The following is a 66,593-nucleotide window of genomic DNA, read 5'->3' on the forward strand; positions in this document are numbered from 1 at the left end:
TACGATAATCAACGGCCACCCTTCCATATGAGATGCAGATTTTATCCGTCCAAGGTCGCCAGCCGATGCATGGTAACCTTTGGCCCAACGCCAAAACACTAATTTTGGTTGCGCCCAAACTATGCCAAAACCCTAGTTTTGGCCGCGCCTAACACATGCCAAAGCCATGCACGAAGTTGGCTGACAAAACGAAGGGTTGCGATAATCAACGACCACCCTTCCATCTAAATGCAGATCTTAGCCGTCCAAGGTCACCAACCAACGCATGGTAACCTTTGTCCCAAGCCAAAACCCTAGTTTTGGCTGCGCCTAAACCATGCCAAGGAATGCCAACCATGCCGCATGTGCCAATGGCATGCCGTGCCAGCAACCTTTCAACGACAAGGCATGCCAACCATGCCACATGTGACGATGGCATGTCATGCTAGCCACTTTTCTGCGCCAAGGCATGTCTACCATGCCATGTCGTGCCAGCCACACCGTCGCGCCAAGGCATGCCAACCATGCCAGCCGCACCGCTGTGCCAAAGCCATTTCAACCTCTCCTACACGACCATTGGATGCCAAAACGAAGGGTGGAAACAATCGACGGCCACCCTTCCATCTAAGATACAAGTCCTAGCCGTCCAAAGTCGCCAGCTAACGCATGGAAACCTTTGGCCCGACGCCAAGCCCTGATTTTGGTCGCGCCCAAATAATGCCAAAACCCTAGTTTTTTGCGGCGCCTAAACTATGACAAAATCCTAGCTTGGCCATGCCTAACCATCTTAAAGCCATGTCGGCCACGCTTTCATGTCGCTGGCTACCAAACGAAGGTTTGCATCAATCAACGACTATTCATCCTCTCAAGATGCAAAATCTCGACCGTCGAAGGTCACCACCGAGCCGACAAGTCTCCCAATCTCAACTTGCCAAACAGCAGCAACATGCTACGTGTTTTCCACAAAACCACTCGAGACATCAACACATGTCACAAACTGGGGGATGCTCATTGGGTATTGGTTTGACGGTTTACAGCGTGCAGCGTACACTACGCCCGTTACAAGACAGTGCCATAAGGATGAGGAGGTTAGTAAATACAGGGAGTAATGGTGAAACACTTTCCTTCATTATGTAACATCAATTCCAGGCATTACCGATTACCACCTCCTTCCATTTACTCATCTGTATTCCATTTCTTACGAGACTAGAGTACGTTTCACTTCGACTTGTATAAATAGGTCTTACCTATTTCCACCGAACAACAAATTTTGGTCAGGAGCATACAACACTCAGAAAATATTTGTTAGCTTTCCCATCGGTTAGCTTACGCTTTCTGATACAAGTCAAACAACTACTCTTCCAGAACCAACTATTCTGGTCTCAACACCCTCTTCGCTTCCCTCCCCAAAACCAACCCTTCTCCTCCTATTTGTGACCGAAGCAAGTCTGTAATGACCATTTCTTGGTTTAGGCCGGATTTGTACAGATTGATATCTCGAATCTAAAGTACTCCCTTGCAGTATATTGTTTAGGGTTTAGACTCGTTTTTCACCCACCCACGCGAAATTACCGAAATCAGCAGAAACCGTTTTCACCCTCAAACACCAAGGTAACTTGGATTGCAAACCCTGATGTTTGAGGGTGAAAACAGTTTCTGCTGATTTTGGTAATTTCGAGTGTGTAGGTGATAAACGAGTCTAAACCCTAAACAATATACTGCAAGGGAGTATTTTGATTCGAGAGATCAATCTGTACAAATCCGGCCTAAACCAAGAAATGGTCGTTCCAGACTTGCTTCGGTCACAAAGTGAAGGAGAAGGGTTGGTCTAGGGAGGGAAGCGAAGAGAGTGTTGAGACCAGAATAGTTGATTCGAGAAGAGTAGTTGCTTGATGACTTGTATCAGAAAGTGGAAATCTAACAAATGGGAAAGCTAACAAGTGATTTCTGAGAGTTATATTATCCTGACCAAAACTTGTCCTTTAGTGGAAATAGGTGAGACCTATTTATACAAGTCGCAACGAAACATACCCTAGTCTCGTAAGAAGTGGAAACGGTTGAGTAAATGGAAGAAAGCGGTAACGGCTAACGCCTGGAATTGATGTTTCCATAATGAAGGAAACGTTTCACCATTACTTCTTGTATTTACTAACCGCCTCACTCTTATGACACTTTATTGTAACAGGGGTAGTGTATGTCGCATGCTGTAAACCACCAGACCAATACGCTGATGAGCATCCCCCAGTTTGTGACATGTTTTGATGTCTCGAGTGTTTTCATGGAAAACGTGTAGCATGTTGCTATTGTTTGGAAAGTTAAGATTGAGAGGCTTGCCGGTTCGGTGGTGACTTTCGACGGCCGAGATTTCGCATCTTGAGAGAAATGTTAGTTGTTGATTGTGGTTACCTTCCGTTGGTAGCCAGTGGCATGGCCACGGTGCTGGCATGGCTTGCGCATGCTCCTGGCGTGGATAATTAGGGTTTGGTGCCGTGACCAAAGAATTGACATAGCTAAGTATTTGTCGTCGCCAAAGAGTTGGCAGCGTAGTCAAGGGTTGCCACGAGTCGTTTGGTGGCAAATTTGTACGACTAAGATCTGCATCTCAGGAGGAAGGATAGTCGTTGATTGTTGCAACCTTCCGTTTGACAGCCATCGACATGGAGGCATGACATTGGCGTGGCCAAATTAGGGCTTTGGCACCGTAGCCAAGAGATTTCCACAAGTCGTTTAGTGGCAAGTTTGTACGGCTGAGATATGCATCTCTGGAGAAAGGCCATCCGTTGATTGTTGCAACCTTCCGTTTGGAAGCCAGTGGCATGGAGGAATGGCCGGCATGGATTTGACATGGTTTAGGCGCGGCCAAGCTAGGACTTAGGCATAGTTTTAGGCGCGACCAAAATTTGGGTTTTGGCATAGCTTAGGCGCGGACAAAAGTAGGGCTTGGCATTGGGATAAGAGTTTCCACGCATTCAGTGGCGAACTTGGACGGTTGAGATTTGCATCTCAGAAGGAAGGGTGACCATTGATTGTTGCAACCCTTCTTTTGGCAGCCAGCGGCATGGAGGCATGGCCGACATGGTTTAGACGCGGCCAAGCTAGGATTTTGGCATAGATTTAGGCGCGCCCAAAATTAGGGTTTTGGCACAGTTTAGGCGCGACCAAAATTAGGGCTTGGCATTGGGCCAAAAGTTTCCACGCGTTTGGTGGCGAACTTGGACGGCTGAGATTTGCATCTCAGAAGGAAGGGTGGCCGTTGATTGTTGCAACCCTTCGTTTGGTAGCCAGTAGCATGGAGGCATGGCCGGCATGGCTTTGGTGAGGAGGTGTGACTGGCATGGCATGCCATTGGCACTATGGTGCGGATAGCATGGTTGGTATGCCTTTGGCTCGGAGATGTGGCTGGCATGGTTGGCATAACTTTGGCGCGGAGATGTGGCTAGCATGGCATGCCATTGGCACGGTAGTGCGGCTGGCATGGTTGGCATGTCTTTGGCACGGAGTTGTGGCTTGCATGGCATGCCATTGGCATGATGGTGCGGCTGTTATGGTTGGCATGCCTTTGGCGCGGAGTTGTGGCTGGCATGGCATGACATTGACACGGTGGTGCGGCTGGCATGGTTGGCATGCCTTTGGCGTGGAGATGTGGCTAGCATGTTTGGCATGCCTTTGGCGCAGAGATGTGGATGGCATGGCATGCCATTGGCACGGTGGTGCGGCTGGCATGGTTGGCATGCCTTTGGCGCGGAGTTGTGGCTGGAATTGCATGCCATTGGCACAATGGTGCGGCTGGCATGGTTGGCATGCCTTTGGAGCGGAGTTGTGGATGGAATGGCATGTCATTGGCACGGTGGTGCGGATGACATGGTTGGCATGCCTTTGGAGCGGAGATGTGGATGGCATGGCATTCCTTTGGCACGTTTGGATAGCATGCGCGACTGGCATGTGCAGAGATGATGCCAGTCAGTAACGATGGCTCTACCGTGGAGCATTGCATATAAAAAAGGTACCCCGATAATTTTACGCAGACATGTTGAATGGTTCAATAAATGTGCTAGTGGCGACATTATTATTCAAGTGTGACGTCACTGTTTGACTAAGGTTTTACGATTTTAACTCTAAGCTAAAAACCACCATCAACATTAAGTACCATGCTTAGCTCGGAACAGGGGCCTTGTTGCGAGGTAAGCATGAGATGGTGACAGACGAGGACACAATTGCAATGGAAAGTCATGAAGAGATGGTCAGGAAGATCCGGCTAACCTTTTTCGGGAGGTAAAGATAATCCACAACTCTTGCGTTGGCGGCTTTGCATAAATTCGGATCGGCCATGGTATGTTGGCATCAGTGTTGTGTCTTTGGCTACTAGACGACAGAGGCGGCATTGTAATTTGGTCCATGAGACGGTGCTATGGTTATCCATATAAAGGTGAAGAGTGCTGCTGGCTAGGGCGCAGAGTGGCAGAGATGGTCGCTGGCTAGGACGCAGGCAGTTGGCGTCATCTTGGCTTGAGGCCACTGGCATCGTGCGACTTGGAATGGATGGAGACGTTGGAAAGGTGCGACTTGGAATGGAGCCGCTGGCAGTGTGCGTCTTGGAATGGGGCTGCTGGCATGGTGCGGTTTGGAATGGAGCCGCTGGCACTGTGCGGCTTGGAATGGAGCCGCTGGCGCTGGATACTGTCTTCAGTCCGCGGAATGGTGGAAAATGGTTTCGGAAATTCGTCTACCAAACGGTGGTGATGGCGCTGGAAATTCGGCTACCAAACGGTGGTGACGGCGCCTGGAAAGTTTGTCTGAATTAGGGTTTGGCATGCCGATACCCTAATTAGCAGCTCTTACTAAAATCGTTGTAGAATTCTCGTACGAACTCGGATTTTGAGGGTCCGCCCCTCCATTTTGATCAGAAAAGAATTTCCTACCTCTTACATTGGAATATTTAGGTTTCGAGCCCGTTTAGGAGGTGAAAACAGTCCGACAGTAAAACTCAGGGAGAATTCAGGAGGGATGTTGCGGGCCCTTGGAACGATGGCAACTGGCTTCAGTTCCGTGGAAGGATGACGACTGGCTTCAGTTCCGTGGAAGAGTGACGACCGGTTTCAATTCCGTGGAATGGTGGAGACTGGCTTCAGTTCCGTGGAAGGATGACGACTGGCTTCAGTTCCTGGAAGGGTGACGACTGGCTTCAGTTTCTTGGAATGATGGAGACTGGCTTCAGTTCAGTGGAAGGATGACGACTGGATTCAGTTCCGTGGAAGGGTGACGACTGGCTTCAATTCCGTGGAATGGTGGAGACTGGCTTCAGTTCCGTGGAAGGATGACGACTGGCTTCAGTTCCGTAGAAGGGTGACGACTGGATTCAGTTCCATGGAAGGGTGACGACTGGCTTCAGTTCCGTGGCATGGTAGAGACTGGCTTCAGTTCCGTGGAAGGGTGACGACCGGCTTCAGTTCCGTGGAATGGTGGAGACTGGCTTCAGTTCCGTGGAAGGATGATGACTGGCTTCAGTTCTGTGGAAGGGTGACGACTGGCTTCAGTTCCATGGAATGATGTCAACTTTGTCTAAATTAGGGTTTGTCATGTCGAAACCCTAATTAGCGCCCCTTACTAGAATCGTTGTAGAATTCTCGTACGAACTCGAAGTTTGACGGTCTGCCCCTCCATTTCGATCAGAAAGAATTTCCTATCTCCCCAAGAGGGAATATTTAGGTCTTGAGCTCGTTTAGGAGGTGAAAACAGCCCGACACTAAAACTCAGGAAGATTTCAGGAGGGATGTTACGGGCCCGAGGTGGCATAGTGCTCCCAGTCATCTATTCCCGTTCATGGAGCAAGAAGGAATATTTATTCTGTTCAAACTCTAGAAACTCCGTCCGCATGAAAAGAGGTATCGAACCTCTTTAGTCTTTTGTTGCTCGTCTGGATCCGTGCTTTCGTCTGCAGTGTCTCTCCAGTAGATTCCAAAATTTACCAAACTCCATTGCATTCTTGGGATGGATTGATGAAATATATGCTCGGCAACGATCATTTCAGGGCTAACCTTGGAGATTGTGGTTGCGTTGTCGGTTCATCCTTGACTTTAGGTTGTTCAGTGTCTGAACCTTCTTATAACGATGGTGATATGCTGTGGATGATTGTATGGTAGAAATCTTCCGAAGACACAGGATGAAATAGATGAGTTGGGAGACATTCTGTTACCGATGTGCTGCTATCAAGTCTTCAAGGACTTTGTTCCAAGAAACATCCTTCGAACCAGCTTCTGAATCTTGGACTATCGTATGGAATGGGATGCGGTGAGCAGTCCCCGGTTGTATTTCTGTTAGATTTGATGGCACGGCCGAATATGTGAATGTATCTTTGTGGCGTGCTTTTGGAGTCTTCGATGCACATGTACGGCTTTAAGTTGAGAAATTCTTGCGGCTCGTAAAACTTCGGCAGTGATGATGTTGAAATCAGAAATAACCAGGTTCAGGGGGGTGAAAGCGTATCATGCTGGTAGTACCCATGTGTAGCATATTTTCATTGCATCGCCTTGAATCCATGTCCACGAGATTTGAAACAAGCTTATTGTACTCTTCTAGATGTGACGCTGGGATGCTCAGGATATCAGATGGACGAAATATTCTGGATAGTGAAGAGTTAGATATGAGAGAGTTTTGTTGTTTATCGTGGCTCCCTATGTTTCTTCAAGAAAATGTTTCAGCCGCGTCTCTAGAGTTATCTCATGAGTCTTTAATGATCGTCGGGATGGACTGTGATGAGCAGTCCCCAGTCGTATTTTTCTTTAGTTTCTTTTTCCTCTGAGCAGGCTTGGGATCCACCGCGGCTTCGTAAAGTGTTGAAGGCGTCTTATAGACATAGAGGTGATGATATTCTTGCGTTACACCCTTTAAGGGTAGATGACCTTGTTGTGGCTATGGCCTTTTGGTTGACTGTGTCTTCTGAACTTTGATAGTGAAGGGATTCCGTGTAGATCTTTGTAGTGATTGCTGCTGCGGTGGAGCTCTGGCTGGTATCGACAAATGAGCAGCAACAGTTCTTGGTAGAAGATGTAATCAGAAGAGACTACATTGTCGTGGGAACAAAGTAGGTTGGATGGAATTATATGGGCATCCATGGAAGTAAAAGGATTGGTTGGATGCGTAAGCGAGCAAACTTTCCATGATCACGAGTTTTTGCGGGATGGATCAAAAGGTGGCCATGACTACGAAGATTGGATGGATGCGATCATGATCCTTGACATGGGAAGTATGGTGGCGCGACCCTTTGCAGGAAGGAGTGGCAGCCATGATACGATCTTTGGCAGGAGGGAGTGGCGTTGAAGCGGCTTCGGCTCTTGGAGAGGACGTTGAAACTTAAGGAGCCAAAAGCTGAAGCTTCGGCTTCGGATCCTGAAGCAGCTTATGGAGAGAATGCTGAAGCGAAGCGGCTGCTGGAGTGAACGTTGAAGCGGAGCAGCTGCCGGAGCGAACGTTGAAGCAGAGCCGCTGCTGGAGGACGTTGAAGTGGAGCCGCTGCTGGAGGACGTCAAAGCGGAGCCGCTGCTGGAGCGAACAGTTGAAGCGGATCCGCTGCTGGAGTACGTTGAAGCGGAGCGGCTGCTGGAACGAACGTTGAAGCGGGGCCGCTTCTGAAGGACGTTGAAGTAGAGCGGCTGCGTCAATCAACATGCTATCAAACTGGACACCGTGCAAGCGAACAGTGGTTAGGAGTCCCCATTTCCATCTATCAATTGTGCTTTCCAAGAGAGGTTGGGGTTTGGGAATGACTTCCCTGGCTGGAAATAGTTGCTTTCCTGATGCAGTGCGGTTGAGGGATGCAAATATGTCTTGACTCTACACCTTGGAGAAACATAGAATCTCACATAAATGTTTCATCATAGACTGCACGATTTTGTGGGCGAAGTCCCCAGAAATCATGCATCTCCTGACGGGAAGAGGGTCTCTGTGAACTCAGGAGGGTTGCTGATTTCCTTTTCCTCGATTTTGGAGAAGTCGTTCCTGATCTTTACGTGTGATGAAATTGGATTGTTGATTCCCTTTTACTGGGCATTCAAGAGCAAAGAGAGCCTCCTCATCTATAAATGCATGTCCTGCTGAAGTGTCTGCGCCGGATGTTAAAAATATTCCTTGTCAGCTCCCTCTTAGGTTGACGTGACTCTTATGGTGGCCGCTCCGTCAATGTCTTGAGGAAATAGGTATCTCTTTCTGAGTTATAGAAACGTCTGTCTGACCTTACGAGAACCTTTTGTCTTTCCATCAAATCATCAGTGGTAAAAGGAGGTCGGCTTCTTCCGGCTCCTCCAGTCTCTTTCCCTGATGGTGGAGTAGCAGCGGCTCTGGTGACGGTTAGAGCTGTCATACTTGAAGAAACATTGGGGTGGCGGAATCGGTTCTGGTTCTGGTGATCGTAGGTGTATCGTGCAGAGATGGCGCGGTTTTGATCACGGAGTGTTGGAGCCATGGCGTTGTTTCGAAGGGTGAGGATGGCGCTGCTTTGGATGGTTATGGAACGGAGAAGATAGAACTGGACTTTGGATGGCTGTAGAGGGAAAAGATGGCGATGTAAGGGTGCAAGCTGTTAGCGCTGGAAAGGATGCAAGCTGCTGGAACTGGAAAGATGCAAGTTGTTAGCGCTGGAAGGATGCAAGATGGCGCTGGAAGGATGCAAGCTGGTAGCGCTGGAAAGGATGCAAGTTGCTGGCGCTAGAAAGATGCAAGCTGTTAGCGCTGGAAGGATGAAAGTTGTTGACGCTGGAAAGATGCAAGTTGTTAGCGCTGGAAAGGATGCAAGTTGTTAGCGCTGGACGGATGCAAGCTGATGGCGCTGGAAAGGATGCAAGATGCTAGCGCTGGAAGATACAAGTTGTTAGCGCTGGAAAGGATGCAAGCTGCTGGCGCTGGAAAGATGCAAGATGTTAGCGCTGGAAGGATGAAAGTTGTTGCGCTGGATATGAGTGGGGGGACGCGGAGATGGCGCCGTCTAGGATGCGGAGATGGTGCGGGCTAAAGCGTGGAGATGGCGCTGGCGGTCTCTTGGCGCTAGCTTGGCCATGGCCTGTTGGCGTCATGGATCGTTGCTAGCGGTCCCGGTTGCCTCTTCCCATGTGTAACCAAAAATAGGAAACCTTCCTCCATTCGAGCTCCAAAAATATCATGCCTATAAAAGGCGCTACCCATCATATTTATCCCGTATCATCAGTTTTATTCCCTCGTCTTGGATCTAGTAGCAACACAACGAGCATACTCCAGGTATGCATTCCAGCGTTCTTCCTTTAGCTTGTTCTTCCATATTGGTGCAAACCCTAGACATAGGCATGTCCGCCGTAGTTTTATGGGTGACGTCGTCTTGACCGCGATAAGACCCCAGTCACTCCTCGTCGTGTGATAACTGATAACTGAGACATTGATTCCCGAGCAGATTGTTTGCTTCTACCATCGATATTGCAACCGAGAGATTGATCTCCCACCGTGGTCGCCAATTATTTGAGGGTGAAAACAGCTTCTTCTGATTTTGGTAATTTTGAGTGTGTGTGGGTGAGAAACGAGTCTAAACTCTAAACAATGTACTGCAAGGGAGTACTTTTATTCGAGATATCAATTTATACAAATCCGGCCTAAACCAAGAAATGGACGTTCCAGACTTGCTTCGGTCACAAAGTGAAGAAGAAGGGTTGGTCTAAGGAGGAAGCGAAGAGAGTGTTGAGACCAGAATAGTTGATTCGGAAAGAGTAGTTGTTTGACGACTTGTATCAGAAAGTGGAAAGCTAACAGATGGGAAAGCTAACAAGTGATTTCTGAGTGTTGTATTCTCCTGACCAAAACTTGTCCTTTGGTGGAAATAGGTGAGACCTATTTATACAAGTCGAAAAGAAACGTACCCTGGTCTCGTAAGAAGTGGAAACAATTGAGTAAATGGAAGAAAGCGGTAACGGGTAACGCCTGGAATTGATGTTTCCATAATGAAGGAAATGTTTCACCATTACTTCTTGTATTTACTAATCGCCTCACTCTTATGACACTTTCTTGTAACGGGCGTGGTGTACGCCGCACGATGTAAGCCGCCAGACCAATATTCTGATGAGCATCCCCTAGTTTGTGACATGTTTTGATGTCTCGAGTGTTTTCGTGGAAAACATGTAGCATGTTGCTATTGTTTGGAAAGTTAATATTGGGAGGCTTTACGGTTCGATGGTGACTTTCGACGGACGAGATTTCGCATCTTGAGAGGAATGTTAGCCGTTGATTGTGGTTACCTTCCGTTAGTAGCCAGTGGCGTGGCCACGGTGCTGGCGTGGCTTGCGCATGATCTTGGCGTGGATAATTAAGGTTGGGTTCTGTGACCAAAGAATTGGCATAACTAAGTATGTGTCGTGGCCAAAGAGTTGGAAGCGTAGCCAAGGGTTTCCACGAGTCGTTTGGTGGCAATTTTGTACGGCTAAGATCTGCATCTCAGGAGGAATGATAGTCATTGATTGTTGCAACCTTCCATTTGGCAGCCAGTGGCATGTAGGCATGGACGGCATGGATTTGGCGTGGCCAAATTAGGGCTTTGGAACCGTGGCCAAGAGATTGCTACAAGTTGTTTGGTGGCAAGTTTGCACGGTTGAGATCTGCATCTCAGGAGGAAGGACAGCCGTTGATTGTTGCAACCTTCCGTTTGGCAGCCAGCAGCATGGAGGCATAGCCGGCATGGCTTTGGCGTGGTCAAATTAAGTCTTTAGCACCGTGGACAAGAGTTGGCACCGTAGCCAAGATATTGCCACAAGTCGTTTGGTGGCAAGTTTGTACGGATGAGATCTGCATCTCAGGAGGAAGGACAGCCGTTGATTGTTGCAACCTTCCGTTTGGAAGCCAGTGGCATGGAGGCATGGCCGGCATGGCTTTGGCATAGTTTAGGCGCGACCAAGATAGGATTTTGACATAGTTTTAGGAGCGGCCAAAATTAGGGTTTTGGCATAAATTAGGCGCGGTCAAAATTAGGGCTTGGCATTGGGCTAAGAGTTGTCACGCATACGGTGGCGAAATTGGACGGCTGAGATTGCATCTCAGAAATAAGGGTGGTCGTTGATTGTTGCAACCCTTCGTTTGGCAGCCAGCGGCATGGAGGCATGGCCTGCATGGATTTGGCATGGTTTAGGCGCGGCCAAGCTAGGATTTTGGCATAGTTTTAGGCGCGGCCAAAATTAGGGTTTTGGCATAGTTTAGGTGCGGCCAAAATTAAGGCTTGGCATTGGGCCAAAAGTTGCCACGCGTTTGGTGGCGAACTTAGACGGCTGAGATTTGTATCTCAGAAGGAAGGGTGACCGTTGATTGTTTCAACCCTTCGTTTGGAAGCCAGCATCATGGAGACATGGCCGACATGGCTTTGGTGCAGAGGTGTGGCTGGCATGGCATGCCATTGGCACTATGGTACGACTGGCATGGTTGGTATGCGTTTGGCACGGAGATGTGGCTGGCATGGCATGCCATTGGCACAGTGGTGTGGCTGGCATGGTTGGCATGCCTTTGGCGCGAAGATCTGGCTGGCATGGCATGCCATTGGCACGGTAGTGCAGCTGGCAAAGTTGGCATGCCTTTGGCGCAGAGTTGTGGCTGGAATGGCATGCCATTGGCACAGTGGTGCGTCTGGCATGGTTGGCATGCCTTTGGCGCGGAGTTGTGGCTGGCATGGCATGACATTGGCACGGTGGTGCGGCTGGCATAGTTGGCATGCCTTTGGCGCGGAGATGTGGCTGGCATGGTTGGCATGCCTTTGGTGCGGAGATGTGGCTGGCATGGCATGCCATTGGCACGGTGGTGCGGCTGGCATGGTTGGCATGCTTTTGGCGCGGAGTTGTGGATGGCATGGCATGCCATTGGCACGGTGGTGCTGCTGGCATGGTTGGCATGCCTTTGGCGTGGAGTTGTGGATGGCATGGCATACCATTGGTACGGTGGTGCGGCTGGCATGCCTTTGGCATGGAGACGTGGCTGGCATGGCATGCCATTGGCACGATGGTTCGGCTGGCATGGTTGGCATGCCTTTGGCGCGGAGATGTGGATGGAATGGCATGTCATTGGCACGTTTGGCTAGTATGCGCGGCTGGCATGTGCAGAGATTACTACTCAAGTGTGACGTCACTGTTTGACTACGGTTTTATGATTTTAACCCTAAGCTAAAAACCACCATCAACACCTGATTTGAAAACTATATAAAGGAGAACTTTAGCAATTAGGAAACCTAATCCCCACACCTCCTGTGTGTTACTAGTTGCATAACTAGAGGCGATTCTCCTTTAACCTTAGGTTTCTTCAAGACCCTGTCGGTTAACGACTTCAAAGACTTCATTAGGATTGTGAATCCAGACCAAACTATTATCTTTGTAGTTGCGTGTTTTGATCTTTCCCGATTCTATCATATTGATTACAATTGAAATAATTGGCTCGAGATTAATTTCTCCGATAGGCAAGATAAAAGTAATCATAAACATCTTCGTCTTATCGTTTGTGATTCCACAATATTTTGTTTCGCTAGTCGATTAGGATTATTGTGAGGTGATTGATAATATTAGGCTGTTCTTCGGGAATATAAGTCTGGTTTATTAATTGGCTCCTGTTCACCTTGATGTATCAAAAGACAGAACAAAAACTCTTGGGTATTTCTGTGGGAGACCGATTTATTCAATCTATAGACTTTTCTGTGTGAGACAGATTTGTTTATCAAGTCTTCGACTTTGGGTCGTATAGCAACTCTTAGTTGTGGGTGAGATCCGCTAAGGGAGTCAAGTGCGTAGTATACTGCTGGGATTAGAGACGTAAGGAACACAAATGTACCTTGAATCAGTGTGATATTGATTAGGGTTCAACTACAGTCCAGTCCGAAGTTAATTGGTAGTAATCTAGAGGATGTATCGACTTAATACAGTGTGGTGTTCAATCTGGACTAGGTCCCGGGGTTTTTCTGCATTTGCATTTTCCTCGTTAACAAAACTTCTGGTATCTATGTTATTTCTTTCCACATTATATTTTGTTATATAATTGAAATATCACAGGTTGTGCGTTTAGATCAATCAATTAGAATATCCAACCTTAGGTTGTTGATTTAAATTGATTGACACTTAAACATTGGTATTTGGTACCGTTCAAGTTGTTTCACACAATTATCAGGCTCGCGATTTCTATCTGTTTGATTTTTTGATTACATTGTGAAACAGAGGTATGAAACTCTTTGATATACTTTACTCTAGATTGATTCTGGCTGTCTAGTTGATTCTCTAGAAAGTATATTGGAGTAAGTCCTCTCAGATTTCCAAACGAAATGTTGGGTGTGGTTGTTAGACCCCCGCATTTTCACTTGCAAAACTTGGAAAATTGTTATAAGTATGAAGTCGTATTACATGTACTCGTACACGTAGCGCAGTAGCTATATGTCGGCAAACAGATTTTTGGTACGCATATCCTTATGTACATCCTATAAAACTCGGTTAACTCGTGAACTGGATTGGTAGGCATTCCCATATGCAAACCGAAAAGGAACTGTAGTCACTGAACCGGTTTGGTATCCATACTGGTACACGTAGAAAAGTTCTGTGTTCCGGAACTCGGTTTGTGTATCAATACCGGTACGCACACCAAAATAGTTATGTAGACTCCGTAGCTGGTTATAGTCTTAAGGTACACATATTGTTATGCATACCAAAATAGTTATGTGAAATCCGAAACTTATTTGTGCTTAATATTATACAAACCGGTACATGTACTGTGACTAACCTGACTCACGAACGACTACGGTATTTGTACTTTGTACATCTACTAACCATGTCGATTATTCTCAAATGCAATAAAATTATTTCTATAAGATAATTAACATTTGATCAAATCTCTAAAAACATTATAGACTTGTTTGATCACATGATTGTGACTCATGGTTTATGTCTTAAGTGTTTACGAAAATGAATATTAAGCTTATAAGTTCAAATCGGCTAGTTTCGGCTAACCACCTTGAACATAGTTTCTATACACGGTTCGGTTACGACTTCACCTAGCCATATTGTATATCTTGTTTATGTAAATCATATTTAAGGATTCATCTAACGGTGGATATTGATTGCTTGGTTCCAAATCTATCTTAGATTAAACCTAAAACGACATATGCTTTGAATGTATATAAAAGGGTAACTTCAAGCAACTAGGATTTTTGAATTCCGACAATAATTTCCTTGATGTGTCTTAGTTATAACTAGAGTCGTCCTCTTCCTAATCCTTTTAGGGTTTAGCGACTATAAAAAATTCATTGGAATTCGTGAAGCCAAGTCCAGTTATATTTTCTTGATAACTCGAGTATCCTGATTTTGATTTATTGTTGATATGCTCACTTGATCAAGATAGATTGAAATCATCAAAGTAATCGTTGTCTCAGACTTTGTTGATTCCACAAGTTTTATACTTGTGAGATGAATAACAATCTAGGCGGCACTTCGGGTTGTATAAGTCCGGATTTTGAGGTTAGCTAATCTTTGTCTATTTCTATCAATTTCCATCACCTTAATCAAACTTTTTGATCGTAAAGGAAATCACATATATGCTTAATCTGTAGGAGCTAGATTGGTTTAAAGTCTTCAATTGAGTTGAAGAAACTCTTAGTTGGTGTAACGTCAGCTAAGGGAATCAATTGCGCGGAGTCTTGCTGGGATTCAAGAGGCGTAAGGAGCTCGACAATACCTTAATCAGTGGGAGACTTGGTTAAGGCTCAACTACATTCCAGTCCGAAGTTAATTGGTAGTAGTCTAGTGTCTGCAGCGACTTAATACAGTTTGATGTTCAATCTGGACTACATCTCGGGGGTTTTCTGCATTTGCGGTTTCCTCATTAACAAAACTTTTGGTATATGTGTTTTTTTTCCGCATTATATTATTTATCTTTGTAATCTACCATAGTAAATACATCCGACTTTATTTTTTGGATACGACTTGCTTGATTCTTGGACATTGGTCTTTGATACTTTCCAAGTAATCTCTTTGTAATTTGGTTCACGGACTTGGTTTTGTAAACGTTCTAATTGCAAGTGAGAGATATAACTCAAGATATTATTACGTGATTGAGTTGAACTCTCGGAATCATGTTGAGTTTGTACATACAGATTTCTAAGAAAAAGTTGGTGGTAAATTTTGGTACCCCCGAGCTTTCAGAAAGTATTCTATATAGTGGAGAGAATATTCTTCCGAGGCCTTATACACTCCTTTTTGCTGCATAAGATATTCTTGTGAATTCGTTATCTTAATGTTCATGGAAAGTAATTTTCTCCTGTTAAACTTCATGTATTGTTGTTTTCACGAAAAAAGACTTTTTGAAGTTGCCTTAAAGTTAAGCCTCAGTCCGTTTTTCTATATTTTTCTACCTGACGTCGAATTCCTTGTGCTAAGAATAGTTGAACTCATTTGAACCTCCTCCGCCATCTTTTCGGGATACGCACTGTTTTTCCAGATTTCTGACCCTCTCCTTTTCTTCTTTTGACATTGGTATTAACATCTAGATTGGTGTTTTGTTGTTTCGGACTACTTGGAGACCCAACATGTTGAGATGCATTTCCTTCCGGTGAGGAAACATGTGCTCTATTCTGAAAATCCTGCGAAAATGGAAAATAGGGTGATCTTGTTGGAAATTGATTACCTACCAACACGTATGTAATAAAGTTGTTAAGCACCCTCAGAATGTTGAAACAACTTTCGTGTTGGAAACCAGTCTTATGGGATCTTTGTCATTGTTCTCGACATTTTCGTTCAACATCGATCTGGTTCACCTTCATTGCTTCTTCTAATAATTGATATGTCCTCATCCATCGTAAACTTGATACAACGAACTCTACCAAATATTTTTTGTGTTTGTAGTTATGATTGTTGCGAGCGGATTTCCATGTTTATTATAAAAAAGAGATTTTTGGAAATTTTCTAATAGATTGAGATGGTATGAGTGTGCTTGAAATGAAGGAAAAATGAATATTGAAGTGGTATGAAATTGAGAAATTTAGAACTAGAGGTGTAGAAAGTGTGAATTTTAATTTTGAAATGAGTTGAATTTATCGTAAAAGAATAAGAGTCGTTGGATGATTAAAATTAGATGTATCCGCTGGCGTCTGAACATAAGCCGCGAGCGGATTAGTTCTCTCGGGCCGCCAACATATTTACTTGCACCGCCCGGATGAAGTTAATCCACTGGCAAGCTTATTTGATCTGCACGGTTTATAGTGAGACACGTGGTTTTTATCGTCTGTAGTGAACAAACCAATGAAGTTATTCATTTACCATCCATTTTTAAAGTTTGACCAACCCATTGTGGAAGCAAAATATTTTGTTGGCCCATTGCATTTATCAACTCGGCAAAGGGGGAGCGACAATAGGGTGTTTGGATATACATTCAGAAGCTGTTTTTCGATTTCTGAAAGTCGAAAAGTCAGAAGTCAGTTTGGCAATAATTTTACAGTATGTTTTCTGGAAGCAGAATAGTCAATTCTTTGTCAAGCAAAATAGTATTGCTTCTGAGAAGTAGAAGTTAGAAACAGATGCGTATCCAACGCGCTTTAAGAATAATATCCGGCCTGCCCAGCACGAGAAAGCTTTCTTGGGTGCTTATTGGGTCCGGCCGGCACATGTGGCAAGTCCAAACTCTAAAATTCGTTACCGTTATAACGGTTTACAATAGCTTAATAAACGAACAATCGTTGAAATCGTAGTAACTCGGAGGAGGAAATTCAAAAGAAAAGGAGATGGAGAAAGGAAAAGGCGTGGTAACTCGTCGATGGGCGATCGATTTCACCGATAATTCTTCATCATCATCAGTATCTCGTAGTGGTGGATTTGATGATCCTCTTGGTTACAGTCGATCTTCACAAGAACAGGTTTCTTCTTCTTCTCTTTCTCGGCATCTGATTTCGTTTTTTTTTATTAGATCTACAAATTAATTACTCATTTGAATTCTGATTATTTTAGGATGATTCAACACTTAGTCGCCAGAAGAAAGATGCTGAAGCTAATTGGAAATCACAGGTATTAATATCTTGATTTTTTTAGGGTTAAACTGAATTGTACTGTTTTTTTTATCTTAGAATTAGGGTTTACACATTGAGTTTTCGATAATCAGTGTATTTTGTAGGTCTAGAATTAAAGTTGCTTGATAAGATTTTAGTTCTTTGTAAATTCCTTTTGAACATTGGTCTTAAAGTTTGATGAATCTGGGATTTGTAAAATGACTACTACTTACATATTGATGTAAGATTATACAGAGGGGTTGTTGTTATCAGTTGACTTAAAGGGATCTTAAAGCAGTGTTTAGAATTTGTATATGGAAAAGGATTATCGTGAAATCGTCCACAAGCTTTCCTCTATATTTGAGATTAGCTTTTTTTTTGTTAATATTCATGAGACGTGATTTGGGTTTCAAAAGTTATTAAAATGTTGTGGTTAGTTGAATTGTTGAGATAATTTTGATTGGAACATTTCGAACAAATTCATAAACAGTAGTAGAATGTTCATGGGAAATACTGATACAAAATCGGATAAAAGAACTGATGATGCAATACAAAATGTCTTGTTTGTTTGTTTGTTTTTAAACTTTTCATGACGTTGTGGAATAGTAGAAATTTGGAACTATTGTGATAATCATTGATAGATATTTTTCTTAGAGTGACTATAAATGCAAATCAGGTTAAAAGTTGAGTGAGTCAAGGTTTTTGCTTGTGGTTTGGGAGAGTTACGATGGGAATGATAGAGATGATTCTTATAGTGCTCAAATGCATGGTGTTCTTGGGTCAGGGAAGACTACTGAATAGGCTGAAAAGGATGATTGAGAGGTAATGGGAAAATTCTTGCTTGGGAAGCTTGAGGTGGCAGCCCTTGGAGACTAGACTAATATCTACCAATGAACTTGGTCGTACACTACTTGAGCACAAAAGGATACATGTTTGATTGTCCAGAATCCCTCTTTTGTGATGGACCTAGAAATAGCCTCAAGTTTGAGGTTGTTCTTTTGGCCACTCGTAGCATGTTTTGGCATTTGTAATTCTTCAAAGTGATATTATTTAGTATTTGTACAATGTTTGTTTCTACCCCGGACACAAAATGTATTTTGGTCACTCCTGTTTTAGTTTTGTTAGCTTCCAGTTGCTCTATTTGTACTTTTTGCTTCATTTGTTATGTATCTGCAGTGATTGTTTGATTTTTGTAAAACGAAAATAACGGCTAACAACATTTTCTTCTTCATACACAGAAAGCTTGGGAAGTGGCCCAGGCTCCCATGAAGAATTTGTTTATGATGGGCTTCATGATGTGGATGGCTGGAACCACAGTTCACTTGTTCAGCATTGGAATTACATTCTCAGCACTTTGGCAGCCCATTAGTGCCCTGCAAGGCGTTGGGAAGGGTAAGGATTGTGCCCTGCTACTCTTGCTGTGATTATGTCGTTCGGTATTTTTCACTACAGAAATCCCTTTTAGCTATATTCTTTTATACCTTTTATATGATTATGTGTATACTTCAAGTAGTATCCTCTTAACGAGAAAAATATATTGATGACTACTGGTTCTTTCCTCTTTGCCTTACAAGTCAAAACAGAATTGTTGACATTAATATCCAGTGATCTTTAATTCTAGACTATTGAAGGCTTGAAGCATCATCGTGGTAGAAGCCCAATGAACACCATTTTCTTAGAAGGGAAAATGAGCAGTTTACTGCTTGAAACTGATTTTGTTAGTTGCTACCTTAACTGTGACATGATACAGGTGACTGCATGTTAAGATATGGGGAAACTTCTAATTTGTGGTCTCTTTATGTTGCCATGCAGTTTTTGAACCTTACAAGGACTCTAAAGTGGACACTCTGATGCCTAAACTGGTTTTCATTGCCTTGAATTTGGCTGGTCTAGCATTGGGTGTTTGGAAGGTGAGATGATGCACAACTCTTTGGTTTCATTGCACCTCATCTTTCTAGTACCCTGACAATTCATGTGTAATACAATCTCTAAACGTTAAACATAATGACAGCTAAATACATTGGGCTTGCTTCCAACACATGCATCAGATTGGGTTTCATCGCTGTCCCCTGCTCAGGTACAGTTTCTTATTTCCAATTAAGTGTAATACAAAAAACAAGCTAATGTAGTGTTGGATCTCACTTTGTTACAATTGCATCAGAAGCTCTGTTATTTCATCTTTCCTTTGCTACCTATTCTTTATCCCATCGTCGTTGATGTCATTGTGGTGCAGCAGTAATGCATTTTTTTGTGAAGGAGAAACTGATTGTTTCCCTCATTATACCTTGCAGGAAGTCGAATATTCCGGTGGGGGGATTCCACTCCATTATTGATGCTTCATGCAAATGGTGGTTAAATAATGATCATTCCTATAAAAAAAATTGCACTATCTTAGACAAGTGTTCCTCTTTTATTATCTCCTTTTCATTTTTGAGAGTTGATTATGTTAGCAAGTATCTTAATTTAATGGCTGATGTTGCAGCTAAGCACTGTAGAAGAAATGCTGTAAGTAGTGGATGGATAGTGTACCTTCCTTCCTCTCACAAACTGTGTAATTCCTCTTTTTTAGTTCATCATTTTCCTATTCGGTCGTGGTGGAAACAGAATGAGGTGGCGGTGGAAATCAACAAAACCCAATCATTTCTTTTCCACGTAATATTTTGTGTTTCTTTTCTATATTTTTTTCATAGAAAAAGTAATTTCGGTCAATGTAGTAAACCCTTAACAAATTCTTGTATATCTTTTCTTATAAGAAAAAAGAACTGTATGTGAACCTTCCTGTAGAAGTTGTTACTTCTATTTCAGTGCTTAATGCATGAAGTTCATGAAGTCATGGGTCATTGCATAGGTTGAAAAGTATGGCCGGGAGGGAACTGTTTCCTTAACCAATGAGACTATTTCATGTTTGCGATCTGTGGAGTCTGGTCCAAGTTTTTCAGGGCTAAAAATTCATATACGAGGTAATCCTTTTCCTAGGATGGAATTTCAGGTAACGGGATCCTATAAAAAATATACTGTTTGGCTGGTTATCCAAATATTTAAAAATCAACATTTTAGAACTGCATTCTAATGTGAAACCTGTGAATTTCAAAATTTAAAATTTTACACCGTTTAAAGTTTTAAAATACTTGCTCAACTTTCATGTAAAAAAATTAAAGCAGCATTCAACATCAATCAAGAACAATAAGCAAGTTATGCTTAAAACCTTCAGCCAGTAGACCAGGTCTCAGTTTTCTTGTCTCTCAAGTGCAGACATGAAGAGCAGTAACACCACACTATGTGCCGCCTTTTTTACAAACTTGGATAGCACACTACATTTGGCATATTAAAAAACTGTCTCAGAAAAATGCAATTTGGAGTTTGGACTTGGTTGTTGGGATTTGCATCTAGAAAATTCACTCATGAGTAAAACTGGAGGGTGAACGATAGGCTCTCAGAAAAATTACCAAACAAAAATACGGAGGAGTCTCTGCACAACTTCCCAATGCACTTGAACTAGCAAAAAAAAAAAAAAGAACAAAAATTCCATTGCCGGGATTTGAACCAGGGTCGCCTGGGTGAAAGCCAGGTATCCATCCTAACCGGGCTGGACTACAATGGAGTTGTCACCATTTCGTTAGTCATACCAATAAAATAAGATCTTGGCCAACAGTTGTAATTTTTAGAAGCGTCTGTGCTCTAGGCCAGAACCCACCGGTCAATTAGCTAGGTTCCAAACCTTGCGTAAGATAACCAATCATAACCTTTGGTTTTGTTGACTCAAGTTAAGTAAAAGTGGACAAATTTCACAATCAAACATAAACTGTAATTCGTTATTGTCCCAACGAATAATTATGTCAGCCATCTTCAACGCACGCTGATAACGTGGCTTAGTGTATAGTTACTTCAAGTCTCTTCCAAGATTCCTACCAGTGAACAAACACCCACCAGTTATAAATAATAAACTTATATTTCGAAGAACCCGACTGAGTTCTCACTAAAAATTTATCAAAGAAATATGATGAAAAGATCATGTATTTTTGTGTTTGTTCTTTTTCTGAATCTAATTCTTGATATTCAGAGTATTAGTGGTAATAAAGATTTGGATAGAGTTTATGAATTACCAGGTCAATCGTTTAATGTTAATTTTGCACATTATTCTGGGTATGTGAATGTAAATAAAGATAAAGCTTTGTTTTATTGGTTCTTTGAAGCTGTTGAGAACCCATCTTCAAAACCTCTTCTTCTTTGGCTCAATGGAGGTTAGTTGTTATTATTATGGTTATTACCAATTCAATTTGACATCTTTTGCTAATTTGAAAATTTGGGTTTGCAAATTTTATGATATGGGTGTTGTAGTGCTTGTAACTTATATGAAAAATTGCTGTTTCTGTAGGTCCTGGTTGGTCCTTTCCATATTAAGCCTGATGGGAAGACCCTTTATCAAAACCCTTACTCTTGGAATCAAGGTATGAATAATTTCTTATTTTCTTCTTTTTTGTGGGTGTGGATTCAAAGGTAGCTCTACAGTTGTGCTTGATTAATGATGGTAACTCCTTAGCTCTTTGGGTTCGTGTAAGATTATATGATTAGCTGTAATTGTGTCAATCTGCAGTGGCCAACGTATTATTCCTCGACTCACCGGTTGGTGTTGGTTACTCCTATTCAAACAAATCCGAAGATTTGCTGAATAATGGAGATGCGAGTACTGGTATAACAATTGCAATCCTTGTTTGACCTTGGTTTTTCTCTTTATTGGTGCTCCTAAGAAGAATAAAAATATTTTTCTTACTACCGTGTGTTCTTGTTTTGATGTTGTCGTTTGTTTATTCAGCCGAAGATTCATTAGCATTTCTATCTAATTGGCTAGAGAGATTTCCCCAATATAAAGGAAGAGAGTTCTATCTCAGTGGAGAGAGATACGCAGGTTTGATGAACATTCCTTAATTCCACCAGCATTCCTTCGTATCAATATGGTCAATTATTCATGTTATGACATTGTTTGATATCATGCCATGAACATGACTGCTATCATTTTAGATGGAATAGTTTACTTCAGAGTATCTTTTATTGGAACTTACCATTATTAGTGTTGGAATGTTTGTCTTAGGACATTATGTTCCTCAGCTGGCTGAAGCCATTGTGAAGCATAATAAAAAAACCGGGGATAAGTCAATCAACCTAAAGGGATACATGGTAAGATGGGTTTGCTTGAAGGATTTGGAATGTGGGTATCTCTGCATTGGAAGGATGAATTGAAAATTATATTATTGTGTACTGCAGGTTGGGAATGCTCTAACCGATGATTACAATGATCACTTGGGTGTTTTCCAGTTTATGTGGTCTGCCGGTTTGATATCTGATCAAACCTAGAAGCTGTTGAATGATAAATGTGACTCTGAATCATTTATTCACACCTCATCGGAATGCGATAAGATTCTTGAGGTTGCTAGCAATGAAGTTGGAAACATCCGGCTCATACAGCATTTACACCCCTTCCTGCACAGCTACAGGCAACGGACAGTTTTTAAATCACTTCCGCAGAAGATTCCATGTAAGTGTCAATCTGAAGTATGATACACTTGAAACATACCTTGCATGATTGTTACACTTTTTATTAGCAGATTAGCTTATAAAGTTTATGGTGGTATGAATTCTTATAGTCGGTTGCACGCTTGGGTGAGAAGTATGATCCTTGCACCGAAGCTCACTCAACAGTTTACTTCAATTTACCTGAGGTTCAGAAGGCACTTCATGTAAATCCAGCAGTTGCACCAATTAAATGGAACACTTGCAAGTAAGATCACAAACACTCCTATAGATATATGGATCCTACTACTACTACATCTGTGTAACTTCATTGCGTTTTCTTTTTGGAAACGATGATTACATTAATCCGTTTCACAAGCTATCTTTTGTAGTCCTGCTAATACTACATCTCTAACAATGTGCAATTTGGTGATTCTGTTTTGCAGCAATAAAATTAATGGCAATTGGAAGGATTCACCCAGGTCGGTGCTACCCATTTACAAAGAGCTCATAAAAGAGGGGCTTCGAATTTGGATGTTCAGGTACTTCTTATTCTCTGCCGTTGTTTTTGCTACATTAAATGCTGCATGAATGTACTAATAGTGTTTGTTCTGAGTTTAGACTATGTATCAAACTCCTCTACCTCTATTGGATGGAGGAGTATCAATCTTTTCGGTGTGTAAGAAGTGGTTGTATATAAATTCTAGCGTAAGTCTGAGTTTATGTCAAGGTCTGTAAACATTGTGTAGAATTTTGAACCTAGATTGTCAGTAGACCTTGTGATCTCGTTTTTCTTATACAAGGGCGAAAAATTTGCCAAGGGTCTAGCGAAATGCAATATTGATTTAGCTCTGTAGTGGTTATATCATCCTAACACTCTCAATCACTTTTATGCGACAGTGGTGATACAGATGCTGTAATCCCTGTTACCTCCACAAGGTAAAGCATAGATGCCCTCAAGCTTCCAACTGTTTCTCCGTTTCGTGCTTGGTACGATGATGGCCAGGTAACTACCAACCACCACAGTCTCCTATTTTTGGGAAAGAAAACAATTGAAATTCTAAACATTTTGTACTAGACTTTTACTTATTTTGTATGCTAAACAGGTTGGAGGATGGACTCAAGGTTACGAAGGTCTGACGTTTGTTTCGGTGAGAGGAACTTGTCATGAAGTCCCTATACACAGACCTAAACTTGCACTCGCACTGGTTAAGACCTTCCTGTCAGGAAGTGCCATGCCAAACTTATCTGTGCAGCATGCCGATTCTTGATCATATTGCAGCTTTCCTTTCATCTGATGGGGGTGATGGTGATTGTTGGCACCAGGGCCGTCATACTGACTAGGCCAGCTAGGGCCTAGAGTCTCAAATCGTCTAGGCCCAAAAAGTTTAATTCTCATCTCAACACTGATGTTTTAAGGTTTTAGGCGGGGCCTACTATCTATGTCAAAATTTGTAAAGACTGAAAACTGGTCGAAGTTTACTTTAGATTTCGGTTTCTGTATTTTCTCATTTTCCTTGCACGAACAAAGACGAATATCAATACCATCTATTCTCTTTTAGCGATCCAGAATTACTTAAAAGGAAACAGTTTTTTTATCGTGTATCTAGGTTTCTCCATAACTTGCACTTTGGTATCAACATTTGTGACTACTGAGTTTAAACAAAATTAGTAGTATATAAAATGAATATAAAAATGTTCACAATGATTTTTACAATTGGTTTTTAATGCATATTTCTTCATTATTTATCAAAATCTTTTTGTGCATATTTCATCTTCACCTTTGATGTGTGTAAGATACGATTGAAAAAATGTAAAAAAATGTACTTCTCCTGACCCAACCCAACTTGAACTTGTCTCTGTAGAAATTAAAACTCGATGGAGTCAGTCCAACATAAGGACCTAATCTTACAACGCAAAAGGTTTCTTTAAATTAGGACGTGTTTTTCATCTTTAAATTAGGGCTTGGTTTTTTTAGATTAGCCTTTTCAAGGACGCTGAAAAATTGTCTCGACAGGGTTATTGTTAACCCCGGGAACTTGTCAGCTTGGTTGCAGCTCGTTCTTCTTCCGATCTGCACTCTTACCTTGTTCCAACCGAGAAATTCAGCTGAGAAAAAGTCTGGTAATAAGAAGCGCTTGCAAGTGATTGCCATTAACCAAACCCTGGCAGTTTGGAAAGAACCTAACGGTTGTTTCACTCTGGTGAATAAACTGCTACAACAACCTCTTCGCAATGGGTCTAAGAAGGAAGATAAGAAGCTAGGTGCTGCTACGTTGTTGGCTTGCCGGAAAAAGATGGAATGAGGTCATTTTGCTGCAACCATCCGTGTGTTGTCTTCATCTGGAATAGCTTCGTGTAACGGGGATACGTTTCATGAGTTACAAGACAAGCACCCATCGGCGCCTCCCCCTACATTCCTTATGAGGCTGTCACGATTGATCCAATCACAGCAGACTCACTGGATGTTTTGGGAGCTACTAAGAGCTTCCCTAAAGGCACATTTTGCGGTCATGACGGTTTACGCGCGCAACTATTGCAGACGAGTTTCTCGCATCGATTATAGGGGTTGTCAATCTTTGGTTGGATGGTAGATGCCCTATGGTTTTAGGCGAGTTTATTGCTAGTACGCCCTTAACTCCGTTACTTAAACCTGGTGGTGGTATTAGGCCTATTGCTGTTGGCACGGTTTGGCGTAGGTTGGTTTCGAAAGTGGCTGCTTTCTCTGTTGGAAAGGACATGTCATCTTATTTAGGTGATTAACAATTTGGAGTTGGTGTTCCTGCTGGAGGGAAAGCATTTTACATGCTGTAAATCGCCTACTAGAGATGCAAGGTCACTCGGACAAAATGTCAATGCTGCTCATTGACTTTTCTAATGCTTTCAACATGGTGAGCAGATATCAACTCATCAAGGAAGTTCGTCTTCACTGTCCAGGTATTTCTCGCTGGGTACAATTTTGTTACTTGAGGCCTGCTAAACTCTATTATGACCATTATATTTTCTCCGCTGCTCTTGGAGTTCAACAAGGTAACCCTCTCGGTCCCTTGTTATTCGCTCTGACACTTCACCCCCTGGTGAAGATTATTGCCTCTCAATGCAAACTTGATTTGCATGCCTGGTACCTCGATGATGGCACATATTGGTGATACTTTGGAGGTAGCCAAAGACTTAAGCATTATTGAAACAGAAGGACCTTGCAGGGGTTTGCATCTCAATATAAAGAAAACGGAAGTCTTTTGGCTTTCTATTGACCTTGGTGAAAAAGGGGGAGTCTAACAACCACACCCAATATTTCGCTTAGCAATCTGTATGGACTAACTCCGACATACTTTTAAGAGAATCAACTAGATAGTCAGACTCAATCTAAATAAAAATTATATCAAAGAGTTATATCTCAATTTCTCGATTCAATACTTACTCAAGCAAATAGAAACCTGCGAGTTTAATTGAATACAAGAGAATTAACTTGAATGGTACCAAAGACCAATGTTCAAGGATCAAAAATTTCAATCAACAACCAAAGGTTGGATTTCCTAATTGATCGATTCAACGCATAATCTGTGATAGTTCAATTACATATCAAAATATAATGCAGAAAAGATATAACACAGACACCAGAAGTTTTGTTAACGAGGAAACCTCAAATGCAGAAAAACCTCGGGACCTAGTCCAGATTGAACACGCACTGTATTAAGCCTCTACAGACACTAGCCTACTACAAACTAACTCCGGTCTGGACTGTAGTTGAACCCCAATCAATCTCACATTGATCCAAGGTACAGTTGCGCTCCTTATGTCTCTGATCCCAGCAGGATACTACGCACTTGATTCCCTTAGCTGATCTCACCCACAACTAAGAGTTGATACGACCCAAAGTCGAAGACTTTAATAAACAAATTTGTATCACACAGAAAAGTCTACAGGAATAGATAAATCTGTCTCCCACAGAAATTCCTACGAGTTTTGTTCCGTCTTTTGATATATCAAGGTGAAAAGGAACCAATTGATATACTGGACTTATATTCCTGAAGAACAGCCTAGAAATATCAATCACCTCACAATAATCTTAATCGACTAGCGAAACAAGATATTGTGGAATCACAAACGATGAGACGAAGATTTTTGTGACTACTTTTCTATCTTTCCTATTGCAGAAATTAATCTCAAGCCAATCTTATGATTGCACTCAATCACGATAGAAACAGCAAGATCAGATCACACAACTACATAAAAAATAGTTGGGTCTGGCTTCACAATCCCAATGAAGTCTTCAAGTCGTTAACCTACAGGGTATCGGTAGAAACCTAAGGTTAAAGGAGAATCGACTCTAGCTTATACAACTAGCTAGTATCACACAGGAGGCGTGGGGATTAGGTTTCCCAGTTGCTAGAGTTCTCCTTTATATAGTCTTCAAATCAGGGTTTGCAATCAATGCTGCCTTGGTAACAAAGCATTCAATATTTAGCGTTAGATGAAAACCTGATTAGATTCAAGCTAATATATTTCAACCGTTAGATCGAACTTAGCTTGTTATAAACAAATAAAGTGCACATTCATTTAGGTTTGTGTAACCGTACCTAAACGTGTACACCTAGTTGGTTCAACAGTAGATAACCAATGGTTAGCCATATGATCACTTTCATATCAACCTTATTCATCTTCACCATAACTAGTTCAAATGACTCAAACGAACTAGTTAGAGAGTTGTTCAATTGCTTAGTTCTCATAGAAGTATGTAAGACACAATCGAAGCAAAAACGATTTTGATTCACTCGAATCAATTCATTAACAATATAGCCATGGTTTGCAAATATGCATTTCTTAGTTTATATATGTCTTAGTTCATGAATAAACCGTTTTTAGAAAATAACCCACTCAAGTACGCATACGTGTACGCATACTTAAGTACCCGGAATGAGTTTGTTTTCAGTTCACAAACTCCGGTAGAAATTCACGGGATGTGAACTTCCGGCAGTACATGTACGGGTACGCGGACTTAGCTTCCGGACATCCTGAACCAGTAAAGTACACATACTTTAGTTCAAGGATTTTGGACTTACACAAGTATGAATTCACATACAATGTTTATATCCATTCAAGTTTATATATTCTAAAATCTCATTTCAATCATTGAAACATTCTTAGAGGATGTTAAATAGAGGTTATTCACACACTATTTTTCATCAAAGCGATTTTCAAAATATTGAAATAATCAACATGACTTTTGTCACTTGTAAAGATGAACTTGCCAAAGCGAAAGCTTACCAACACATATTTCGAGAAATAGATAAGCGAGGTAAACTCGGCTTGAAATAGCAAATGTGTATAATCGAAGTCTATATAGCAATACGATTTTTGTCTCAAGATAGGAGATAGAGTAGATAAACTTTTGAGTGATAGATAAGTTCAAATCTCCACATACCTTTTAGTCGATGAAGTTCCACCAGTTCCTTGAGTAGTTCTTCGTCTTTGCATGATGAACGCCGTGGAGTATAGAGCTCAACTATACTTTCTATCCTAGTCCGAGACTTAGCTATAGTAGACTAAAAATCAAGACTTATAGTTTTGGCAACTAAACTTGAAAAACAAGCTTGAGATAGCAATGCTTGCGAGTTCGACCGAGCAGTGCTCTAACACCTAGAAGCACATCTGATGGTGTTTTCCCTGCTGATATTGGTAGACCTTCTAATGGTGTCAAAATTTTGGGTGGAGCGGTGAGTCTAGATCTGAACTTTGTCAGTGATATGATGTTGAGCAGGGTGAATAAAACTGTTCAATTAATGACCGCAATCAAGAAACTTAAAGACCCCCAAAGTGAGATGTTATTACTTCGCAATTTCATTGGTGTCTCTAGACTTTATTTTTCAATGCGCACTACCAATCCTGCAGCCCTGCAACCAGCCACTGACTTTTTTGTTGATCATTTACTTAAGTACTTGAGACTACTAATCACTGGCGATGGTGCAGGGTTTGGTCCTTTACAGTAGCGTTTGGATACCTTGCCTATCAAAGATGGTGGACTTGGCATTTACACCATGGCTGACACCAGCTCCTACTGCTACCTTGCTTCTCAGAGTCAGACTACTTCGGTGCAGAAGGTGATTCTTGGTAACTCATTCTCAACAAACAAAGGTGTTGCTTATCAGTTTTCACTTCAGAGATTTATCCAGGTATGTGGATTACCATCTACTTATTTTGTCAATGATACGGCCCCCCCTTCCATGCACTCCCTGGCAGTCACTTATTTTGATACGGTTAAGAAGAAAATCCCAGACCAATTTTCTATGTCTACAAGAGATTCTATCTTGTGGAAGTGCAATCGTGTTAAGCATGCTCAAGACTATTTATTGGTTGTACCCATCAGTGGTCTCAATCAGTGCCTTGGACCGAGACAGTTCAGAGCTGTGCTTTGTTATCGTTTTGGTATCCCACTTTTTGTTGAGAATGGTTTATGCCCAAGTTGTAGAAAATCAATGGGAATTTTTGGGGATCATGCGCTTCATTGTGCTAAGGATATAGGCCCTAAACTTCGGCATGATATTATTCGTGATATAATTGCTGATATTTGTTACAAAGCTGGTGTGTCTGCACGTAAGGAAATTTCCCTGGGTTTTCTGTCGGATGATGACAAAGATTTGAAACCTGCTGATATTCTTGTGCTCAACTGGGAAAATGGATAAGATGTTTGTATGGATGTCACATGTGTGTCTCCCTTCACTGGAGAAGGAATTCACTCATTCGTCCCTGGAAAAGATATATCTAATGCGGTATCACGTAAACACACTAAATACTTGGACAATGTGTTTCACATGGCCATGGTTTGGGAGTCTTAGCTTTCTCTACCGGAACTTGGTGAGGATACTTTGTGTTTTTTCAAGTGTCTGAAAATTTTGTTTAGCTAGTAATGACGCTAGTAGTGGTTTTGGTAGCTTCATTTTTCATAGATTAGGCATTGCTATTCAAAAGGGTGTTGGTGTCCAGCTTGTTGCTAGGTTGTCAACAAAAAGCTTTGTTTAATTTATATTCCTTTTTATTAATTTTTTGAATTTATTTTATTTATTTTTATACTTAAATTTTATAAGAATTTATTAGGAAATTAATGTCGGGAAACCGAGGTTATGTTCATCTCGAACCGGCATGCTTCCATAGAAGTCAATTCCATGAAACATCATATTTTAGATAACTAGCTCGAATCCTCTACTTACATCTTTAGATTAGCATGATCGGATAATACCAGCACGAATATATAATCAATAAGATAACAGACAATTATACACGACACAAAGATCACATGGTTCACCTACCCTTTGTAGGCTACATCCACGACCAAAATCACCCCGAGAATCTTCATTATCATAACAAGTTATTACATCGTCACACATCATATAATCAACTAGTTATGTAACCCACTAGCATTAAACGTTAGAAATAACAAGACATATTACGAAGAGTTTACCTCTTCCTTTGTTCTTCTTATTTCATAAACCTTCACCGCCATGGTTGCTTCGACTTTAGACAAGAACACGAAGAACATCATGAACTCTAGCTTCTCATGAACCCTAGAAGCCCTAGATTTCTCCCATACCCTTTTCACTACAAGTCTCTCTTCTCACATTGATTTTACCCCATCACCAATCATTGTAAGACACAACGGTTATGACCCAATCACTCTCATAAAGAGAAAGGATTCTACTAGAGAGAATTGATTTCTACTCACAATATAAGCCCTCTTATATAATAGACAAACCCTTGCTTCCCAAGTCTTCTAGAACTTCTATGAATAGTCTTCCACCTTAATTAGTAAACCCTAAACTTGGAAAACACTCTTCCAAACCGTCATACAAGTTTCCTAATCAAGTAAACCTTGTAGACATTCCAAACCCGAAACTGCCCTTTAGCCACGGTTTTGACAGGATTAGATCATTGTTTCAGCTTCAAAAAATGTCACCTAAAGTCCAATTTCAGCTACATAGTTTTGTATACGGAACAAAACCCCAACAATCACCACCTTTTGTGATGTGAAAAAAACCACCTTCTTCACTCCAACAAAGCATGAATGTTTACCACCTTCCTATTGGACATCATAACTTGCACGAATCAAAATTGTCTTGTACTTTGAGCTTGAACCACCACCTAAGCCAAATTCCTCCTTTGCACTTGCGCCACCGGAATCGCTATTTGTCGATTTTCTAGCATCACCACAAAAAACTTCTTCATATAATTTATACAAGTTTCTGCAAGACTTGTATCAAACTACTTCGTCGCCATGACCACTCATTATTCCACCTTTGTAGAATACTCTTTCTTCGACACATATCTAACACTTGACATTGTTTGATCTGAGCCATCAAAAAATTCCATACGGACTTCACCAACTCCAAGAACCAACAATCTCGAGTCATCCTCCATGTAGACAAAACATGCTCCAACCTTCATATGTTGTGTATGAACGATTGTCACTTAGCACCACCATGATTCAAAACATTCTCTTGACAATATTTGCAGACGCCAGTTGAACCCACGAACGATCTTCTCTTGTAAAGAAAATACCTTCAACAAGAATCATACTCACATCAAGCAAAGTTGTCGAATATCTTCCCTGATGTTGTCCCATTCTTTGTTCGGTCTTGATTTACTCATCATCTTCATGATCTATATCATTCAGCAACAAACCAATATTTTCTCTTCTTTGAAACCTCTTGTTCAAATTACCGAACCACTACCATCTTTATCCACGCTCACCGCACCACTTGTTGGGAAACCGAGGTTACGTTCATCTCGAACCGGCATGCTTCCATAGTAGTCAATTCCATGAAACATCCTATTTTAGATAACTAGCTTGAATCCTCTACTTACATCTTTAGATTAGCATGATCAGATAATACTAGCACGAATATATAATCAATACGATAATAGACAATCACACACGACACAAAGATTACGTGGTTCACCTACCCTTTGTAGGCTACATCCACGGCCAAAATCACCCTGAGAATCTTCATTATCATAACAAGTTATTACATCGTCACACATCATATAATCAACTAGTTATGTAACCCACTAGCGCTAAACGTTAGAAATAACAAGACATATTACCAAGAGTTTACCTCTTCCTTTGTTCTTCTACTTCCATAAACCTTCAGCACCATGGTTGCTTCGACTTTAGACAAGAACACAAAGAACATCATGAACTCTAGCTTCTCATGAACCCTAGAAACCCTAGATTTCTCCCATATCCTTTTCACTACAAGTCTCTCTTCTCACATTGATTTCACCCTATCACCAACCATCGTAAGACACAACGGTTATGACCCAATCACTCTCATAAAGAGAAAGGATTCTACTAGAGAATGGATTTCTACTCACAATATAAGCCTTCTTATATAATAGACAAACCCTTGCTTCCCAAGTCTTCTAGAACTTCTAAGAATAATCTTCCACCTTAATTAGGAAACCCTAAACTTGGAAAACACTCTTCCAAACCGTCATACAAGTTTCATAATCAAGTAAACCTTGTAGACATTCCAAACCCGAAACTGCCCTTTAGCCACAATTTTGACAGCGTTAGATCACTGTTTCAGCTTCAAAAAATGTAACCTAAAGTCCAATTTCAGCCACATAGTTTTGTATACGGAAAAAAAACCCAACAATTAATAGGATAAATAAGAACGGATACAAGAAAAAATTTCTGTCTTAATTCATATGAACTTCCTACTTCTTTCTCTTCAACTGAATCAAGTTTTTTTGAACTTGGTGGCGTCTTCTTGCAAGTACTAAAAACAATAAAGTTTAGGCTCTTCATTTCAAATGCGTGATTATTTTTTTTCTTTTTGTTTTGATGATTAATTATTTGTTATAGATTAATTGGTAAGATAATTTTGACTTTCTCACAAACCCGAAAATACATTTTGTAAGAAGAAAAGAAGATAAAAATAGCAATGGGTAAACGAAGGAATAGTAAATATTTATCATAGTTGGATGTTTTTTAGATAGGTATGATAATAGTTTTTAAAGTAAGTACGAGTCGTTAAACCCATGACCCAGTAAATATAAAAGTTAAAAAATGATAGGCCACCGACTGTCAAACATCGTAAACGTATGGTCCAGGTGCCAAGCTTAGACCTTGATGATGTTTATACCAAATGCAAATTCTAGATAAACCAAGGTACCAAACGATAAAATCCATGTTAACAAGGTATTTTCTCACTAACTTGAATTAAAAAACGAGTATTAAGTCTTATTTTTGATCGACGATATCTCAAGAAAGATCAAATGGGCTAGCGGTTTTATTTATTGAACTAGATATAGTAAAAAATAATATTGATCCTAATAGTGAGAAACTCCAAAAGTTAATTGTTTACATTAGTTATTAGTATTGTACCTTCTTAAACTAGATTGTAAATATATACGCATTTGAATGGTGAGTTTGAATATCTTTTTATCATCTATTATACGACATCCTTTTTCTTATTATCATATATATTTTCGAGGTAATATGTGTTTACCCATATTAAGAATTTCAAATTATTCCTTACATCTTAAATTTTTTTATTAACAGTTACCCATATTTTCAAAATTCTACAGAGTTTTCAATTTAGGATTTTCCAAACACCAAATTTATTTATTTATTTTAAATATTTTGCAACTTTGAAGTTGTAAATATTTTGAGTTTTAGTTTATATACGAATGTTATAGTATGATATTTTTTTACCTTACATTTGATATTTGCAGGTAATATTTCTTTTTAGTATATATGAATATATTTTCTAGTAGTATTTGTGTGTTAATACAGTATATAAGTATTACAAAAAAAATATTTAAAACTAGATAATATATTTAATTATCATGTAATATATATTTAGTGTGTTCATTATTAATAATAATTTAATTGTCAGAATGTGGATAATAGGTTAAAAACAGAATCTATCATGTGTTAAAAAAGTCTCATAATATAAATTATCTTTTTTGCATATGAATAACTTTTTCACATAAAACTTTACAATAATTTTGTTTATCCTACCCTAAATCTCATGGTTAATTCCAATGATGATGTAGCTTGATCATTTTTATTTTTGGTTTTTCCTTTATACTCCCCATGTTTTCTTTCTATAAAACAATAATTCTGTTTAGCTCATGTTAAATCTAACTATCAATCCCACCGATGACGTGGCTTGACTGTTTTCACTTTTGGTTTTTCTCTTTCTACTCCCAATAACAAAAATAAAACAAAAACAAGAAAAAGCTTTCTTCATCCGTTCAATTTCAGCCATTTTTCTTTGTAAAAAACTTTTCTAATTTTTCTCAGCATATTGTCATATAAACAGATAACTACTTGCTGTAAATCCAAAATTTTCTACTTCATCTTTTGATTTTGATACCATCGTTGGACGTATCAACCCTTATGAAATTCTCAAAAATTGTTCTAAGCCTTAGTTTCTAAAATGATGGGTTTATGAAACCAATTCCACGATTACACAAAGGTGTTACGTCCAATAGCAATATTTATACGGAAAAAAAGGCAAAATTAGAGCAATCTGAAGGGAGATAAAGTACCGAATGCACTTACCCTTGTTGATTCCTGACAGATTCTTCGCTAGATGTTTAGCCTTATCCATTTATGTTACAATTCCGGGTAAACAGAAAAAAATACTTGAATTTGGATCTGAAAAGGAAAAACTCTGAGAGATTGCAGCGGAAACCAAATGAGAATTGGAAAGGCTGTGAAGCAACATGGCATCTATGATAATACCATGATCAGATTTCAATCTCAGTAAAATCACAAATTAAAACAAACAAAATTTAGTTGAGAAGATTGTAAATGTCAGAACGACAAAGGTAAGTTTATTTCCATTTCTCTATCATGGTTTTTGAGTATAGTAGGACTTAGGTTATAATATTATAAGATTTGATTTTGAATTCGTATTTTATTTTTCTAAAACCTAGTAGCTAATTTAAAATTTTTAAATAGTTAAATTGGGGATGGAACCCGAAACCGATCGTTGGATTTGGGATGATAGTTTCGTTACGGCTATTAGCACAAAGTTTCTTCTTGTTATTAAGTTTATCAAGATGGAGGCATTTTGTTGCTACAAATCAACGAAAATATTAAGGTAATAATTCTACGATACTGAAGTCAAGATCCTCACATGAGAAGGAAACGTAAGGGGGTAACTCATCCAAAAGAGTATCGGATGCCTTTGTCATTTGAGAAAAAAAAATAAAGTCAGTTATAACCTCGACGGAGGCACCAGAACCTGCTTATATAAACCCTACCTCATTAAATTCAGTTTTGTAACGGGCAAACTACACAAAAATCATAATATTGTTTACTAATGACCTTGGGAAAAGAAATTCTACACCATATCCAGTTAAGAGAGAAAAACAAAGGATGGACATTCAGTAAGCAATTGAAAGAGGGAAAAAAAAAGAAGATAAACATAGAGTATATGAAGTTGCGGTTATTTTCCAGCAAATATAAGATCCAAAGTCCATGACATACCAAAATAATTGTGTGTTTAAGCTTGGATTAAATCCAAAACATGTGTGGTCTATCACATACTTCATTTGGATTAAGTAAGAGATAGGGATCTAGTTTTTGGACTACATAAATTGCAACTATTAACTTAATAACTTTTAAAACAAATAAAGTGAAATATTGCATAAAAAATAACAATGGTTTCATAGTACATGCACATACCGCATCGTTCAATAGCTATTGAAGCCTCGACAAAAAAGTAACCCATATCTACTAGTTGTTGGAAGGTCCTCATATCCTTTTCAGTTAGATTTCCATCGTTTTCCTTTAGCAAAGCATTTGTTAGAAAACACGTCCATATTTTAAGACATATCAAGTATATCGCCTAGATGAACCTTGACAACCTAGAAATTAAGCTATATTGTTCGAAAGATAAATTTATATGTGTGTGCAACACCCTTTCATATATTCTTGCATACTAAAAGATAAGATAACTAGAATAAAACAAACAAATTAATGTTTTCCCAAATTTCATAAAATGCGACAAGGAAACAACAGATTAAATTGCCTCGTTCCACATATTATCTTCGTCTGAGAAATCAAAATCTCTTACATTTTCAAAAGAACTCAAGCCTGGGATAACATGTTCTTGCTCACAATCAACATGTTATCTCCCGGGACTGCATCAGAATAAAATTATTTTATGCTCAAAGAAATGATTTTTTTACGAAAAGAATACTTAAGAAAATTGAACTGCAAACGATAATAATTTTCACAGTTCATTGGAAGCACACGCTAACTTACTTGATATATTAGCAGGATTTCCACTATCGTTTCCTCATTTTATCTCCTACATCAATTAAGAAAAAGTTGTGAGTGCAAGTTTCATACCTAGAATTGCAGAAGTTGATTTGCCTGGCAAAGAATTTAAGAGTGTAAAATTTGATGACAATGGCGGACTTGATATCAGATTTTTAATCACATTTCTATTATTTTTTTTGGATGATAATCTAAAAATACCAAATGATTCTCAACAAGGGGATAATGAGGCTATGAAAGTGAGAGAAGAACTAAACCCAAACAATCCAGTGTTATTAAAATACAAAGGTATAACTCTCTTCCCTTTTGTTTATTTGATGCATTTCCGTTGGTAAAGTATAACTCTCTTCCCTTTTGTTTGTTTGATGCATTTTTGTTGGTAAATTGTTAGGGTTCATATATGAAATGCAATGTCATAAGAAATTGGAATGCCTACTTGATAAGAAATTGTGAGGAAATACGTGTTTACCACTAATGTGCCTACATTGAATTATCAAAATCAAACTTATTTATCTTGTTTTCGAAGCTGATGGCTTATCCTGTATTCAGCGGCGGCATATGCACATTCAGGGACGTATCTATGTATAATATAGGGGTAGCAAATATAGACGTAATTAATGTGTCTATGTAACCACCACGTGATTAAAGTCTTGTTAGATGTTACCACTTAACACTTTTCTAACCTAAACTAGCTTATCATACACACTTTTTTTTTTAGTTTCCATGCATTACAAATATGTTATTTATATGTTTTACACAGAAGAATGGAGAAATAAAGTGATCAAGTGAATAAAAGATTTGTTAAATATTGTCGGTGTTTTGGCAAGGTTCCCGAAATTTCCAGAACCCACTAGAAATCCTTATTCTAGAGATTTATTTATTCTTGGCTATGTTTAGGGTTTCTGTGTATATGAAAATACTCGGAGGTTAAGTTTACTTAAAGGTAAGTTTATTTAGGACCCAAGTTTGTGACTATTATATAAGGAGGCTTATATGGTGTTAGAAAAATATGAAATTCAATGGTTTTTCTATAGACAATTAGAGAATACAAAATGTGGTTCTCTAAAGTTTTAAGGGATTCCATCCTACTTGTTGAGGTGGAGTTTAGTGAGAAGAGAGAGACCAGTCTCTCGTATCGAGAGATACACCGCTGGTGTTGAGAGAGTACATCGTTATAGTTTTAGGGAGAATAGTTCTTTGAATATGTATTCATTATGAAGATGTGGAAGACATAGTTTAGTGAAGAGAAGATCGCTTTATTTGTCGATGATGTAAGATACATTGTTGGTGTTGGAAGAGTTATCATTTAGAAGGAAATCATCTCGTTATGTGAGGTAAGTATTATCTTGATTGGTTAGATATTATTCGGTGGTTTATGGAGCGTATATTTTATGACATTTATTTTAGGATAAACATAATGTTGGATCATAGTTTGTTGGTTGATTCATCAATCATTGAGTATGTAATTCTCTATTTAATGGTTCCACAACAATGAAGAAGTAGTCGTAGAGGTTTGGTGGATATAGATATATACACATATTGTTTATATTGTTGAACCACGTTAAATCTTGTGTATTTTATCTATTGCTCCGTTTATGTTTTCATTATCTTGTTATTTTTCATTCTACGTCGATCCAATGATCTAGTGTCTGGTGGGTTATTGCTAGTTAGAATACTCCAACAAGTGGTGCGGTTAGTTGTATTTTTCACAAAAAGTGGTGAGGTGAGCGTGGAAAGGATCGAAGTTAGAAGTGGGGATTTCGTTTTTCTGCGGGTGGCAGAAGTTTTTTAGTTTCAAAGGATTTGATGCTATCAAATATTCGATTGATTTTATCAATTTTGGGTATGAAGCAAGTTAAAGTGTATGGAAAAAATAGAATCAGTTTGAAGATTGTCCACTTTCGTTTTAGTGGTGCTCCATATTGAAGAATTTGACGTCTATACTTTTTGAAGCGTATAACCTTATGCATTGGGCATAGCCTCGGGTAAGTATTCGTGTTACCATATTAAATTTAATTTGGGTTTTTAATTTTATATTTTACTTCATTTCTTACGAAGGTGCGACTGTTTTTTAGGATCTACTTCGTTTTGTACGAGGGTGTGATTGTTTTTATAAATTCCACAAGTGGTTGGTTTTCATCTAGGGTGCGTCTTTTAAGCAATCCATCTTTTTAGAAAGCAAGGACGTTATGTTTAAGATACAAGCTTTGGTTTGTATGTTGGTGAAAGTAAATATGACAATATTAGTGTGTCAAATTCTGATTATTATTTCGGTGCAAAGGTATCGCTCGTCATCAGTTGGATGATGTTGTTAATCTTTTAACCTAAGAATTCGAAGGATGTTACGAGGAATTTAGACTCAAAGATGTTATGGCTTCAATTACATAAGGCAATGAAGATTTGTTTTGAAGAGTTTGATTTCGTTAAGCATACTTGTTGCGTATGGCTATAAGTAAATCTAAGTATTATGACGTGAAATGACGAGGGTACCGAGTACACCATAATATTTTCTTTATCAACCTATATATCTGATACCTTGTGTAACCGTCTATAGACAAAATCGAGACAATACAACAACAAGGTAGTCACTTGATAATAGTTACTGTACAAGACTGATATACTATATGATCAATATCAAGTTCTTGGATTAACATTTAGTGTATTTACTTTTAATTATAACTAAGCCAATAATTATAATTGTGGAAAGTAAAAGTAAAGACACAACAATATTTTGTTAACAAGGAAACTGCAAGTGCAGAAAAACCCCGTGACCTAGTCCAGTTTTGAATACTTTCATAACTAAGCCGCTATACAAAGACGCTACCAACTTTGTATAGTTGAAACTTGAGACCAAGTAAACTACTCCTAGTTACCTAGTTTCCTCAGTATCTCTACGCCTACAACTAATCTGGACAACGCACGTGAATCCTAAGATAGAGTCTACTATCTTAAGTTGTTTCAGTCTCTTGATAGACACATTTTTGTGTCTACGTTGTCCTTAATTTCATGTATTGTTGGTACTCGATTTTTGTACTTATTATGGTATATTATGTGTTTTTAGGTATTTTTGGAAATAAACATTCGTGGAAAAATTTGCTCGAAAAGTCGTGTAAAGCACCGGAAGGAACGTGTTATTTAGACTCTCACTTGTGGATAAGGGGTGCCCAAATGATAAGGGGTACCCAAAGTATATTTGCACCCAAGCATCTGAACAGAGACACCCCTCATGGCATCTGCTATTCGCACCCCAGGACCGGATAGGGGGCACCCATCTTCTTCTTCACGGGAAAAATATTTGGCGGGAAAAGAAATCTCAACTGTGTGAGATTCTGGTCATGATATTATGGGGATATTTGTGTCTTTAAGACATGATTATTTTCTTACCATGACAGTAAGATTTTGTACGTGTCTTGAACGGAAGGAAATCGTATACTTTTGGATATTTTCGAAAACAAGGAAGGAATTATTCACGGAATTAATTGAAGATATTCTCTTCATTATTTGGCTCAATTAAATGAGAAGATTTGGATATACCATACAACTCAGAAGACGTATGAAAATGGAGAGGAAATATTCCCGTGAAATACTTTCATTAACTGCAAAGATCTTTTGGAGTAATTTAGATGATTGTCGACCTAAGATTGGCTTCACAGTATAAATAAGAGTGTCTTGGGTATCAGTGAGGATATAGAGAGTTTGGGAGAGTTACAGAGCATCACAGAGCCGAAAAATCGAATTGCAGAGAACACCATTTCTGCTGCTGCAGCACTAAAAAACACGAAGAAAAGACTCACGAAGACAGTTGTTTATCAACAGTGATAACGACACAGAGGCGGGGGTCGTAGAAGCTGAACAGCGACAGTTGGCTTTTATCGTTTTATGTAACAGTGTTTTGCAACAATTAAAAACGTTGCAAACACCCGATTTTTAATAGTATTTTCTCCCATTTCATCACTTGTAAACACTTTTGAGCAATGAAAAATTATTCTGAGTGTGTTTCCAATATGCGGAGCTAAACCCAATCCTTGGGGCTATGGAGGAAGCCGTTGTTTCAGTAAAGGTGATATATTTTTATTAATTACAACAACTCTATTATGATTTTTGCATTGAACTAAAAATTGTCTATATGATTTTGATTAGTTAGGTGTATTTTCTCTTGATAGAATATGCTTGCTTTAGGGTTTTGATATTCTATGCTTGGATTAACATCTATTCTTTTGGAAATCTACATGTTTAGGCAATACTATTAGAATAAATTTGAATGTTGAGTTTCATAATTATTGTTTTATTAATAATATCAACCAATGGTGGAATCCTAGTCACATTCTCTCCATAATTTTCACAACATCTTTTTAATATAGTTCGCTATTTTTATTTATTAAAAAAAAATCTCTAAAAATCCGCTTTGACAAGTCTTGAACGAATCATATTACTACAACAACTTTGAAAAATACATCAGTTTTTGGCGCCGCCGACGCGGACTTGTCTTTAGGCTAGAGTTTTTAGATATTTTTTTTTAGGTTTTTATTTTATTTGTTCTTCTTTACGTTTTTGGGTTTTTGTCTTTTTCTTACAGAATTCGGAATTTGGAGCGAAAGAAAATTTTGCCAAAGCTTTTGGTGAATACTTAAAGACTTCAAGTGAAAGGAAAGCGAAAGGAGTTAAAGAAGAAGATTTTTTTTTACAAAAAAAGAGAGGAAAAAAACATTTTTATTTTTTTTTAGACTTTCTTTTTCTTTTGCACTTTATATTTTTGGACTTTGAACTTTAAATTTTGGGACATTATTTTTTTTAAACCCTACGGAAGGGTAGTTTAAATATAAATTGTTTGCAGAGAAGGACGGTGATTACGATATCACCTCGGCCCCTCGGGTTCGTACATGACATAGGAGTCGTGGCCCGAGTCGACTACAAAGGTTCATCCCCCGTCTGGTATGGGAGGTAAGTTTGTCGAAACACTCGCGAATCCCCTGTCAGCGAGTTACTGTCTTCCTTCGTATGCATATATGTTGAGGACTTGAAAACGGCTGCTTTAATTTCCTAGTAAAGGGCAAGGACTGGCCATACAAGATAAGGGTTCGGATTTCATCACCGTTCTCTTCTTGCCCGCCTTAGGAAAACGACACCAAACGCGAACCTAAGCCTAAAATTTTGACTAGAACGAGACCGATAGGGTAACGAGCTTAACAGGAAAGTCATTCGAAAAATATTGGTTACTCTTTTAAGCATACTTCGAAGTTCTTGACGGTTTCTGTAAGTTGAATGCGTGACTGCGCCGCCTTGTAATACCGGTGAGGCCTTGGGTATCAAAGCTCCACCGAGCTTCCCTCGCCTCTATTCAACTTACTTTAACTCGGATTGATTCCAGAGGGGTTTGCTTAAATTGTAACGAATTCCCGTTCGAAGGATTAGAAGCTGGTCTAGAAACAATCTAAGTGGAGCCATCATGCTTTTTGTTTGCTAGAAATCAGTAGGTTTGTGTGGTGGAGTCAGCCTTGTTTGTGTTTGCATAGAACATCCCTTCCTTTTAGGACTTTTCTTTTTGATTTTGTTTTTCTAGTGTATGCCCGAAGTTTTTAAACGGGCTTGGAAAAGAAACACTCTAGGTCGTTTGATTAGTGAAAAACCTAGTAGTTCTTCTTGTGAAGACGGGGAGCTCGAAGACTCTTCTTTTGAGAGCCCCGTTTTTGGAAACTTCAGTTTTGAGAATCTGTCTCTTTGAGGAAAGTACCCCTAGTACTCCTAGTCCTTTGGTAGTGCCAGAAATGGCAACTTTGAAAGCTTTGCTAAACCCAACTAGGACCTCTCGTCCGTCTTGTATCAAGTTAGCTGAAACCGAGGCAAATTATGAACTGAAACCTGGGACTTTACAGATGCTCCCAATGTTTTTAGGGAAGGAGAATGAGAACCCCTATTTTCATGTTAGGGAATTTGAGGAAGTTTGTAGTACTCTGAAAATTAAAAACCTAAGTGATGATGCGTTGAAACTTAGGTTATTCCCCTTTTCCTTAAAAGATAAAGCCAAATCTTGGCTGTATAGTTTGGACTCTGAGTCAATTGAAACCTATGACCAACTTACTTCTGCCTTTATACATAAGTTTTTCCCAAGGCATAAAACATCGTCTATTAGGACACAAATATGTACTTTTGCCCAACAAGAGGGAGAATCTTTATAGGTACTTAGAAAGGTTCAATGACTTGATATCTCAATGTCCTCATCATGGTTTGGAGAAGGTTAGGTTAGTTCAGATCCTCTACGAGGGTTTAGATTATTCAACAACAACCATGGTTGAGTCCTTATGCACAGGTGGGTTTGAGAATAAAACTGTTGATGAAGCGATGACATTTTTGAATGAAATCGCCGATAAGACCCAACAATGGGAAAATAGTAGGGAACCCCAGAAAACAATTCTTCTAAGTAGAGGAAATGTTAATAGGGTAGAAGGATCTTATGAGTCAGATGCCAAAATAGCAGCTATAGCCAAAAGGTTAGAAGCCTTAGAATTAGGTCATTCTAGTGGTAGTAGTGGAAGAAATGAGCCTTTTTGGGAAGGCCATGTTGTTGAAGAGCAAGCCAATGCTCTTTATAACAACACTAGGTTTGATAACCAACAGAAGTTTGACCCATATTCAGAAACCTATAACCCTGGCTGGAGAAACCATCCAAACCTTTCTTGGTCCAAGGGCCAGAATCAAGGTCAGTCTAGTAATGCTCAGGTTCCCCCAGGTTTTGGCTATACTAAGAATCCTTCAGCTCCGGACAGTTTCAGAACCCTTCGGATAAGAAGATTATGAGTTTAGAAGAGTCTCTTGCTTTGTTAACTCGTAACACTGTGCAGTTTCAGCAATCTGTTGCTCAAGGTTTAGAAGAAAATAAAGAATAGGTCAGGCTAACTCTCAGGCTATTTCCGAGTTGAAAACCCAGGTTAGTCAGATAAATGAGACATTGAGAGAAAAAGGAAAGTTTCCTAGTCAACCACAACCCAACCCTAGGGGAGTCCATCAAATATCTTTAGCTGGTGAGAAATCATCAAACCATGTGAACTCGATAACAACCCTTAGGAGTGGTAAAACGGTAGACAATAAGGTAGCCATGCCTAGTGGACATACTGTAGTTCCACCTTCTACTTCCCAAGAGGAGCCCGTAGACGAGGAAACTGAAACAGTCTCTAAGGATTCCCAAGAAATTCCTGATAGGTCTACCTTTGTGCCTAGAGCCCCATATCCACATTTGTTAGCCCCAACAAAGAAGGAGTCGACTTTCAACGAGATAATGGAAACATTTAAGCAGGTGAACATCAACATTCTATTAGAAGCAATTAGGCAGATGCCTGCTTATGCCAAGTTCCTTAAAGATCTTTGTACACGAAAGCGTAAGCTTAATGTCCATAAGAAAGCTTTTTTAGCTGGTCAGGTAAGTTCCATTCTTCTGAACCAAACACCCCCTAAGTATAAGGATCCTGGATGCCCCACCATATGTTGTGCGATTGGTAATCACATGGTCGATAAAGCTTTACTTGACTTAGGAGCTAGTGTTAACTTACTCCCGTATCATGTATACACCCAGCTAGGTCTTGGTAAGTTGAAACCGACTAAAATGACACTACAATTAGCTGATAGGTCTGTCAAAGTCCCTCGTGGTGTCATAGAGGATGTTCTGATTGAGGTTGATAAGTTTATTTATCCTGTGGATTTCGTTGTTCTAGACACCCAGCCTGTTCAGGACCCAAGTCGTCAAATCCCAGTGATTTTAGGTCGCCCATTTTTAGCCACAGCTAACGCTGTCATCAACTGTAGGACTGGGCTTATGAACATATCCTTTGGTAATATGACCACTGAACTAAATGTCTTTAATGTTACTAGACAACCTTCTGAGAACGATGATTTAGAAGAAGTGAATATGATTAGCACTTTAGTTCAGGATTTGGTTCAGGATAATTGGCTTGACACTTTACTGGTAGATTCTTTAGATGATTTTGAGGAAACCATTCTCTTAGATCAGATATGTGATCAATCTTTAGAAGAAGCTCTTGAGTATTTTAAAGATTCTATGGACCCAGAAATTCAGGCAATAGTTTTAGGTTTTTCTGAGAATAATGATGACCCTAAGTTTGGGGGTAGAGAACTAGAAGAATCTCTTGAGTATTTTAAGGACTCTGAAGATCCGGAAATTCAAGAAATAGTTAGAGGTTTGTCTGTGAACCCTAAGTTCGGGGTAGTGATGGTTCTTGTGATTGTATCGTATCCCTAATTAGAGTCCCTAACTTGGGACTCGAGCCTTGTACATCTGAGATATTACTTGAGTCTTTTCAGACTCCGCAACCCGATCCTCCTGATACTGTCCAGGAGGTAACCCAGGTATTAGAGACCCTTTTTCGGATGAATCTATTTATCGAGACACATATGAAGTTCAATTACGCGCCGCAGATAAACCCAGTTGTCTTGACAGAAACCTTAGATGAGGACGTGCTCCTTCTTTTCATTTTTCTGAATCAGTGTAGTTGTCTTATACTGGTGTCAGCTCTATTTGGTCTTATGGACCCACAATTGTTTCGACTATTGATATATGACTTTGGAAGGTGACAATCCATTTTGAGGTATTTGATGTCTAGCTAAAGACTTTAAATTTAGCATTTCCTGAGAGGTACTCATGCTTACGGTAATATCCTTCCATATTTATTTTTCCATCCATCAAGTGGTAACAGTTTCTTATTGTTTATGCTTTTAATTTCATCTTTAGAACATTGAGGACAATGTTAGATTTAAGTTTGGGGGTGGGGAAGAAACTTTTTGTTAGCTCTTAGCTGCAACAAATAAACTCCAGAGCCTAAAAATTTATGCTTATTAAGGTTGGCACTAACCAATCTAATTGGATAGGAACATCTTGGTTGTAGGAGTTGAGGAACCAATATGATTAGATGGAAACATCTAAAGAGTCTATTCATAAAAGCACAGAGCTCAGGTGTTAGAATTAAAAAAAAAACATGGTAGTTTCGCCATATCTCGTTGAATCCTAATCCTTCTGTTTTTATTTTTTAAGTCATTTGGTGGGGCACACGATTCAAGTTGTTACCTTTGCTAGGGTGGAATAGAGTGATTGAGATACCAACAAAAAAAAAGAAAAAAAAGAGACCAGATCATTAGACCAACCGGAATAAATTCAATAAAGTCGACCACTGATGTCCTTGTATATGCCAGTTGTGTTGACCTAGAGTTAGGTTTATCGACCATTGGTCCCCTTGTATATGCCAGATGTGTTGATATTAGTCAGACCGGTATCTCAGTCCATTAGGATAGGTTCACCTTGGCAGAGGCCTTCAGACAGATATGGGAAACACCGTTCACTCTTAACCATCTCTTTATCCATCTTCTTAATCTTTCCATGTGATTGGTTGACTCCGGTTATGATGTACAGAAACTATTTGAGTAGAGATCTGTCATTTATATATGAATTTTAGTATGTTGAGTGCAAACTCGTGTACAACAATTGGAATTTCGCATTAGGGTACTTCCTCCTATAGTCAATGATTGTATGCAACCAAGGAGATTCTTTAGGGCCTTCCAAGGTTCTGCGTAGATAGCTAGGGTCTGTGGTAAAGGTTTTGTGGGTACACCTCTGGTAAACCCTCCGGAGACAACACTCCGCCGCTAGGGCCACCTAGCGGTCTAACGGCTTACTGCACGTGCTAAGTGTAGTCATTTTATTTTCTAGATTAGTTTTTCTCGAGGACTAGCAAATAATAAGTTTGAGGGTATTTGATAGACACATTTTTGTGTCTACGTTGTCCTTAATTTCATGTATTGTTGGTACTCGATTTTTGTACTTATTATGGTATTTTATGTGTTTTTAGGTATTTTTGGAAATAAACATTCTTGGAAAAATCGGCTCGAAAAGTCGTCTAAAGCACCGGAAGAAACGTGTTATTCAGACTCTCACTTGTGGATAAGGGGCGCCCAAATGATAAGGGGCACCCAAAGGATATTTGCACCCAAGAATCTGAACAGAGACACCCCTCATGGAATCTTCTATTCACACCCCAGGACCGGATAGGAGGCACCCATCTTCTTCTTCACGGGAAAGATATTTGGCAGGAAAAGAAATCTCAACTGTGTGAGATTCTAGTCATGATATTATGGGGATATTTGTGTCTTTAAGACATGATTATCTTCTTACCATGACAGTAAGATTTTGTACGTGTCTTGAATAGAAGGAAATCGTATACTTTTGGATATTTTCGAAAACAGGGAAGGAATTATTCACGGAATTAATTGAAGATATTCTCTTCATTATTTGGCTCAATTAAATGAGAAGATTTGGATATACCATACAACTCAGAAGACGTGTGAAAATGGAGAAGAAATATTCCCGTGAAATACTTTCATTAACTACAAAGATCTTTTGGAGTAATTGAGATGATTGTCGACCTAAGATTGGCTTCACAGTATAAATAAGAGTGTCTTGGGTATCAGTGAGGATATGGAGAGTTTGGGGATCGTTTAGAGGAAACCCGGTTTAATTATTATCTCTTTGAAGACTTTAAGCACTCAACCATTTGTATCGTCTTCCAAACAGTAAATGACTAATCTTTTTGGTAACCACTCTTCTATCTCAATAAGTCAATCAGAGATATGTACTTTGAGTGTGACAAAGGCTTTTCTGTTTAAAATATATTAAACTTTTTTTTTTTGGTTTTAGATCTTCCAAGACCTGAATTAAATAAGTTAACCAGATCAAGTCAAACAGAACTACCAGATTTAGATATTGAAGAGTACCACCAAATGACAGCTTGTCAATCTAAATACGACTAGCCAATAATCAGTTTATCAAAGATAAACCAGATCTAGTCGGATCCTAGCCGACCAAGTTTGTGCACGAAGCAAATCATGAAGATACAAAACCAATAAGAAAAATCTCTTTATCTCCAGTCTTCAATAGTCTTCCGTACTTGTATAATAACAAACTTGATTCCTGACTTATGAGCGATACGCACAGAATGAAGTCTATTAACAATGGATGATCAAAAGTCAATGTTATACTCTTTATCTAGTTTGAGTTACCTTATGTCAGAAGAGAAGGCTCTCAAGAATAATATAACTAGGTGCAAATTAAGAGATACGTTAGTTAATCAAAGCAATAATTGAAAACTAGAATAACAATATGATTCTAGTTTTACACCAACGGTATTAGTAGACGCTTCTTGATCCCAAAGAAGTCTTTAAACTAGCGACGTAAGATATTTCGCCTAATTAGGTTACTCTCCTCTTCAAGATAGTACTATTTGTCAGAGCATTGCTCGGTCTAACTCACAAGTGTTGCTATCTCAAGCTTGTTATCAAATTTAGTTGTTAAAATTATATCTTGATTTCTAGTCTACAATTAGTTAAGTCTCGGACTAGGATAGAAATGTTGTTGAGAAACATTGGATCACGGCAGTCATCATTGCGTTCTATCATTTGAAGGCGAAGACCAATCGAAGATTTTGGAGAAATTCATCAACAAAATGTAAGTGAAGATTGAACCACCTATTTCTCAAGTTATATTTATTTTTCTATTTATGAGATGATGTCGCATAACTTATTAGACTATCATAAGCATATTCAACAATTTCGAGTCAAGTTTATCTTGATAATTAGTTCTCGAAATATAATGACCAAGCTTAATAAACATTTGTTCATACTTGATGAATTTCGGTTAAGAAGAATTTCTTGTTCGCAATCAAAATCATGATTCAAATTTTATCGTTCGAAAATAGCCTGGAACAGTGTGTTTGTACCCAGAAATATTTCCAGGCACTAAACACGATGATTTTGGTGATGATGAGGAAAACATGGTTAAAAACATGAAACAAGCATAAAGATGAGAGACATGAATTTTACGTGGTTCGGCAAGTTTTGCCTACATCCACGGATGAATGCCCTTGGGGAGTGATGTTTTATTGATATCAGAATTACAATGGATTTTTTTTGTATTCTAGCCTCCCCCCTTTCTCTATCAGGGCGTCCTTATTTATACAGTTGAACACCTAATATCGAGATAAACTTAAATGACATTAATCTCCCTGCATGCCTCCTGGAATCAATTCTGCATGAAACTGCCCTGCATGCCTCCCTAATTAATTTTGCGTGAAACTTCCATGCATGCCTCCCTGTATTAACTCGCTCTGTTGGCAGACTGGACTGACTGGCTGACACGCATAATGAGCTGGCAGTATGGATGGAGGATTCCGCCTATGGACAGTGCTGAACAACCTTCTCGGGGGAGATGGCCGAGGACATGGCCGTGGGACATGCCCGGGAACCGGTTGGAAGCATCGCTGGCAATATGGATGAAAACTGGCTAGAAGTGCGACTGGCAATTTGACTTCCATAGTTGACTGACGGTTGACTTTGACCATTGACCGGTGTTGACCTTGACCATTGACCGGGTGTTGACTTCATGGAGCACTGGACTTGCTGGTAGCTACTTCACTGGGTAGGCTGGTGGCAGCTGAATAGTGGCCCAAAACAATATTTTGGCCCAATATGTGGTATTTTCACTCATGGTACAAACATCTCCCCCTCTTAACCTCCAACTTGTTGGGGGCCAAGAGAATTTCATTCCCCTTGATCGATGGCAAAATTCGCTCCAAACAGTTGATTATTGTTGCTGAAGTGATTGGCAACCTTCTCTTGCTGTTTACAACAATCATAGTCAAGACGCCCCAAGTGAAGCTGTTGTGATTGGAAGTTTGGCGGGCAGCAGTTGAACATGAACCATTGTTGTATGCAGTTACTGGACTGAGGCTCGAACTGGTCTGTAATAAAAGCGTGATACCAGAGCGGAGTATTTGCATGAAACTGGCGTGCAATGGATGCAAGCGAGAGATGACCAGAATAGCTACTGGTGAAACTGGATTGCAGAAATAACTATTGAAAGTGAGCTGCAGTTGTTGTCGCGAGACTAGGCTGTAGCAGCTGAATCGAAATCGGCTGCATCGGTTAATGTGAAACTTAACGGTAGCAGTTACGTAGAACCAGACTGGTAACAGTCGTTGGAAAAGATGATCTATCGTTAAAGTCAATGAGATGGAATTTGTGTCGGCTATTGTTGCAAGCGAAACTTGAATTCGCAGACTGATAGTAATCTTCGACCGAACTAGGTAGCGGTAGTTGTTGGCACTAGGCTGCTGTCAACTTCGGGCTGAGATGCGGAAATTGCGAATGAAAAAGCGACAGTCATTGGTGATATCCTTCAATAGTTGGGATGGTTATAGACTTTTGGTATCGCTGGAGCTCCTGCGGTTTGGGATGTGCTACTGGATCTAACATCAATATTTATATATGTCATCAGGAACACAACGATGAATAAAAATGCACAATTGCAGCGGGACTAGAACGCAATGGGCACAGTAAACTGGACTGCGACTGTCATATAAAACTACTCCGCGGTAGTAATGAGAAAAACTGGATTACAAGCTTCGGGCAAAGATGCACTGCAGCAGCTGCGATCAGCTGGACTGCAGGAAATGCGACTGATGCTACGCTGCAGCATCTGCGATCAGCTAGATTGCAGGAGCAATGAGCAAATTTTCACTGCAGCTGCTGCGATCAGCTGGGCTGCAGTAGGTACGAACGACGATGAACTGCAGCAGCTTCGACCAGCTGGACTGCAGGAGCTGCGAACAAAGATGGACTGCAGCCACTTCGATCAGCTAGACTGTAGCAGCGACGAGCAAAGTGCAGCAGCTGCGATCAGCTGGACTGCAGGAGCTACGAAAAGAGCTGGACTGCAACATCTTCGATCAGCTAGACTGCAGCAACGATGATCAAAGTGCAGCAGCTGCGATCATCTATACTGCATGAGCTACGAATAAAGATGGACTGTAGCATCTTCGATCAGCTAGGCTGCAGCAGCGACGATCAAAGTGCAGCAGCTGCGATCAGCTGGACTACAGGAGCTACGAATAGAGCTATACTGCAACATCTTCGATCATCTAGACTGCAGCAGCGACGAGCAAAGTGCAGCAGCTGCGATCAGCTAGACTGCAGGAAATACGATCAGTTAGATTACAGCAGTTGTCGTGGTACTGGCCTATAACAGTTTGATCAAATGGACTATAAGAGTTGCGAGTAAAACTGGATTGCATCAGTTGCGTCCAACTGAGTACAGCAGTTGCTAGTAAAACTGACTGCATCAGTTACGTCCAACTGAGTGCAGCAGTTACTAGAAAAACTGGACTGCATCAGTTGCGTCCAACTGAGTGCAGCAGTTCTTAGCAACTGGACTACGACAGTTCGATCAACTGGACTGTAGCAGTTATTAACCTTTCTGTTTGCAATAATTTCATCAAAATATTAGGGTGTATGCTCGATCCCTCTTAATCCTGTAACTCGTTGGAGGATTAAGAAGTTTGGGTTACCTTTTGTTTCGATTTCCAGAAGCTGAATTTCGCATCGCATTTAGGTTCTACGTAACTCGCCCCCAAGCGTATGGAGTGTTACGCAACTTTCCCCAAAAGAGTTACTTTAGACCATGAGGTGTTACATATCTCCCCCCCCCCCCCAAGTGATGGTCATCCACCTTGAAGTGAAATGCAACTCGCCCTCAGAAGATAGTGATTGCCATGTTGCTCAATGCTCGCACAAGGATGCACATCCTTGCTGCATCTTGCTTACGTATGAGGTGAAGTTGAGGGTGTCTGCTATCTGGAATCCGCGCAAGGGCCCAATCCCACCATTCCAGATGCGCGCAGAATGGAAATGTATGCATTTCCACATGTTTTGCATGCGAAAATGCTCGCAACATTGTAGATGTCTCACTGAACAAAAGTATGCATGGTTTGATAAAAAGATTCAAAAATATTGAAATTGTATACGCACCGTATTAAAAGTGTTATTGTGTGAGATATGGTGTCATGCTGAAGAAAACGGTTCGAGCATATCGAATTTGTAACAGTGGCTATGCCAGTTGAATCAAAACTGGACTGCAGATATTTGTCGTGGAACTGGATATAAGCAGTTGTGATCAGCTGGACTATAATTGTTGTGAGGGAAGCTGGACTGCAGCAGTTGCGATCAACATCACTGTAGCGGTTGTTGAGAAACTGGACTACAATAGTTTGATCAACTGGACTGTAGCAGTTGTGAGAAATACTGGACTGCAGCAGTTGAGATCAACTGGACTACAACAGTTCGATCAGCTAGAATGTAGCATTTATTAAGAAACAGGACTGCAGAAGTTACGGTCAATTGGACTGCAGCTGTTGTTGAGAAGTCCACATATCAATCTATCGAAAATATCTATAAAAGCTTTAACGAACTTTGATATTGAACGTGTTGTGGATACCAAGTCAACACAACCGGTTTAACGAACATGAAACTTGTCGATGTTGGCGGAAAAAATCTATACAACAGGGTTGGCGAACGTTTGAACTCGAACACGTTGTGGATTCGAATCAACAAAACAACCTTGGCAATCATTGAACACGTACGTCACTCTGAACGTGGAAATCGAACATGTTTTGGTTAGAAAATTGACACAACATGTTTGCAAACTTTGAGAATGATATGCAGCTTTCATTTGATATTGATCGATGACCGTGTTCGATGTCGCCACTCGAAACTTCAAAAATAAAAAAATTCAAACTCAAGATTTTTCACCTCCATATTGTAGGAAATTGAAAAGCGATTCCAACGATCCAAAAATCACTCATGGACTTAAAACGAAGAAGTTATTGACGAAACAGGATTGCACAAAGCGAGCGTGTCGTAGCTGACGTGGCACTGATGAATGGACACGATAGACGCTGACAAGACCGACCGTACTGACCTGGCATCAACACGTGGCGACAATTGATGACGTGGCACACCACGGGTTCTGACATGGTAATCCACGTGGCATGTTACTGACGTGGCGGTACACATGTCATTTTGCTGACGTGGTTGTGCACGTGGCATTTTGCTAACGTGGCAGTCAACTTGACGACGCTACTATCCTGACGCGTCAAACAACCCTGCCGACGTGGCACACATACCCTGCTGACGAGGTATGCTGACCGAACATGATGTTGACGTGGAGGTGCTGACTGGACCACCTTGCTTACGTGGCAGGTACTGACTAGACTCGCATTGCTGACATGGATTGGTTGACTGCACCCGCTTGCTGACGTGGTCGCTGATGACTGGACTCACTTTGCTGACGTGGCAGGTGACGTGGGTGTAAACTTCTTGACGAGGGTGAACAACACTGTTTACGGGGGTGACAAAACTTAATGTGGTGAATGTAAATAATGGGGGTGGACGATACCTCCGCTGGCTCGTCCTGACGGATTTGTCCGCCGGCCTGGTCCGTCGGCTTGGTTCCCCGGCTCTTCCCGCCGGCCATGTTCGTCGGCTTTCTGCTGCTGCTGATTTTTTTTTCTTTTTTTTTTAAGCTTTTCGTAACGCTTTTCTCAAACGTGGTCTTCCTTTTGAACCTTTTGCAACTGTCGTCTTTTCTTCTAGCTTTTTGCAACAGTTTTGGTCAACTGTTATCTTTTCTGCGACAATCTTTCTGAAGTATTATTTTTTCTCTGAACTTCTTGTAACAGTTTTGCTTGTGACCTTTTGTGGAGCCTTTCCCTAGGGTTTGCGAGCGCCTAGAGATGTAGGCAATTAGACAACCCTGCGATCATGTTGCCGCTACGCTACCTGGGATATAATTTCTTTGAAATATGAAGTTGTCATTGTTGCGGATGGAACATCCTACAACAGTTTCGATGGTGTTTTCACTCCATCTTTTGCCGCAGACCGAACGTCTTGGCAACAGTTTCATCAGACTTTGTAGTGATGCAGTTTCAGTGGTTTCAGAAGATAATAGCTTCAACAAATCTCGAACTGCGAATCTGGACTGCACCAGTTACGATCAACTGGACTGCAGTAACAACGATTGTCTAGTCTGTTGTAGCTGCGATCAGCTGGATTACAGTAGTTGCAATCAAACTGGACTGCAGCAGTTTCGATCAACTGGACTGCAGCAGTGGTTTTTGACGGCGTTCAAACTGCTTTCTCATGAACACGATCTTGAAGCTTTTTGTACTACTTTTCTCAACGAGAAAACACGATTTATTTTCTCGTAATCCCCTTAGTCGGCGCCAATGTTTGTACCCAGAAATATTTCCAGGCACTAAACACGATGATTTTGGTGATGATGAGGAAAACATGGTTAAAAACATGAAACAAGCATAAAGATGAGAGACACGAATTTTACGTGGTTCGGCAAGTTTTTCCTACATCCACTGACGAATCCCCTTGGGGAGTGATGTTTTATTGATATCAAAATTACAATGGATTTTTTTTCTGTATTCTAGCCTCTCCCCTTTCTCTATCAGGGCGTCCTTATTTATACAGTTGAACACCTAATTTTGAGATAAACATAAATGATATTAATCTCCCTGCATGCCTCTTGGAATCAATTTTGCATGAAACTTACCTGCATGCCTCCCTGTATTAATTATGCATGAAACTACCTTGCATACCTCCCTGTATTAATTCGATCTGCTGGTAGACTGAACTGACTGCTGACACGCATAATGGGTTGGTAGTATGGATGGAAAATTCTTCCTGTGGACAGTGCTGAGCAACCTGCCCGGAGGAGATGGCCGAGGAAATGGCCGGGGGATATGCTCGGGAACCGATTGGCAGCATCGTTGGCAGTATGGATGAAAACTAGCTAGAAGTGCGTCTGGCAATTTGACTTCGATAGTTGACTGACGGTTGACTTTGACCATTGATCGGCATTGAACTTGACCATTGACCGGGTGTTGACTTCATGGAGCACTGGACTTGCTGGTAGCTACTTCAGTGGGTAGGCTGGTGGCAGCTGAATAGTTGCCCAAAACAATATTCTGGCTCAATATGTGGTATTTTCACTCATGGTACAAACACAGTGATATGTGTCATTGAAGTTATTCGGGAATGTTTCGAATCGATTTAGAAAAAATATATAACTACTATAGATTCGGATATAAGACTGTGCTATCAGTCTTACAAACTGGGAAAACTGTTATAGGTTTGTAGTCGTATTACATGTAATCCATGTCCTGGAACCATAGAATGCATACCCGTATGCGTACTAGTTGGTTTGTGAAAGCCCGGGTACCTAGTATGTATACCGGTACGCGTACTGGCGTAAGGTTTAGGTCCGGGAATTTCTGCTGAGTTTGGAGGTATGCGTACTCGTTCGCATACTGGCGAACCCAAACTTAGTCCGGACACTAAGGTATGGGTATGCGTACCCGTTTGCGTACCTGAGTGGATAATGTTCTAAAATCGGTTTGTTCATGAACTAATACATTTATATAATAAGGAATGCAATCTTTTAAAAACCGTGGCTATAATGTTGATGACTTGATTCGAGTGCATCAAAATCGATTTTGCTTCAATTGTGTCTTGTATACTTCTAAGAGAATATAAACAATTGAACAACTCTAGAACTAGCCTCATTTGAGTCATTTGAACTAGTTATGGTTAAGAGGAATGTGGCTGATATGAAAGTGTTCATATGGCTAACTTCGGTTAACTATTGTTGAGCCAATAAAGTGTACACGTTTAGGTACAGTTACTCATATCTAAAACAAGGTACATTTCATTTATGTATAACAAGCTAAGTTCGGTTGAAAGATATTAGCTTGAGTCTAATCAGGTTTTCATCTAACGGTGAATATTGAATTTTTTGTTACCAAGGTAACATTGATTGTAAACCCTGATTTGAAGACTATATAAAGGAGAACTCTAGTAACTGGGAAACCAAATCCCAACATCTCATGTGTGATACTAGTTGCTACTAGAGTCGATTCTCCTTTAACCTTAGGTTTTTCACGAAACCCTGTAGGTTAACGACTTGAAGACTTCATTGGGATTGTGAAGCCAGACCCAACTATTTTCTCTGTAGTTGCGTAATCTGATCTTGTTGTTTTCTATCGTGATTGAGTACTATCTTCTCTAAGATTGGCTCGAGATTTAATCTTCGATAGACAAGATAAAAAGTAGTCACAAACATTTTCGTCTCATCGTTTGTGATTCCAAAATTATTGTGAGGTGATTGATATTTCTAAGATGTTCTTCGGGAATATAATTCCGGTATATCAATTAGTTCATGTTCACCTCGATTTATCAAAATACGGAGCAAAACTCATAGGTTTATCTTTGGGAGACATATTTATCTATTCAATAAACTTTTCTGTGTGAGAAAAATTTGTTTATCAAGTCTTCGACTTTGGGTTGTAGCAACTCTTAGTTGTGGGTGAGATCAGCTAAGGGAATCAAGTGCGTAAAGTCATGTTGGGATTCAGAGACGTAAGGAGAGCAACTGTACCTTGATCAGTGTGAGATTGGTTAGGGATCAACTACATTCCAGTCCGAAGTTAGCTTGGAGTAGGCTAGTGTCTGTAGCGGCTTAATACAATATGGTGTTCAAATCTGGACTAGGTCCCGGGGTTTCTGCATTTGCGGTTTCCTCGTTAACAAAATTTCTGATGTCTGTGTTATTTCTTTTCCGCATTATATTTTGTTATATGATAGAAATATCATAGGTTGTGCATAAGTTCAATCAATTGTGTATCCAACCTTTGGTTGTTTATTAAATTGATTGACACTTGGATATTGGTTTTTGATACCGTCCAAGTTAATTTTTGTATTCAACCGGGGTCGCAAATTCCTATTTGTTTGATTGCGGATTGAATTGAGAAATTGAGATATAACTCTTTGATATACTTTTCTTAAGATTGAGTCTGACTGTCTAGTTGATTCTCTTGAACATATATTGGAATTAGTCCATACAGATTGCCAAGCGAAATATTGGTTGTGGTTGTTAGAACCCCGTTTTTTCAATTGGTATCAGAGTAGCCAAACACGTTTAAGACCTAATAAGTATGTGTTTGTAGCGATCTGACTCTATGGAAAGTAAAGTCTCAATAAACGCTTCACCAGGATTTAACTCTGATCTTAGAGAAAGTTCCGAAGAGTTTGTTATTCTCCAGAAAAAGTTGGATGGACAAATCCGAATCAATTCTGATCTTATTGAATAAATTCTAAAGTATAAGAGTTTGAAGTCTGACAAAGTTCCTTCAATGGATTTGAATAACTCCTTTAATTCTTCCCAGAAGAAATGTCGCAAGTCAGGGAATAAACAAGGTTTAGGCTTTGTGGAACTTGATGGGACTCAGAACTACTCAAATAAGATTAAAGATCTTGGTCCATGTGTGTTCCGTGACTCTCACAATCACTTTCAACATACATGTACATCTTTCAGGAAAAGTTTAAAGGTTGCGAGTAATCATCATAAGAAAGCTGAACAATTGTTTACTTCTCTAAAAAGGTGTACAAATCTAACAAGAAATCCTAAATGGGATAGTAGTGTTAGTATGGGAGCTTTTGCTCTTAACATCTCCCTTTCAATGGTTTCTGGAAAATGGATGTAGCCGACATATGACTGGTGATCTCTCGTGGTTTCTGAATTCAAGCGACTTTGAAGGAGGTCCTGTGACTTTCGGAGATGAGAGTTGTTGCTACATAAGCAAGAAGGGGACGATCAAACTTCTTGACGTTCCTGAAATCCATGATGTAGTATACGTTAAAGGTAGGACTGCAAACCTTCTTTCTATTAGTCAAAGTTGTGACAAAGTCCATAAAGTTGTATTCAATGCAATTGGATGTGACATTGTAGACAAAACTGGAAAAGTAATTTTTCAGGGAACTCGTGGTAAAAATAACTGTTATCTTCTTGATACTCAGTTTAGTAATTGTTACAATTTGACTAAGGTGGAATCTACACATCTTTGGAGTCAGCGTTTTGGTCACATCAATTATCTCCTTCTAACTAAGATCATTAACAAAGAACTTGTTAGAGGCGTTCCCAAAATCAATGCAAAAATTGATGGTGTTTGTGGTGCCTGTCAAAAGGGTAAACAAACGAAATTTCACCATAAATCATCTCGAGATATTCTCACTAAAGCTCAACTTGATTTAACTCATATGGATCTCTTCGGACCTTTTCAACAACTTACAGTTGCTGGTAAGAATTATGCTTTAGTTATGGTGGATGATTATACCAGATTCACTTGGGTGGCATTTTTATCTCATAAGAATGAAACCATTGATGAATTCAAGATTATTGTGAATAGAATCCAGAATGAACAAGGTCGCAAACTAAAGAAAATTAGAAGCGACCGTGGAACTGAATTCAAAGACACTAAGGTGTTTGAATTTTGTGACAAACTGGGGATTATTCAACAATACTCACCACCCATTACTCCTCAAGCTAATGGAGTTGCAAAAATAAAGAATAGTAACATTCAGGAATGACCAGGGTAATTCTCCATAACAAAAACTTACCTTTAAGGTTTTGGGGAGAGGCTGTTTTCACACCATGTTATTTGATCAACCGTGTTTACCAACGGTCTAAAACCCTGAATACTCCTTATGAGTTGTGGTACGGTAGGAAACCCAACTTACATTATCTCAGAGTGCTCGGAAGTAAGTGCTACATTATGAAAGATCATGAATAGAGAGGGAAATTTGATATTAAAAGCAATGAAGGTATCTTTCTTGGCTATGCTTCCGATAGTCGTGGTTTTCCGAGTTTTTAATCTCAGAATCCAAGTTATGATGGAATCTGATAATGTCATAATTGATGATCTAAGAAATTTTCACCATGATAATCCTCCTGCTGAATTGCCTCCAACTGAGACAATTGAGAAAGTCAAGGAAATCCCAGAATCAGTTAAAGTTGTTCCAACTGTTACTGATCCTGATATTTTTAATGACGAGGAGAAGAGATCTGATAAGGCTACTCATGTTGAACAAGATGTAATGAACTCACTACAAATTGGAATATCAGGAACAACTTTCATCTCTATGGGTTGAGATAAATTGGGGTAGATAGGGGGAATTAGAGGATTAGGAGAAGAATTAGACGAATTATAGGGATTGAGAAGAAGACATTGATAGATGAGAAGTTGCAAAGCAATTAGGGAAGAATATAGAGTTTTATATTATTCAATTCATAATCCCCCAAAGAGAATTACAGACTCATTACATACTAGGGTAGTCTCCCAGCACACGTGCTAAGCACACACACACACACTAACTAATTGCTAATTACGCCTAATAAGGGGTTCCCCAATTGGGTGCCCCATAATCGGGCATACTAGTCATGAGGGACATGACAAATACCCACACCTCCAAATCATCCTTGTCCTCAAGGATGGAGAATAAGAAACACTCTCGGTTAATGCATATCCAGCTACTGCCACTACAATAAGAATTTGACTCTGTCCCCACTTCAAAATTGGTGCGACAATTGATTTTACAAGCTTATTGAGGAATGATGCAGTAAGCAAATACCTGAATATGAGCATATCCCCTTTGTCGTATATAAGAAGGTACCGTATTCGCAGAGACCATCTTGTAAAGATGGTGATGTTAGTACTTGTGTAAGTACAGTCGAGCCCTCGAAAACTCTATGGGACAATAACTCGACCAATATTAGGCTTCCTTGAGATGCACAATATCCCTTCCTCTCAGCAGTGACAACCTCAATTTCAGAAATGGTGTAACAAGCCAGTTCTATGTTGGTGTTGATAATTGAATTGATGAGGACTTTGGCTTCAAAATCAACTTCCCATAATCACCCTTGTAGGCGGCTGACAAAACCTTGACTAAGAACCATTCCACCTGGTCATTGTGTGAGATGAATAAATTCATTTCTTCCCTTGAACCAGCTGTACAGTTGTGGTGACTTGTACTAACTCGTAGAGAAGTAGCTGTTGTCATGAATATCTCATGCCAAAGTCTTCTAAGAATTGTATATTCATGGATGTAGAGACTGTATAACAGCAAGCTATGTAATACCATCAGAAGAAGTGGACTTACCCATTCAAATCTGTGTATAATAATCCTGGTGATGCGAGGCTTAGCTAAATCAGGAGTTGAGAGTGTGATATGCAGTGATAGCTCCCAGGAAGCAATTTCAACTTCCCATCTGGATTTGAGTATATAAGAGAAAAGGACTGGTCCTATCAGTACCACAGTAGGTATAACCTTCACAATTATCAATATGCTAGTTAACTTCAAAACTGAAACTCCTAGCTGAGTACAAGAAAAACCAACTCCCATAAGCATTTCCTCTAACCATTCATGACCACTGATTTCCACAGTACTAGCCTTTGCGAGAATTCCCTTGATTTCCCTTCTTCTTGCATAGCATTTCACTCCTCTATAACCTCTCTTGAGCCAAATAATTCTCCTAGTATCCTCAAAGGTTTTGAAAACAAAAAAACCAGGAACAATAGTTTCCTTCATAGATTTCCTTCGAGTAATATGGTTATCATTCATAATAGATGTATGCAAGAAACTAGGAAAGAATAAACTCACCCACTGAAGAATACTTCTAGGCCTTCCTATAGAGAACTCATCACAGGTTGTAGCTACAATATTTAGTGACAGAATTCCAACGTTTCCGCCTAAATTATGTACAAGAATCTTCGATACGTCACCTTTTTCTACTGTGTAACTATTAGTCTTCATCGAACTAACATTGAGGAGCTTATTACCAATAGGTAATCCATGTGAAAGTCTCCAAAGTAAGGATAATTCAATATCTGATAATAAAATCCAGAGGTTCAGCTGTACAAAGTTTAAGATCCTGACTAGTAGCCTAGTGTTGTTGGCTGAGAGTAATTCCTGCCCCATGAACTCCTTACAAGCCTCTTCCATTTGTGTAGTCAGACTGTTATCCTTAACAAGCACCTGACTGAACATTGTTGGTGAATTTCCATCCTCTTGTACCCTTGTCACTTGAAGTATCAAATGATTCAAAATAGTCCAGATACTGCTGCCATGTTGCATCCAGATAATACTTCCATGTTGCGTCCTTACATAAATCAGCTTGCTAGCATCGCGACAATCATCATTTTGACAAGCAACAACACATTTACATACTTGAATAAGGGATCAAAATAGAACCCAAGTTCCAGAGTTAGCTCACATACTGAATAGCCACTCCTAAGTACGTCAAATTCTTTACCACGGTCAAATAATCTTTGAGCAAAATCCAGTATACTATATAAACATTCACCACTACTTGCACACATGTGAACCATCCAACAATCTGCCATTCCTTTGTAAATATGATTCTGATATGAATTTGAACAATAGCATGTATACTTTTCAAAACAGTACTGCAAAACATGGTTTCCAATATGTTTCCTCGATCAAACAATATTCGACTACAAACATAACTGGTGATATTATCTCTCTGTGGTATATTCTCAAATAGTTCTCTAACATAACAACAGTCTCCCTCTTTGATAAACATACACTCAGTTGAATTAGTAAACATTGAATATAATTTGTACCCTTGTTGAAGAACAAGCTTATAAGCAGATTTTCCAGTGAACTCAAATTTACTTTGAACATAATAAGAATACCTTATAATAGCTTCAAGGCCCTTTCCGCGATCAAATATTAAACGACCAGGATCAAAACTAAGTAAACCAACTAAATCGATGCTTTCAGATCCAAATTTCAATTTTTCCGCATCAGAAATCAATTGTGAATCGATACATGTACTCCCAATTCCATCAGTAAAGCTTAGTCTGCTGTCGAAAACCTTTTTCAAGTCAGCTTGTGAATTAGAACCTGATGATGTTTCCCGTAAATCATCACCGGATCCAAGTTCATTCTTCAACAAACTTTCTCTGAAAGCTTTAAACTCTTCAGCTAACATCGTTTTTATGGAGGATAAGAGTGCAATTTCAAACTTACTCATGGTAGCAGTCTCAGATTCGACTGCTCTGATACCAGTTGTAGTGAAGTCACTACAAAGTGGAATATTAGGAACAACTTTCATTTATATGGGTTGAGATAAATTTGGGTAGATAGGGGGAATTAGAGGATTGGGAGAAGAATTAGACGAATTATAGGGATTGAGAAGAAGACATTGATAGATGAGAAGTTGCAGAGCAATTAGGGAAGAAGATAGAGTTTTACATTATTCAATTCATAATCCCCCAAAGAGAATTACAGACTCATTACATGCTATGGTAGTCTCCCATACACGTGCTAAGCACACACACAAACTAACTAATTACTAACTACACCTAATAAGGGGTTCCCCAATTGGGTGGCCCATAATCAGACATACTAGTCATGAGGGACATGACACAAGAACGTGTTCCTCCACGACACCTCTGGGTTAAAATGAATTATGATACTAACAGTATTATTGGAGGAGCTGTGACAAGAGGACAATTTCAAAATATTTGCAATTTTGGTTGTTATCTATCACAAGTAGAACCGAGAAATATTGATGAAGCTCTTAGTGATACCTTTTGGGTGAATGCAATGCATGAAGAGTTAAATCAATTTCAAAGAAAATATGTATGGGAGCTCGTACCTTGTCGGTCCAATATCAACATTGTTGGTACCAAATAGATATTCAAGAACAAGTCTGATGAATTTGGCAAGATTGTCAGAAATAAAGCTAGTCTTGTCGCAGGGATATTCACAAATTGAAGGTATCGACTTTGACGAAACCTTTGCTCATGTGGCACGCCTTGAGTCCATTCGGATATTATTAGCTCATGCTTGTTTTATCAAGGTTAAGATGTTTAAAATGGACATAAAATCCGCGTTCCTAAACGTCTATGCCCACTACTGGTAAACTACATCGAAATGAGAAAGGAGTAAATGTGGATCAAAATCTTTATCGATCTATCATTGGAAGCCTCTTATATCTTACAACTAATAGACCTGATATTGCTTTTGGTGTTGGTTGTTGAGCTAGATTTCGGGCTGATCCAAAAGAATCTCACCTTGCAGCTGCAAAGATGATCATACGATATATCCAACACACTATCGGGTACGGTCGGTCTTATACTTTTGATAATAACACTGATCTTACTGCCTATTCAGATGCATATTGGTCAGGATGTGTGGAAGACAGAAAGAGTAATTCATGAGGATTTTACTATGTTGGGTTAAATCTTGTGTTTTGGCATATCAAGAAACAAAACTCACAATCCTTGTCTACGTGCGAAGCAGAATACATTGCTGCAGTTTAGTGTTGTACTCAACTTCTATGGATGAAACAAATGTTTTTTGATTATGAAATTGACATTGGAATAACGAAGATCTTTTGTGATAACTCAAGTGCGATTCGCATCACTGAGAATCTTGTTGAGCACTCAAGAACTAAGCATGTTGATATAAGGTATCATTTTATTAGAGATCTCTATGAAATGGTATCATCAATATGGAATTTTTGCCTTCCGAACAACAATTAGCTGATATCCTCACCAAACCTTTAGATACTACTACATTTCAACACTTACGACAGTCTATTGGTGTTGTTTTGGTTCATTAGTTTTCTAGCCTTTTTTCTCCTAGACTCATTTATATCTTTTGGGCAATCAAGGCTTAGAACGCCAGTGTAGTGTTGTTTCAATTTCTTAGTTGTTTCTAGGTAGATACAATTCTGTTCGGTATCAAAGTATTCTTTTAAATCGTTCTTTTCTTGCGAGAGTAAGGTCGCTCTTATTGTTATTTCGGGAATGACATTTTATGCGGGATAGTTCGTAATTGAACTTGTGCATAATTTCCAAATCTTTGTGGGGAGTGCGTCTGTGGAATATTGTAGGGGTTTTCTTGTATCTTTATTAACTTCTTGATGAATGCATTTAGTTTCGGCTATATGATTGCATCTAAACTAGTTGATATGTTGTTTTCTTTTGGTCATGAAGAATCTCCATGAGAATTTCATTAGGATCCATCCCACTAGTTTTCGTACCTTTGCCAATTTTAATTGACAAAAAGGGGGGAGAATTAATGTGTAGTTCACACTACAAATACATATGGTTTACGGATCATTATGTAAGGGGGAGTGGTTTTCATGTGAGATGAAGTATTGACTAAAGGGGAGTGGTACATATCACCATAGTATTGTTGTCAAAGTTGTGATACAATTGGACTTTGATGTTGTGTAATAATATTATGACATTGTATAACAATGATTGAGGGAAACTGTTTTCTCATTGTTATAGCAACGGATCTTCAACAACATTGATGCTAAGTTGAACAAATCCAGAATCACTACAATACTTGGAAGTGACGAAGATTTCGAGTAATGTTGAAGAACCAAGGAGATCAAGCATTTGGATGAGAAGCTACAAAGTTTATTTATTTTGTAATTCATATGTATTGATAGTTTTTTCACTAATTGACAAAGGGGGGAGATTGTTAGATCAATGCTCGGTCGAACTCGCAAGCGTTGCTATCTCAAGCTTGTTTGTCAAGTTTAGTTGCCAAAACTATAAGTCTTGATTTCTAGTCTACTTATAGCTAAGTGTCGGATTAGGATAGAAAGTGTAGTTGAGCTTAGACTTCATGGCGTTCATCTATTTAAGATGAAGAAATACTAAGGGGAGCTTGTGGAACTTCATCGACAAAAGGTATGTGGAGACTTGAACTCATCTGTCACTCATAAGTCTATCTACTCTATCTCCTATTTTGAGACAAAAGTTGTATAGCTATATAGACTTCAACTATGCACATTTGATATTTCGAGTTGAGTTTAACTCGCTTACATGTTTTTCGAAATATGTGTTGGTAAGATTTCGCTTTAACCAAATTCATCTTATATTCTTGACGAAAGTGAAAAGATGATCATGTGAAAATCGCCTGGTAACATCTTACATGATTTGTGTGAGACCGTCATTTGATGTAGACTCTGAATGTTTCGTATTGATCATTCGATCACTTAAAAATTGATTTGAAGCTAATAGTTTGTGTGAGACAGCTATTCCCGTCTTCCAAGAATATTTCAATGGTTGAAATGATAGTTTCGAACAATTGGATTTAAGCATAGTATACGTACTTGCATATATGTAATCCATGTCCTGGAACCATAGTATGCATACCCGTATGCGTGCTGGTTGGTTTGTGAAAGTCCAGGTACCTAGTACACATACCGATACGCGTACTGGATTAAGGTTTAGGTCCGAGAATTTATGTTGAGTTTGGAGGTATGCGTACCCTTTCGCATACTGGCGAACCCAAACTTAGTCCGGACACTAAGGTATGCGTACCAGTTTTCATACCTGAGTGGATAATGTTCTAAAATCGGTTTGTTCATGAATAAATACATTTATATAATAAGGAATGCAATCTTTTGCAAACCGTGTCTATAATGTTCATGACTTTATCCGAGTGAATCAAAATCGCGCGACTTCGCTTCAATTGTGTATTGTATACTTCTATGAGAATATAAACAATTGAACAACTTTAGAGATATCTCATTTGAGTCATTTGAACTAGTTATGGTTAAGATGAATGTGGTTGATATGAAAGTGTTCATATGGATAACTTCGGTCAACTATTGTTGAGCCAATAAGGTGTACACGTTTAGGTACGGTTACTCATATCTAAATGAAGGTACATTTCCTTTGTGTATAACAAGTTAAGTTTGATCTAACAGTTGAAAGATATTAGCTTGAGTCTAATCAGGTTTTCATCTAATAGTGAATATTGAATGCTTTGTTACCAAGTTAACATTAATTGCAAACCCTGATTTGAAGACTGTATAAAGGAGAACTTTAGAAACTGGGAAACCTAATCCCCAAACCTCCTGTGTCATAGTAGTTGCGACTAGAGTCGATTCTCCTTTAACCTTAGGTTTTTCATGAAACCTTGTAGGTTAACGGCTTGAGGACTTCATTGGGATTGTGAAGCCAGACCCAAATATTTTCTTTGTAGTTGCGTGATCTAATCTTGTTGTTTTCTATCGTGATTGAGTACTATCTTCTCTAAGATTGGCTTGAGAATTAATCTCCGATAGGCAAGATAAAAAGTAGTCGCAAACATCTTCGTCTCATCGTTTGTGATTCCACAATATCTTGTTTCGCTACCATACGATTAATATTATTGTGAGGTGATCGATATTTCTAGGCTATTCTTCGGGAATATAAGTCCGGTATATCAATTGGTTCCTGTTCACCTCGATTTATAAAAAGACGGAACAAAACTCATAGGTTTATCTGTGAGATTTATCTATTCAATATCATTTTATGTGTGAGACAGATTTTCTTATCAAGTCTTCGACTTTGGGTCGTATCAAATCTTAGTTGTGGGTGAGATCAGCTAAGGCAATCAAGTGCATAGAGTCTAGTTGGGATTCAGAGAAGTAAAGAGCGCAACTGTACCTTGATCAGTGTGAGATTGGTTAGGGATCAACTACATTCCAGTACGAAGTTAACTTGGGGTATTCTAGTGTCTGTAGCGGCTTAATACAGTGGGGTGTTCAAATATGGACTAGGTCTCGGAGTTTTTATGCATTTGCGGTTTCCCCATTACCAAAATTTCCGGCGTCTGTGAATTTGTTTTCCACGTTATATTTTGTTATATAATAAAAGTATCACAGGTTGTGCGTAAGTTCAATCAATTGTGAATCCAACCTTTGGTTGTTGATTAAATTGATTGCCACTTGGATATTGGTTTTTCATACCGTCCAAGTTATTTCTTATATTCAATCAGGCTGGAAAATTCATATTTGTTTGATTGCGAATTTAATTGAGAAATTGATATATAACTCTTTGATATACTTTTATTGAGATTGAGTCTGACCGTCTAGTTGATTCTCTTGAAAGTATATTGGAGTTAGTCCATACAGATTTCTAAGCGAAATATTGGGTGTGGTTGTTAGACCCCCGTTTTTTCTTTATGCACATCATGTAAAAATCTGTTGACTCGTGAACTGGATCTGTACACATACCTGTATGCAAACCGAAAAGGAACTGTGGTCACGGAACAGTTTTAGTATCCATACCGGTACACGTACCAGAAAATTTATGTGTTCCGGAACTCGGTTTGTGAGTCCATACCGGTACGCATACCAAAATTATTTTGTGGACTCCGGAACCGGTTATAGTCTTAAGGTACACATACCAGTACGTATACTTAAATAGTTATGTGAATTCCGGAACTCGGTTGTGCTTAATAGTTCACAAACCGGTACACGTACTATGACTGACTTGACTCACGAACGACTATAGTATTTGTACTTCGTACATCTACTAACCATGTCGATTACTTTCAAATGAAATAAAATATATTATTTCTAAGAGATAATTAGCATTTCATCAAATCTCTAAAAACACTATACTTATTTGGTCACATGATTGTGACTCAAGGTTTATATCTTAAGTGTTTATGAAAATGAATGTTAAGCTTATAAGTTCAAATCGCCTAGTTTTGTCTAACCACCCTGAACATAGTCTTTATACACGGTTCGGTTACAGTTTCACCTAACCAGAGTGTATATTTTGTTTATGTAAAACAGAATTAAAGATTCATCTAACAGTGGATATTGATTGCTTGGTTCCAAATCTATCTTAGCTCAAACCTAAAGCAACCCATGCTTTGAATGTCTATAAAATGGAAACTTCAAGCAACTGGGATCTTTGGATCCCGACACTACTTTTTGGTGTGTCCTAGTTGTAACTAGATTCGTCCTCTTCCTAACCATTTTAGGGTTTAACGACTACAAAGACTTCATAGGGATTCGTGAAGCCATGTCCAGTTATCTTTTATCTTGATAACTCGAGTATCATGATCTTGATCGATTTTTGATCTGCTCACTCGATCAAGATAGATAGAAATCATCAAAGTTCTCTTCGTCTCAAACTTTGTTGATTCCACAAGTTTTGTACTCGTGAGGTGAATAATAATCTAGGCTGCACTTCGGGTTGCATAAGTCTGGATTTTGAGGTTAGCTAGACTCTGTCTATTGCTATCGAT

At 39.5% G+C, this 66,593-nt stretch overlaps 1 protein-coding gene and 1 pseudogene across 1 annotated transcript; both read left to right on the plus strand.

Annotated features, from left to right (window-relative positions):
• The first annotated feature begins 16,666 nt into the window (after nt 1–16,666).
• On the plus strand, nt 16,667–19,761 carry LOC113355960 (ER membrane protein complex subunit 4-like). The gene is made up of 6 exons (XM_026598948.1): nt 16,667–16,849; nt 16,941–16,997; nt 18,217–18,370; nt 18,791–18,888; nt 18,990–19,055; nt 19,270–19,761. The coding sequence occupies exons 1-6, from the start codon at nt 16,718–16,720 to the stop codon at nt 19,309–19,311; spliced, it is 549 nt and encodes a 182-aa protein (XP_026454733.1). The 5' UTR covers nt 16,667–16,717; the 3' UTR covers nt 19,312–19,761.
• Nucleotides 19,762–20,900: 1,139 nt separating this feature from the next.
• LOC113355959 lies at nt 20,901–24,055 on the plus strand (annotated as a pseudogene).
• Nucleotides 24,056–66,593: the final 42,538 nt, after the last annotated feature.

The sequence above is a fragment of the Papaver somniferum genome, chromosome 3, assembly GCF_003573695.1.
Source record: "Papaver somniferum cultivar HN1 chromosome 3, ASM357369v1, whole genome shotgun sequence".
In the NCBI taxonomy this organism is placed as follows: domain Eukaryota; kingdom Viridiplantae; phylum Streptophyta; class Magnoliopsida; order Ranunculales; family Papaveraceae; genus Papaver; species Papaver somniferum.

What these genes read in the sequence shown, in the direction of transcription:
- LOC113355960 (XM_026598948.1), top strand. Translation starts at nt 16,718, where the DNA reads ATGGAGAAAGGAAAAGGCGTGGTAACTCGTCGATGGGCGATCGATTTC. An exon ending in AAGCTAATTGGAAATCACAG is followed by an intron (nt 16,998 to 18,216) that starts GTATTAATATCT and finishes CTTCATACACAG; the next exon opens with AAAGCTTGGGAAGTGGCCCA. An exon ending in TAGCATTGGGTGTTTGGAAG is followed by an intron (nt 18,889 to 18,989) that starts GTGAGATGATGC and finishes ACATAATGACAG; the next exon opens with CTAAATACATTGGGCTTGCT.